Source organism: Oculina patagonica, chromosome 14 (genome assembly GCF_052425735.1).
Source record: "Oculina patagonica isolate OP01 chromosome 14, crgOcupat, whole genome shotgun sequence".
Lineage (NCBI taxonomy): Eukaryota > Metazoa > Cnidaria > Anthozoa > Scleractinia > Oculinidae > Oculina > Oculina patagonica.
Window position 1 is genome coordinate 16,931,221 of NC_135771.1, and position 72,089 is coordinate 17,003,309.

At 37.6% G+C, this 72,089-nt stretch overlaps 1 protein-coding gene, 1 long non-coding RNA gene and 1 pseudogene across 3 annotated transcripts in view; 2 read left to right on the forward strand and 1 right to left on the reverse strand.

Moving 5' to 3' along the window:
* The window catches only part of LOC144638606 (transient receptor potential cation channel subfamily A member 1-like), a 141,110-nt pseudogene extending 123,537 nt beyond the window's left edge, over positions 1–17,573 (forward strand). The window contains exons 11-30 of the transcript XR_013567977.1: positions 1–28; positions 118–203; positions 595–756; positions 1,253–1,367; positions 2,068–2,237; positions 2,758–2,842; positions 2,939–2,995; positions 4,336–4,407; positions 4,503–4,573; positions 5,605–5,743; positions 6,415–6,456; positions 6,976–7,056; positions 7,773–7,939; positions 9,598–9,658; positions 10,356–10,427; positions 11,590–11,763; positions 12,745–12,813; positions 13,677–13,778; positions 15,477–15,601; positions 16,598–17,573. The exon at positions 1–28 is cut by the window's left edge and continues 59 nt beyond it. The product of XR_013567977.1 is annotated as a transient receptor potential cation channel subfamily A member 1-like (transcript). The remainder of the gene's footprint in view (positions 29–117; positions 204–594; positions 757–1,252; positions 1,368–2,067; positions 2,238–2,757; positions 2,843–2,938; positions 2,996–4,335; positions 4,408–4,502; positions 4,574–5,604; positions 5,744–6,414; positions 6,457–6,975; positions 7,057–7,772; positions 7,940–9,597; positions 9,659–10,355; positions 10,428–11,589; positions 11,764–12,744; positions 12,814–13,676; positions 13,779–15,476; positions 15,602–16,597) is intronic.
* Positions 17,574–18,588: 1,015 nt separating this feature from the next.
* On the forward strand, positions 18,589–21,308 carry LOC144637445 (uncharacterized). Its single transcript, XR_013567724.1, has 3 exons — positions 18,589–19,531; positions 20,074–20,161; positions 21,205–21,308. It is a non-coding gene; the product is annotated as an uncharacterized LOC144637445 (long non-coding RNA).
* Positions 21,309–33,986: 12,678 nt separating this feature from the next.
* LOC144638612 (transient receptor potential cation channel subfamily A member 1-like) lies at positions 33,987–56,034 on the reverse strand. The gene is made up of 28 exons (XM_078497812.1): positions 55,997–56,034; positions 55,071–55,246; positions 54,371–54,478; positions 53,374–53,482; positions 52,623–52,720; positions 52,492–52,539; positions 51,465–51,650; positions 50,749–50,937; positions 49,372–49,458; positions 48,468–48,553; positions 47,867–48,028; positions 46,785–46,902; positions 46,043–46,212; positions 44,945–45,029; positions 44,436–44,492; positions 43,775–43,846; positions 43,613–43,683; positions 43,208–43,346; positions 42,177–42,218; positions 41,282–41,362; positions 40,640–40,806; positions 39,153–39,213; positions 38,647–38,718; positions 37,708–37,881; positions 36,836–36,904; positions 36,297–36,398; positions 36,095–36,222; positions 33,987–34,853 (listed from the first exon to the last, which is right to left on the reverse strand). The coding sequence occupies exons 2-28, from the start codon at positions 55,173–55,175 to the stop codon at positions 34,736–34,738; spliced, it is 2,904 nt and encodes a 967-aa protein (XP_078353938.1). The 5' UTR covers positions 55,176–55,246; positions 55,997–56,034; the 3' UTR covers positions 33,987–34,735.
* Between the last annotated feature and the right edge of the window lie 16,055 nt (positions 56,035–72,089).

A 72,089-nucleotide genomic window follows, 5' to 3' on the forward strand; every position in this document is an offset into this window, starting at 1 on the left:
CTATGCTGCGAAATATGGTCATCTTCAGGTGAGGGGTCTATGATAAATAAAATAAATAAAGGTACCACCATACTTCGATAAATAATTATTTAATTATATATGTTTAAAATCCAACAGAATATCTTACTGTTCATGGAGCGAAATAGAGCGGCCACTACTGTGATGTCATATGGACTAGACACGGCTCTTCATGGAGCGGCCAGGTAAAACAACACTTATCCAAAATAGTCTGCATATGAATTCGTCGATTCGTTAACATAATTTATTATATAACCACGAGTGTTTTACTGAAAAAAAAACCCAGGACTACTGATAAAATTCATACGCAAAAAAAAAATGTTGTTTCAGTCTTATCTGTTTGTCTAAACAATAAAAATAACATTTTACGTTGGTTCAATGATATGAATTTTATGTTCGAGTGGCAAAATATCCTAAATGGTAGTCAGTTTTTTTATTGCCCTACTGGCAAACATGGCTTCACCAAAGCAACACATGCATTATTTATATATGCGTGGTAATTAATCTTGGAGGAACAGGATACATACAATCAAACAAATAACAAAGAAAATTTAATTGATTGGTTTTCATTTCCAGATATGGCTGGCACGAGGTAGTTGAAGCATTGCTGTCCGGCCGCAACATTCGTTCGCTGAACCTAAAGGACAGTAGAGGAAAGACTGCTCTACACTTCGCATGCGTAGAAGGACATGACCGAGTGGTGGAACTTTTGCTTAACCTTGGTGCAACTGTAGAAAAGTAAGCTTGAATGGAAATATACTGAGTACCTTAGGTTGTATTCACACTTGATGCCTGGGCACGGTGCCCGAGTACGATTACACTGTGCGCTAATGTGAACATGTCATTTTTCAAGAACCCACGTCAAAAATTCGGGCACGGGCAACAAGGTCTCGACCTTGTACTCAGGCACTTAATGGTACTCGGAATGGGTACTTTGGTTTTTTGTGTGTGAACACGGCGCTTTTTTGCTGGTGCTCAGGTACCAGTGCTCGGGCACTAGGTGTGAACACGACATTATTTATTTTAAATATTTAGGCGAGGTCAACAGTTTTAGGCACTTTCCAGCTCTTATGCTTTGATGTGTCAATACTGTCACTCTTTATTAGTTGATGCTACCAATCTTGATATGAAATAAATGCCCAATCAGTGCTGTGAATTTTGACTTTTTTAGTCTCCGGTGGAACAAAGTATAATTGTATGCAATGTGATGAATGTTTTTATGGTACATTCTCAGGGATCATAACGACAGAACAGCACTACATATCGCTGCCATGAGAGGATCCAAGCGATGTGTGGAGTGTATTTTACAGCATCACCCTAAATGTATTAACTTCTTTGACAAAAATCAGGTGAGTAAGTCAATAATAATTACTACGCTTCTTAATTTGTTAAATATTACGTATATACAGTGAAGAAAAAGCCAGCAGTCACGGGCTACTATGCCACTAAATACACTCCCCTCCCTTCCCTCCCTATACTCCTCGGAATACCAAAAAGGGGCGATTATACGGAGACGGCGATTATTTCAAATATTGCCCGATGAAAGTCGTTCCGTATCAACTCTGTTCTCTTATCTGATTTATTCATCAACTAATTGGTAAGGTCAAGTACACTAAACACGGGCTTTCTAAGTGTAAATCCTTGGGTTCACAGTTAGAGTAATTTCTTTCTAAGTGTAAATCCTTGGGTTCACAGCTAGAGTAATTCCTATTCCAGTTGAAAGTGTAGTAGGTAGAGCGGAGATGGGGGGTGGTTGTTTTAGGCACGTCAGCTCAAGAAAGGGGGGAGGGGTAAGGGGTACGATATATTCTAGAAAGGTGATTATTTCCAATATTGTCACCAAAGGGGACGGTATTTCAAGGCTGAGACGACTATTAGTCGAGGAAATTATCTTAAGTAGTTAACATGTGAAACTAGTCATGAGAAGGGTATATTTTGTCTCGTTATCCTTTAAGAAATTAGATAGCCTGCGTTTAGCCGACTCCTATTTCCTCGCACGGAAACAAGAAATTAATTGGACTTCTTGTCGTATTTCTTCCCCTCTCGCAGAACACTGCTCTACATTTGGCCGCCATCCACGATTCTCCAGAAGTAATTTCATGCTTGCTGTCTCATCCGGAGCAAGAAATCCTCATGAACAAAAAGAATCATAATGTTTTGGACGCAGCACTGAACGCTGACAGGAAAAACGTGGCATTCGCTATAGCGACTCATGAGAGGTTAGTAAAGAAAGCTAAAACAGAGGGAAAAAACAGGGAGGATTTTATTGTTTTGTGATATACGGAAAGAACCATTTCAAATCGGCGCAGCAAATGATGGTTTGTAACTGTTTCCCTAGCTAGCGATCTGGGCTATGACTAGGAGTGCCAAGTCGTGCACGTGGTATATCACGTGGGCTGCTCCTGATCAACATGTGTCAGTGTGTGATCAGTATCTTTAACTCGTATTTAGTCTTCGTCGAATTTTTTTTATAGTAGCACCCCTTTGTTGGTACATTTACCGCAAAAGGACATGGATTCGTCCTTGACCCTTATCACCCAGGAGCCCTATGATTGAAACTTCCATCAAAAGTTCACTTCCATATTGAGCTCTTTTAAGAACGTGTTAACACGCTCGTTAAAACACGCGGTTAGTCCATTTATAGTTAACTACACGGGAGGTTGAACAGACCATTCCCTATTTTCTCTTCTCTTGCTATTATTAAATTCTAAGTGAATTATTTCTCGTCGTTTCTTACAGATGGCGCGAAGTGCTGACTACATGCGCCTCAGGGCACCTGGTAACGATGAAAAACCTTGTGATAAAAATGCCAGAAGTTGCTATGGTGAGGAAAATTATATATTCCTGCACCTTATTCAGACTTGGTCAATATTTCATTAAAAAAGGCTATGTCTAATTCCATTTTTGTTTGCATTTCTAGCGATTTATGGATCAATGCGTTACAAAAGAAGGAAATCCTGACAGCGAAGATTACAAAGTAAGTTCTATTATTATACATTAGAATTACTATAAAACATGTGATTGGTCGAGAGCATCCAGTCAATATACAGTAGCATGTGAACTCGACATGATAACCCAATATCTGCTGCAGATATTGGGTTATCATGTCGAGTTCAAAGTCCGCCTAGTTTCCAAGCTCCTCGTCCGTGTAGTGCTGTCAAACTTTTGAAAATATGGCGGCTGAGTGATTCGCCTCCGTTTCCGAAGAGGAATTGAAAGTTTTGATCGAGAACAAAGATTCTTAAAACACCAAGAGAACAACAAAAACAATTGCAAAAATTCTGAATGATTATTTGAGGGAGAAGAACCTGGATGAACCACAAGATAAAACCGCTTTGGCCAATGTTCTGACGAAGTTTTTACGCCGGCGCTAGAAAAAGTGATGGCAATTTGTTTGAAAACGTATAATAATGATATTATTATTTATATTTATATTAATATTTTCGCATGATATCGCGAATTATCAAAACCTCGTGTCTGTATTATCTGCCGAAGCCGAAGGCTGAGGCAGATAACACAGACCTCGGTTTTGATAATTCGCGATATCATGCCCAACCTCATCCAATAATTGCTTATTATCAAGCCCAGAACATAATAAACACAGTGCACTTTACATGATATTTATCAAAGTTCTCATATAATCATTTCTTAAGTATTTTTTCTTGTGGGAAATTTCTTTTCAGTAACCAAAAGACCGCACCTACCTTTCTCTAAGTCTTGAGCGTTATAAAAACTTTGAAACCTGTGAGCGGTACAGTAAAAACCCGCGAGTAGGAACCTGCATTTTCCCAAGTGGCCTAAAATGGTTCTTACATAAATGGTGATTGGCACAAACTTAGGCTATTTAGGTTCTTAATAGGTTCCTATTTTCTGAAACAAACATTCACATTGTTTTTAATTGAGATTTAAGTGGTTTTCAGCCTTTTTATTCTGGGAAATTTGCATACCATTTTATTTATATTTTGTGATTGTTTCAATATTATTTCACGGTTGTCAACATTGGCATTTACATTGCAACTGGAGTGATAATTTATTACGGCTCCTAGGTCTCAAAAGAGGATCCAGAATTTCGACACATTTTGTCAATTTTTCCTAAGAAAACGTTTTTAATCAATGTTAGAAAATAACAACCTATTTCCAAATTTTACGCTGAAGAGGTTGTTATAAAGAGGTTGTCTATCTGGCACAAAAATTGTAGCCTAACAGGTTCTTAAAAGAATAGGTTCTTACTAGCTGGGTTTTTGCCTCCTTTGCCTTCTGTGAGGCTTATATACTTTTCAGACGTTTTATAACGGTTTTTTATTACTATTTTATCAGGTAACTTACGATTTCACGGTGATCCAAGGAACTGATGAGAGGCCTGATGAAGATTCTCTGATGGTACTTAAGGTATGATCGCGAGCACACGAGCATGCGTGCTTTGATTCCACTATTTGACAATCAAGTGCATTTATCATTAATTTTTCGATCTACTCTTATCACAGACCATGTTAAAGCATCGTCGAATCAATTGTTTGGCTCATCCCATTTGTTATATCGTTATGAACAAAAAATGGTAAGAAGAGTTATGATTTAATTTAAGATTAATCTTAAAAATATATATGAATATTGAAAACTTTATTTTAGTCAAAACAACAAGGTCCCTCTTCTTTTTATTCACTACCGTTTTTTCTTAAACTAATTTATAGTTCATCAAGTTAAAACAAAGAAAGTCATAACCGTGAACGAGGTGTGGACCATAGATTTTAACGATTTTATTTCTCCGTAGGTTTTATTTCGATTGAAAGGATATATCAAACACCCGAGACAGTGTTTCATCGGCTATCCAAACACCTCGAATTTCGTCAAAAATATTCGGCTGCGCGTCATATTTTCAACTCTCTTCTCGGTGTTTGGATATCCCGAAAAAACACTGTCTCTTGTGTTTGATAAATTACCTCAAGAATTGACAGAGCTGCGATATTTATAAAACAGGTTGCTAAGTGCTAGTGCTTTCGGTGTGCTCACGAGTGTTTGTTCCGTATTCCGATTGGTCGATAGCAATTGGAAAGTAGTTAACGAAGATTAACCTAAGATTAGGGCTATCCACAAGTTGCTTCACAGTTTTCAAAGAGTTGCTCCAAATTTCTGAAAAAGTAGCTCGAAAGTTGCTCCAAAAATCCCAAAAAGTTGCTCGAAAGTTGCTCCAAAAAATCTAAAACGCTTCTTTATATCAAGAAATTTTTCTCGAATATATGCTAATTTTCCTTTGAATAAGGCCCTCGGACAACACTCGGGCAATCTTTGGAGATCTTCGGTCAAGAAATTGCTCATAATGCAACAAGTTGCTCGAAAGGAAAAAGGTTGCTTAAAGGGGGAAAAGTTGCTCGAAATATGAAAAGTTGCCAAAAAGTTGCCGAGCAACTTGTGGAAAGCCTTACACTGTACTTAAGATAGCATTTGTTTTCGACTAAAGTTGTTCAAATAAGCTGTTATACGAAAAGTGTGTTAAGATTATTTTTTTTCTCTTTGGGCTTGTCAGTGTTCTAATATTATTACGCATTTTTTTCTTTAATTTACTTGTTTCCCGTCCCTCTCCTCCCTCAGGCAAGTGTTTGGATGGAAATCTTTGGTAATCAACCTGATCTTGTATCTACTTTTTGTCATTCCGCTGACCATACTCGCCATCTACTCGCGGGCTAATGAGCGACTTCTTTGTGGCTTGAATGAAACGATGCCCAGAAAGGTAAGTAGCAAAATTTCCGCTAGGTTTTGATACCCAGGGGTGAGATAATCCTGAACTCCCTCTTTGAGAACTAAAACAAGGATGTATAAGTTTTCTTGGATTCATGATATATTTACACGTGATTTTCAGTTTCTCAAATACTGTTGGAGTAATTTATCTCATTATATACATTCCACAAAATTCATGACAGGACTGCGATATTTTGGCCCTAAACACAATTTTTTCCGTTGATATTTTTTGTCTGCCTTATTGGCACATTCTTGACGCATAAAAAACTGACGTCATTATTGTTATTATAATTATTATTATTATCATTACTATTATTATTATTATTATTATTATTGTTATGTTCCTTACGTAATGTTTGCAAAGTCCTAGCGCCGAGACCAAACCATGGTCCTGGGGCACAAAGGGTAGCCAGTTTAGCTGACAACACCCCCCAAAATATGCGCGTACCCAGCAAGGTTATCTCTGTAGTTCACTGATGCTATTTGGCCGGGGATCTCCAATATAACTCTCTTGTCCCTGATAGCTCCAAGTGCTCCAATGATAACTGATCGTTTCCGTTCGTGCCCCCACGGCTTGTTTCGATTTCCTTATTATTATTATTATTATTATTATTATTATTATTATTATTATTATTATTATTATTATTATTATTATTTTTACAGGAATACATTTTCTTTGACGTCCCGTGTCGATTGAAGCATGTGGTAAGAGAATTATTTCCTTTTTTTGACTTAAATGTGTACGATAGTTAGCCATCCTCGCCCCCTCCACTAATTATGTACATCACATAACTGAGCACACAAAAGGAAAATAATTTTTAAAAACGATTTGAGTTGTTTTGTAGCTATTTGACGAACAGGCAAAAAGGCCGGGATTAATGAAGCATTTGTATGATAGCAATCTTAGCTATTTGTAGTATCTGTGAATTTTGCTGTCTTTTGCACGCCAAATGGCAATTTAAACCCTCTAGATCAGATTCTGTCCCGCCATCTTGGATTTCAGTGCCCGAGAAGACCTTGGAGACGAGTTTATTATGGTTGCCAGGTCACTTCGGCCGCGCAACAACACGTTTAAAAGTAGAGCAATGGTTTCTAAGCAAATAGCAAGTTGTGGCAGTAGCGGAAATAAATTCTGCAGAATTAACAGTTTGGTATCACAAGGCGAAAAGTAGGATATGTTCAAATATATTTATTGTCTGATAAATATGTTGTGTTTGTTTACAGGGCCTTCAGACTGGTCAGTTCTTCGTCTTGATAGTCACGATGTTTCACGTGATAAAGGAATTGCTACAGCTCAAAAAACAGGTTGGTTTCTTACTCAGTAGCAAACGGTTTCCACTGTAAATGGTCAGGCAAAGCTTAGAATATTAAGTCTTGATAGAGATATGCAAACTACACACAAGCTACCGAAGGGGAAAGGGGTAGACCGCGTGTCCAGTCACTGTTTAGCTCGACCACGGTCAAATGATAGAAATATGGAAAAAAGGAACAGAAGTAATTCAAAGATAAGATTCTAATTTTCACTGTTTAAAGATCAATACTTTACCGGTATTCTGATGGTTAACTATATTTTTTTAGCTTTACTTTAAAAGGTCTTTATACGTGTTTGAAAACAGGTTAATACGGACTTGTCGGCACCATTTGTCAAAGCATTCGGTTGCAATTGATGAGCGTTTAAGAAGTAAAAAGACTCGCTTATATCGAGGGAATGGAAAAATATTTACACTCAGCAACTATTCTATCTGTCCTTGCTCATACTGGCTCTTCAATATAAAGGAAATTCCCCGAAGTAGAAAGAAAAACTGCCTGAGACGTTTGACCGCGGCGAACCCTGTAACAATGCGCTTTTAAACTATTACGTAACAGGTTTCGCAATGTTGCCGGCTCGAGGACATTTTAATTTGAAGGAAAAAGTTGCATAATTTGATTTCAATTGACCATGAACTAGCCAGTGAATGTGTGGTCTTTTGTGTGGGACAGAAGAGCTATAAGCTAACAACGATTGTTTTCTCCTGTTTCAGAGACTGAAGTACTTTCTTTCGTTCACTAACCTTCTGGACTGGGCAGGGTTTGGCATGGCACTTTTCTATATGCTCCCCCCATGTGACTGCAAACTGGGATTCAAGCAGGAAATTGGATCATTGGCCTTGTTTTTTGGATGGTTGAACCTTACTTTGTTCCTTAGAAGGTACATTTAGATGTTTTAAAAGTATTGAAGTATAGAAACTTCGAAAGAAAAAAATTTCTTAGTCTTTTAAAAGAGAAGTTCACTCCAGAATTGCCATTAATTTTCTTTGCGCCAATAAAAAGTTTACACAAAGATATGTTATTCACCAAAATTTCAGCCTCCAACTTTAGCTATAACCCTACGAAATCTTATCCAAAACTCGACAACTGAACGCCGCCATCTTGGAGCTGGTAATGTATGCGTGGCGTCAAAGAGCTCAGCCTGAAGTTTGACGGGGAAATTTTAATAGTCGAAACGCCTTGTTTTTTTGTATTTCTTGGAGCTTTGTTTGAGTAAAATGGAGCTGCACAAACAGGCATTTTGTCAAACAAAAGCCACTTCGAAGAAACAAGGAGTTTCGAGTATTTAAATTATCCCGCCAAACTTCAGGCTGAGCTCATTGACGTCACGCATACATTATAGGCATAAATAGATTGTGCTCGGCAACTTTTGAGCAACTTTTAGCTTTTTGAGCAACTTTTTGTAGTACCAGCAACCTAGGGCAACTTTTACCTTCCTTGGCAACTTTTGAGCAACAAATTGATATAAAACCGATCCAAACCGTAAAAGGTCGTTTCATTTCGAAGGATTTTATTAAAACTGATTTTATTCGCTGCAACATAGAGCCTGCCGACGGCCATCTTGGTATTTGCTGAAGTCCGAGTCACTTATGGCATCGCAATCAGATGAAATTTTAGACGAGGAAATGAAAATAATTCATACATTGAGGTTGCCATAGACGCTGGGGCAAGTCTTAGTAAACCTGCAAGCGCTTCAATTTCAAGAAAAAGCAAAATTCATGTCAAAACGACTCTAGAGAGCAAGCAACTTTTCTAAATTTTGGTGGCAACTTTTTGATATTTGAGCAACTTTAGAGCAACTTTTTGGTATATTGTGAAGCAACTTTTCCTGAATTTACTAGCACAATCTATTCATGCCTAATACATTACCAGCTCCAAGATGGCGGCGTCCAGTTGTCGAGTTTTGGATAAAATTTCGTAGGGTTATAGCGCACGTTGGGGGCTAAAATTTTGGTGAATAACATATCTTTGTATAAACTTTTTACTGGCGTAAAGAAAATAAATGGCCATTCTGGAGTGAACTTCTCCTTTAAGCAAGATTCCGGGTTGGGAAATCATCTTTATAGTAACAATAGTCTTCCTATTTACAATTAAATAAAATATACATAGAAATTTAAACTGTTATTAAAAACTAACTTTAAAATCGATAGAAGCTACAATTAAAAAAGGAAAGAATTAACTAAAACAAAAACCCTAAATAGAACGCTAGGCTTAAAATCGCGGTCTAATTCGATTTCCAAAAAGGGTATTCTATTTGAAAAGTCCAAAGAAAGCTCATTGTATGACTGTATTACAGTGGACTTCTGATTTCTTGACGCCCAAGGGAAACGAAAATCGGTTCAAGAAATCGAAGGTAATTAAAAATGCAGGGTTTGAGTGAGGAAATAAATCTAAGGGAAAGACGTTTGGTTCGAGTTATCGGAATGTTCGTGAAATCAATGGATATTCCACTTTATTTTAATGGTTATGTCGTATTGAACGAAGTGCCAAATTAATACCCATGTCTAAAAACATTTTATCCTTCTTTTTTTATCACAGGTTTTCATCGTACGGTCAATATATCATTATGTTGACGACAATGTTTGCTACCCTGTTTAAGGTATTTTTTTTTTTTATTTTAATGATATTTATTTCATACTCAAAGGTTTTTTTACAGCACACAAAAGATAACATACATATTTATATTACAATTCGAACACACAGATATCCAAAAAAAATAAATAAAGAAAAAAATAAATAAGTAAATAAAACACTCACGCAAACACACACACACTGTACCACCTGGGAGTTACTGGTATACTAGCTCTGTGAAAAACAATTGAATTATAAGTATATTGAATTGCAAGTGACGAAATTGCAAGTATAAAAAAAACGCTCTGCGATAAAAATTAACATTAAGGTATGTACTTTGTAGATTTTCTCTCTTTTATTAAAGATCTCTCACACAATGAATGCCCTTTATCTGCCGCACAGGAATGCACTAGCATCTTATTGACATATCACAGTCTTAGCAAAGAAGCAAAACTCTTACTTAATATTATTGTATACCCATGTCAAAAGAAAAAATATACAGGCTAGTAAAAGGCCTAGGGCTGGGAGGATGGAGAAGCTGTTGCCTTGTTAGGTTAAAAAAGACGGGGTCACATATACATATTAAGTGTGTGGGAACTTTTAAATTTCTTGACTCTTTTCCGAGCTCAGTCAGCGAGAAACCAACCACGTGTTTGATATGTCTCCTCTTTCTATACAATGGCGCGAAATTGAATGAGGTAATATAACTTTGTTTCTTTTCCCAGGTTCTGTTGCTGTTTTTTATGTTTGTCATGGCATTTAGCAGCACGTTTTATCTGCTCTTAGACGAGGAAACGGTGAGACTAAGTCCATATATTATGATGCTTATGAAGATGACAGCTTTACATTCAACGCCTTAAGCCCTGGCCAAACGGACACGCAAGTAGGCGGAAGTTGAAAACTTGTGTTGACTAGCTTGCGTCTCCGTTTGGCTAGAACTTGCGTGCACTTGCGTTGACTTGCGTTCATTTTGGTGAAGATCAAATTAAGTTAACGTAATTTTTTCACCGTTTGACCACCCATCGCAGGTCAAGGCATTTTTTTGCAGTTCACTTCAAATACTTTATTGCACCCAAAGCATTTTAAATGCTTTTTGCAAACTTGTGTGAACTTGCGACTAAACCTGCGTGTCCGTTTGGCCAGCCAATACAAGTCTGTACGCGAGTTGAACTTTCGACTACTTACGTCCACTTGCGTTCACTTGCGATACCATTTGGCCAGGGCTTAAGAAGTAACTTGACCAAGCATCTGCGAGAAAAGACTGCTTAATTAACAACTGTTCACGCTTTAGCATGTATTGTCGAGGTATGCTGCACATGAGAAGTTTAAAGAGAATGAAATAAGCATAAGAGTCTCTTGCGATGATAGCCAAAAGCAACTCTAGCTTCTTGAGTGCTCTCCAAACTTCCCAAGTACACCACTACTCGTTAGCGCCGAGCTAAAAGCACGAACCAATTGTTTTATAGCATTGCTGGCAAGGCGGTTTGCTCAAGCTGCCGGCGTGCACTACTGGATTATGTTGCATGCTTACGTATATTGAGTGGAGTCTTCGTACTCCCTAAATAAATTGCTTGAGTTTAAAGCGTTTTCGGTGGTTTCTGTGAATCCTGAAGTGTTGATAACTCAGTCGACGTTCCGAATACAGCTGACTCAGAGTTAAGTTAATCATTTTTTTGTTGCGAAAAAGGCAGAACATTATTGTTTTTCGTTTAACCAAGCACTTTGCATGTACCTGTGCATTGTAAGGTTGTCCTAACAAGACGTTGGTCCCCTTTTACACACCTGGGTGGAGAAAAGACACTCTGAGACTTTAGTGTCTTGCCCAAGAACACAACACAATGACCCCGGCCACGGCTCGAAACCCGACCGCTCGATCCTAGCGCACTGACCATTTGGCCACGGTGTCTTTCACATCACATGAGGCTGGTCAGTTACATATTGCTATTGTTTTCCTGTCAGGAGCCGTACGCCACTTTTCCTTATTCCATGATGACCATATTTGTGATGACACTGGGTGAACTCAACTACGCTGACATCTTTATGCCGTGGGACAAACTGGAATACGCTGCACTGACGAACATACTGTTCTTCTTGTTTGTCCTGGGAATGCCGATCATTCTTATGAACATGTTGGTGAGTAACCACACAAAATAATATCCGGGATTACGAACACGGGGAGGTATTAATAAAACCATGATTTAACAGCCAAGACAAAAAAAAAGCCATAAGATAAGAAACCCTCCCCCCACCACCACCAGCTTACTCCAAAAAGACAAAGAAATACCCCAATTACAGTCGAAAAAAAGAGGTCATACGATTAAAACCTCTCCACCCCCCTTTCACCTCAAAAAAGACAACGAAATACTCCAAATATCATCAAATATATGTTGAAAAATATCCGAAAGAACGCGACTTTCACCTCTAAAAATTTATCACCCCTAAATATATATCAAAATCGTAGTCCCGTTCTTAAAAGTATCTTACACCTTCTCAATAGTTTAATTCTCGAATACCCCACATTCCACTTTAAAATTAACTTAAAGAAAAAGTCGTACACCGAATAAACCCACTTGGTATTGGTATTATTATTAAAATGTGAAAAGCCTGTGATAAACATAGGAGCAAACTTATTACTTTGAGAAAACAGATTTAGCTGCTTCCATAAGCTAATAGAAAGGCTGCTAATTGTTGTTAACTCGTTTCGAATAAAAACCCAATATAGTTCTTTTACTTCTATCACATAATCACATAATGTTACATGCTATGGAAAGCGTTAACGTTAACGCAAGGGTGAGTGTCCTGAAAAAGGGGGAGAGGGGGATATACAGTCCATTTTCCCAGCCCAAATTTTGCTTAAATCCCATTTCCCAGCCAATTGTTTCCCAAATTTTCAAAATCCCAGTCCCAGTTCTATTATTAAGTCTGTGACCCCTAATCCCCTTCCCAATGCCCAAATCTCATTTTTCCAATGAAAATTTGCCCAAATGTCAGTTTCCATTTTACCCCTTCAGGCCCCTCAAGGGTGACATTCATTTTTATTAATTCATTTTCACTGAAAGAAAAGAAGTTTAATTTCAAGTTCATTGCTTCAATTTTTTGTGTGCGATTTTCTAGGTTGGTCTTGCAGTTGGAGACATTGAAAAGATTCAAGTGAATGCCTTGATTGATCGTTACGTGATGCAGGTATAACAACTACAAAACAATGATGACTAAAATTTCTGGCACAAAATCAGCGCGCTTAGAGTGGAACAATACATATGTTGCGTGTGACATGTCAATCGCAACCTGCAACTCACTTTGCATTGTTAGAATGAGCCAACCAAAAAATAAAGCGTCCTTCATTCAGGGAGGATTTCAAAATTCTAATCTCCAGGGACAGCGATGCAAATCGCAAAAAGAAACTCTGCGACTTGTTTTTTTTAGTTAAGGTGGCTCGTAATGCTTTAAATATTCCCATCTTTGGCATTCTATTACAGCTACACCGATAATGTTGAGGTTAAACGCTAAGTACAACTTTGTAAAGGTTTTACCAATGAACAAATTTAAGTCACCGTGGCATCAAAAATCGTTGCCATAACAACGACTTAAGTGGTCAAAGATACCTTATTTTTGACCTTTTGAGGCAAAAATCTTAAAAACTAAACGGTGGAAGTTTTTGTTTTTTCAAAATGGGATATGTTTGACCTCTTATGACGTTGCTATGGCAACGAATTTTGACGTCACAGTGACCTCAATTTGTTCATTTTTGTAAAACTTGCACATGTTTGTACTAAAATATTTTCCTGAACGTTATTGGTATAGCTGCCATAGAGCACCAAAAACGGGCATGTCTAATTCTGACTAAACTATTACGAGCCACTAAGAGGGAAATTACCTCATATACTTAAGAGTTGTAGGATTAATTATGGTATAGGATTAATAATGGTCGCCTGATTAACGAGATGGTTGAATTATCAAAGCGACTTTCTCGTAGGAAATGAAATGAGCAAATTTGTTTAAACATGTTAGTTAATTATAGTTCTCCATTTATGATGTTTAATTTTCAGGTGGAGCTGGTTTTAGAGATGGAGGAAACAGTTCCTAAATCAATTGCCCAGCGTGCTCATGTTAAAAAACATGTCGAATATCCAAACAAGGATGAATCCAAGGTATATCCACTTCGTAACAATTTATTCTTACAGTTTTTACAACAACATTTTAGAATTTTCGTCAATACTTCCAAAAGACCATGTCACGATTTTCGACGCCATCTTAAAGGGTAGGCAACGCCGTCAGGATTTACAGTTTTTGTATGGGAATCCGGTGGCAATAAGTTTTTCAAAAATTAAATTCTGAACAGCTTATGAGTCGTAAAGTTAACTCGACGGATGTGGCTGTGCTGGAAAGCCTCCAGTTACCTTTTAATTAATTTTCCATACGTTTGTATAGCGTAGCGTAGTAGTGCAAACCCAAAACAAATACCAATTACTTTCGACGCTCAAAAACGCATTAATTAATTAATTAATTAATTAATTAAAAAAACAATGTGTAAGTCACTATATTCGGTTATTCACGATCAAGCATGAACTATCACCCATAAATCGAGAGCGTATAATCTAATTCAATATTTTAGTATAATTCTACCTAAATTTTCCCCAAATAATGATTTTAAATTATTTATTTTTCGAACTTCACGCTTTGGCGAAATCGTGAGTGTATATACCTAATTGAAAAAAACGTTGACCGTGAAAAGCATAAACCCTAAACGATGAGACCGAAATGTTTCCTGGGAAGTCGGAAAAAGTAATTCTCGTCTGTGACAGAATAAACAATATGATAAGTCAGGTTGCATAAATCATGTTCGTAAGGCCACAAAAAAGAAAATATCTTGATTATCAATGAAAGGAATGAAGATGAATTTTTCAACAATGACACGAGCATGGGACAAAGAAAAATTGTGAGTCCCCGACGGGAATCGAACCCATGGCCTCCCAGATACCGGTTGGGCGCTCTTACCAACTGAGCTACGAGAGACTCGTGGTGAGCTGGGCCATTTACTAGGTTAATATATGACACGCGTCCTGCATACTGCTAGGATCAGCAATGTCGAAATCATCGAGTGTGTAGTAAATAATAAAGGTGGTAAATTTTAAGCTCGATGGTAAATTTTAAGCTCGGTGATAAATAAAAGGAATATTACTAGGCCTCCCAAGGCTGTCTAATCAGATTCCCATTCGGTCTTATCGTTCAAGGTTTATTCTTTTCACAGGTCAACATTTCTTCAATTAGGTCGCAGCGGTGCACATGCGTTTTTTAGTTATTCATCAATTTCGTGTGTTTAAGTCGAGTAAATTTGAAAACGAAGAAATTAAAAAAAAGTCGTAAAAAACGTTTTCCGTCCACATTAACGCGGGTAAATTTGAAAACGATACGCTTCATCGCACGCAGAGTTACAAAACAAACACAAATCTATTGTTAAGCTAATTTCAAACCTTTCCATTTGACAGAGATCACATGACCTTTTGACGTCAGCGTTTTCAAAAAGTTCCATTCTTGCCCGTTTTCGCCGTCCACCACCGAGCAGGTGATTTAAATGTACCCACTTTAGAGAGCGTTTTTGAAAAGTTCAGTTTTCGGTGACCAAAAACACCGTTTCAATGTGGACGATTGGCCTATCCGGAGAAAAATTTCAAATTTACCCGGGTTGTTTAGTGTGGACAGGGCCTTAGTCTTCTCGGGATATTGAATTACCCAGAAATATTTCTAAATCTTCTTCAGAAACTTCAGGGTAAGGAATACAGCATAAATATAGCATTCTGACACAAGGAAAGTGTAAATTCTACGATCAGTTTCATTCTTTGTATTAGTTCTATGAGAAACTTTTGGGCTTTAGCCGACCAGTGGAGGAGGAAGAAGAGGAAGTTAAGACTACCCCAGAGCTCCCCCCTGAGTTTCAACCCCTGTTGGAGAGAATGGAAGAGCAGGAGAAAAGGTACAACTTAAAGGGACCGTGTTACAGGTTTTTAGCCAAACTTAGGCATAGGAAATGAACATCAAATTCGTTTCAATATATAAAATAACCTCTTTAAACAATATTAAAGGAATATTTAAATAACACACCAAATGCAAAAAAGGTACAGATGGCCAAAAGTGTATAAGATTGAAACGGATAACGATATGGGTTGTTTAAATGCGGTCCAGCCGAACAGTTTCAAAGTTAATCTTGTCTGCTTATAACTTTAAATTATAACGCCCCGGAGACACATTTGGCTGCAATGAAGCTATGGTTCTGTCATTTAGAATCATATAATTAATTTCTTTGCAAACATCAAGTTTCATAGCGAATGTTTGGCAAAATTTAATAACATAAAATTAACTTAGCCGTGACACAGTCCCTTATCAGGGACTTATCCTTTATCAGTCATGAAGTACTTTCCCCACAGCGAGATTTAATTAAAGCGTAATTGCTGTAAAAATGCAGGCATCTTGCTTTTTTTCTTTTCGTTGAACAGGTTTTTTATATTTATTCGCCAATATCATGCCCAAACAATGCCTAAATTTGTATTAGTAAACGCTTATAAGGTGACGAAAGAAATGCTTAACGAATGAACAACCAAAATAAAACGTCGGGATGGCCGTATATTGACTTTTTTAAACAGTTATTCCAGGAGGTGAAGAGTGCGCGTTGATAGCCAACGAGGCGTGTAGCGCCGAATGGCTATTAATATAATTATTTTATAGCGAAAGTGGAAAAAACCCAAAGAATTGCAATATTTGAGGTCCTTTGCTGTTCTCGCTGATTGTGGTCTATGTTATATGAGCTTATATACCATGGCCTGTTAACCAATTACACTCAAAAATTGCGATATACCATGGCTAGTTTCAATAATACCTATGATGAACTAGTGATATGAAACAGAAAATCGAGAATATAACTGGCTAAACGTTACTCTGAATAACTTAACGTTTGTTTCGCTTTATATTGCAGAATCAAAGGAATATACGAGCTGCTAGGAGAGCAATCCAAACTCCTTAAATCCATTAGCAAACAGAAAGGAAGGCGAGGAGGAACCTCGGCATCCACAACGAGAAACCTCAAGACGAATGCTACCTTACAATTTTCAGCCAATTTATTAATTCCCCCTTCTATTGTCAATATCCTTAGCCTTACTTAGCCTAGGTGGAGGGTACACTTTGCCCATAGAAATTTCAGACTATACTTACTTAGCCAGAATTCAAGCAACAGAGGTCAGCCTGCTTGAGTTGAGTTAAAAGGCATCGGAAAACATTTTGGCTTGTCAATGTTTTGGTCATGTGCCCTCACGTCCCATTGGCAACCACGTTTTTAAAGCTCGTTTTATCGAAAATTAGTAGCTTTTAAAGTTTTGCAATTGAATTTCACAATTTCCAATCTAAATTCCCTCTCTAATGGTGAGGACGTTCTCCGACATTTCTGAAAATTGTTAGAAATCCACGAAGCGCACTTTTTCAAGCGCGTAACGTCATGTAGCATGATATGACGTCATAATTGGCATGTGACAGCCACTGAGATAAACCTTTTTTAAAATGGTTTGCACACTATATAAAATTCACCTTTACAGCGTGAATACTTCTGGAAATCGATGGGGGCCCCAGTGAAACAAAAAAAACCGAGATTATTCCCATGCTATGCTTATGATATTAAGCTTTTTAAAGAACTCGCTTCAATTCTTTCTTCGTATTTAGCTTTTGTTCAATATTGGCTCGATTTAATCGTATTGAGCTTTTGGGTGATTTGCTTCAGTTACGTTAATAATATTTCTTCTTTCAAACTTTTTATCTCTTACAATATAAGCTTACTAGCAATTTTTAATTGCGATTTTTTTAAGTGGTTAAAACGACAGGTAGGTGATTGTCGTTTATCTGTGTATTAAAACAACCAACCACTCTAAAGTTTAGAATAAATATAACAAGATATAGAAGTGTTCTTGAAAAGAAAGCTTGTTTTTGTGTTGTTGTTTTTTTGTTTCTTTTTCTTTTTCCTTGCAAGTGCGGAGCTTTTTGTAATCCGTAAAACCAGCGCAACCTGACTGGGGAGGGGATGGGGCTTGAGTGAGGGCCTGTTTATATGGAGGAGAGCTGTCCCTGTGGGAGGGAACCCTCCATCCGGGGAGATTTTTTTATTTTTTTAAATTGGGGGGGGGGGGGCGGGGGGGGGGGGGGGATGAGTGTCCCACGTAACCACCACCTCTTCTTTCGATCGCCTTTCAAGGGGTTTGTCTTTGACACTTGCACACAACAGTCACGTGATCGCACGCCGTTTGACACATGCACAATTACCTGGAAAATCCTCCTTTCGCAAAAAAAAAATTTTTTATGTGAATGTTAATGCAATAGACTAAGAAAATAAACTACACAGCCCCAAACTGCCCATTTTCTCGAAGAAGCTTTATTTCCCCAATATTTGACGATCTAATGGTGGATTTCCACTGACGCGTAATTTTTTACGTGCGTGAAAAAAATTAGAGACAATGTATGAACGACTTGCGTAAACGTGTACGCAAACCGTTCATACATTGTCTCTAAATCTTTTCACGTACGTAAACGGACGTAAAAAAATTCGCGTCAGTGGAAATCCACCTTAACACAAATGTGACTTTGACACCTGCACACAATAGACACGTGGCCAACCCTTTCTAGGAAGCAAATCATTTCTTTGGAAATCCTCATTTTAGCGGAAATATGAAGCAATAACTATTTATACAATGGGAATTGGATAATTAGCTACTTATTTAGTGGCTTTTTAAATAAGCTGAACATTTTAGTTATGGACCCTTATTGTGTATTGTGATGCAAACGTTAGCCGATCAAAAATAGATGTGACTTTGACACAAGCACATCGTCACAACCCATCCCGTGCACAATTGCCAAAGTCATACTTTTTTTTGGATCTTCCTGAATATTTGCATTTCACTCAAACATTTAGGTTCACTTACAAGATTTACCTAAAAAAAGGGCCAGTTTTGTTGTAGAACCCTATTGTCCTGTTATTGAAATATTCAAATCGCAATATTAGCCTATCTAAAATAGCTGTGACTTTAAAGTTGTACACAATCGACACGTGGTCAAAACCTTCTAGCGCACAAAGCCAAACATTATGTCTAGACATAATGTTGTATATGTCGAGGCATGTTCGTTTAATAACCCGTTGGGAGGTTTGCACCAGACACAAAGTTGAACCAATGGGATTTTAGAGTGGGGTTTGCTATGTAAAAGAAGGAACAATCGCTTGATTCGTCCTTCTATCCCTCGCCATTCAAGTGTCGAGAGCTCAAATAATATTAATAAAAGACATATTAATAATTGTTTAGGAAATCTCAATTTTAGAGCAAATACGAAGCCATGAATATTTGAACAACGGTAATTGGAGAATGAGCCACTGAGTAGCGATCTATATTTAGCACCAAATTAATTTGGAGAAAAAGTAAAAACACGTCGAGAAATAGCTCCATTAATAAATACCATCCGTACACATGGGACAACGAAGCACATCAGTAGAAATTGCAGTACTGTGTTATTGCAAAACACTCATTTTTTAAATACTTATTTTCTCTGGTTTAGAAGATGTCCCCTTTGCACCTTGATTAACACACGTTTCTGGCGGGAAAAATCGAAGAAAATTTACATTGCAAATATCTACCACCATACGGGCTTTCTGAATCTGCTAATTATTCATCACGGGTCAAGTTTGCCAACATCCATGTTGTTGATTTTCGATGATGGCGTGCCGTCGAAGACTGCAAAGAACTGGAAAAAAGATTTGTTTGGTTAAAGCACAAGACTTTAATTACAAGAGTAAAGATCTGCTGCAACAGCCAGGCGCTATGTGGACCGAAATAACGATACGTTCAACGTTAAAGGACGAGATTTGGACAAACGTAAGGTACACGTGTTCGGTCTTTGCTCGAAACTAGAGCTGTCATGGCCGTTTATCAAGTTATTACGTATTCTTGAGATAGTTTTATGATAGCTATAAGACTACCTTGTCTTCTTACTCTCCCAAAAACATGAAAGAGACGAGGTTTTTATTTGACGTACATTTATTGAAATTTGTAATTTTTTGGAGCTATAACAGACATTGATAAATAATCTTTAGAAAAAAACGTTAACCGGTGCACTTTTAAGTTTGAAATACATGCTTTTGGATGACTCTGTATCCATTTTCAGTGCTGTTATGGGAAATCTTTCTGTTCGCTTTAACATCATTTATCTTTGTGCTTAGCGGTCACTGAGAATGTTGAATTGTTTGGAAAGATGTCCGCATCGCACCATACATTAATGATGCATACAAATTCTTCCATATAATCTTTCACACATAAAAGGCAGTCATGACTAGAACGATAGTTACAAGATTGTATGCACAATTAGTGTATGGTAATCTGCGGAATTCTTTCCAATTGTTTTGTTATTTTTGTAATATTCTAGGCTTTTTCAACGAAGCTAGCTCGAGAGAAGTGGGATGGACCGGTCCAATCACATCTATGGGACGTAAAATATAGCCGTCTGACCTAAGGTGAGTCTCGGAATTTATTGATGTTTCTTGTTCACTACCTTGACCAATCAAATACTAGGATTTTGCTGTTTTCATATTGATTTAATAAGGCATGATATTTTTTTTCTCAAAGTTAAATACAAAAACGCATACAGCTAAATTCTTTCTAAGTGCACTGTAAGAAAAGTATGGGAATGAATTTCAAATTCAAACATTTGCAGGTTTATAGAACAGTTGATCATCGAAGCAAGCCAATGTAAAATTTATGCCGCAAAAGCAGCTCTAGACTTACTTTTGCCCATAAGGTTTTGGGGTTTCCGGGTAGGTGAGGGGGTAAAGCCGGGTTTACATGGGTAAATTTTATGTGAAAAATATATTTGATCGTGCAGATGGCACAACAATTTGTCAAAAGTTCAAAGTTAATTCCAGTAATGACCATGGACAGCAGAGATATGCACAAAGATACGCGCACACAGTGTCTAATGGGAGATTGGGGACCACATATGTTGTCGCAATAATTTATATGACACTGAGACGTCTAGACGAGCAATATTTCGTGTGTGACAACTTTTGTCACAAAAACGAACACGCCAGCTTCTCAGCAAATATATGTGTCACATTAAAATTGGCCAAGTTTCCTCGTCTACACGAGCAAATAAAAGTTGTTACATAAAAATTGCTCAAATTGCTCGTGTAAACTGTACGTTTAAACTATACAAAGTAGTTTTTTAGAACTCTTAGGCGTAACAATGTGAAACACAAAGCAAGTTCTACAGTCCTTTATTTATCACAAAAAATACAATTATCTAATCAGTAGACAGCAATGACCGCAAATTACAATACAAACGATGAAATTAATTAGGGCAAATAAACAAGCAATTACTGATCTAAATGGAGATACAAGTCCCTGAATATTCTCTAAGATATGAAATACAAAACAGCCCTATCGATAAATGGGGAACGCTTTACCAACTACATGGCTAACTATTATTGTATAAATGTTATTTGTTTAATATCCCACCACTAAACGATCAGTGACTTTTAGAATTTAATATTTTCAACAGGCAAAGAATTGAGCAACATTTGTGCTGGCAATATTCCTTTGAGTGGTTCAAGCTAACAAGAAGCCAAGGATTCACAGATCATTGAACTACTCTTCTGTCCTAGGTATGTGTTGAAATTATTATTCTTTCAGTTGGAGAATTATTTGAGATTTCCTGTTGATTTATTATTTTCTGATTGATCAAAAAACTTCAAAATTTGTAGTCCAGCTTGGTAATATCATTTTTTGTGACGGCTCAAACTTCCTAAAAACAGAAAAAACGTTACAAACTTAAAGAATGTGAAAACAAGTGTACTGTTGTCTTGAAGAATTCCAATATTGAATCAAAACTTTCCAGTTGGAATAATTTGACCAAATACCATCTCAACTTTTGCAGTGAATGTTAAAATTTTTCAAAAAAAAAAATATGTTTCGCCAAGTTACCAAAAACCTGATTTTATCAGAAGTACATAATCCAGAAGTCTACATCTCTAGTAATGGGTCTTGTGCTATCAGATTCGTATGTAGGCTATTTTTAGAACAAGCCTCGCGCGAGAGGCTCGCGAGAAAATGACGTAGACGACTTTTGCCGCGAACTAGTAACCAATAGCGTAAAAGTATTTTTTAAAGCGCGCCTTTGATTGGTTGAACAGATTTTTGAAATCGAGCAAGAAGAGCCGAACTGCTGAAAACAAGCGAACGGCACCACGAAATTTCTTACTGTTCAAGTTGTTGTTTATCAAAACATGCATTTAGTGAGGATTTAAACCTACCAGATTCGAATCACTGGTCTCTTCTTCTGTCGTGGATGACAGCATTGAAGTCGCTAAAAAAAAATCGGAGCTTCCAGTAGAATGAGTTGTGTTTTGGAGTCAGAGAAGAGATGGCAGCGAGCGAAAAAGAAACTGACTGCTTCGACTCAAATTCAAAATGTAGAGGCACTTAAGATGAATGGAACTCAAGAGAAAAAGACAGCTATTACATATTGAAGATGTTTTTTTTTTACATCTTGGTACCGGTTTATTGCTATTGTGGAAAAATTCCGGTTGTCACTGGAGCGGTTAAAATCGAGCGCGACGAAATACGAAAGTTCCTCATGTTTGTTTTGTGAGCTCGTCTATGGAAACCGGCGACGGGTTGCTTTTTCACTTGTCTACAAACTTTAAATTTCAACAGATGGTTGAAATAACTATTTAAGACTTCTACTGTAAAAACGTTAGAGTTGAAAAGAATGGCCAATGAAAATGATGTGTTTTGAATTGTTGTATCGCTCACTTTCCAAAGTATTCCCAAACAATTTTCTTTTGCAATTTTCGAAATTCAGAAAACGACCCCAAACGATCTTCGAGTCGTGGTTGTTTTTGTAGCTCAGGAGCAAGGACAGCACATTTTCTTTATTTTATTTTTTTTGCCCCCCCCTACCCCCCCCCCCAAAAAGGGAGGGGCCAAAAAAAAAAACCTTTATAAAACACCCCCCCCCAAAGTCCGCGCCCCTTTTTATTTAATAAAAAAACTCCCCCCCCCCCCCCCCCCCCCCCCCACCCATTTCATTAAACTTTTTTTAAAAAATTTTCTTTATTTTCCCACTTTTTTGAAATAGAATTGAACGATTTGATTGTTTGCAATTTAAAAGCATTCTGGCTTGATTTTGCAACAATTTTCGTTATTTTCGGACTTTCTAAGAGAATGGTGAACGGGATCCAAGATGGCGGCTATAATGACGTCACATGACATCATGTGACGCCACAGCTAACAATTTTATTTTAGTGCAAAATAATTTCGCTGCACCTTAAGGTGGCTCCGTAGTTATTCCAGGCGCACTCGTCCATGTCAAACTTTGCATCATAACTTTTTCGGCTTTAACGTGATGGCTATGAAACATTGCGAAAACTTTTGCCTATCATTCAGTAATGATATGATTTAATTTGATTTCACTGGTGAAAAATATTTTCAATGTTACTGGCGTTTAACTGGACCCCACCTTTTGGACAAAATCGCGTCCAGTAAAAAATAATTGCTGATAAATTTTTGCTAAATTTCTAGAATCTGCTTATATTCACTTAATACACACCATAGCCAAGTTTCAGGAAAATCGTCGGAGCAGAAGTCCGGAAATACTAAGGTCATGTAAATTCAACGCTTACATTCTATTGAAACTTTCCATACTTGACGCTCGTCGACGAAACAAGCTACAACCCCAAGTTTTCGTAAGAAGCCTCTCCAAGGCTTGCTAAATCGGAGTGCCTAGCCGATTGTTAATCGTGCGAACCGTTAGAAAGTATTCGCTAGTTCTGTAAACATTATTAAATGCATGAAAACGTTCTCCAACCTCCAAAGTCGCGTTTTGCAGCATTTTTCGAAAATTATACCGCGGTTTTGCTTCAAACTCTTGCCAGATAAATTCCAAGGCACTGCAAAATGTTTGCATCAATTTTTGTTGCTGTGCCGTGCTGTGAGCTGGAGAATTTTTTTTGGGTTTGTAAGCTACTCCGCGGTTGTTGGTGGGGGGGTGTTTTTTTTTTTTATTTAAGAAAAAAAAATTTTTCTTTGGGAAGGGGGGGGGGGGGATATGGGGGCTCAACACACGAGGAAGAGGGGGGAGATGTTTCCAAAGGGAAAATTGGGGTTTTTTTTTTATTTGGGGGGTTTATATTTTTTTTTTTTTTTATAAAAAATAAAAAAAAACAAACCCCCCCTAAAAAAAAATTTTTTTTTTTTTTTTATAAGATTTTTTTTTTTTTTTTTTCTCCCCCCCCTCCTGCTTCCCCCCCTTTTTTTTTAAAAAAAAATTTTGGCCAAACCCCCCACCGCACAACAAAAAAAAAAAAAAAAATAGAATAAAATGAGCAAAAAGAAAAAAAAATTAACAATCGGCTAGGCACTCTTATTTAGCAAGCATTGGAGAGGCCTCTCACGAAAACTTGGGGTCGTAGCTTGTTTCGTTGACGAGCGTCAAGTATGGGAAGTTTCAATAGAATGTAAGCGTTGAATTTACATGAACTTAGTATTTCCGGACTTCTGCTCCGACGATTTTCCTGAAACTTGGCTATGGTGTGTATTAAGTGAATATAAGCTTATTCCAGAAATTTAGCAAAAATTTATCAGCAATTTTTTTTTACTGGACGCGATTTTGCCCATAAGGTGGGGTCCAGTTAAACGCCAGTAACACTGAAAATATTTTTCACCAGTGAAATCAAATTGAATCATACCATTACTGAACGATAGGCGAAAGTTTCTCCCAATGTTTCATAGCGATCACGTTAAAGCCGAAAAAGTTATGACGCAAAGTTTGACATGGACGAGTGCGCCTGAAATAACTACGGAGCCACCTTAATAGAACGAAAACTCTGAGGAGGGGTTCCATACAGTGTCCGAGAGTGAGAATTTCTCGTTACTTTCAACAGATAACTAGCGCTAGATCCAGTTATCACATAAAACCATATCAAAAACAAGAAGTCCAATCAATCATTTAATTTAGAATTCGGATTCATCGAAACAACCATTTCTGTTGTTTTTAGGCCGATTGCGCTTTTCTGTGATATTTTAAAGGCCCACAATCACCCTATATTCATTGCGCGCCAAAAAACATTCTACATATGAAAATTGTGAGAGCTGGTTGAGTTGTTTCAATCTTCTTGGAGCCTTGTTTTTTTAGCTAAGTAGTTAAATCTCTTTTCGGTTAAAGTGATTTGACTGTTTTACCATCAAGCTTTTCAAAACAAAAATAAACGGTCGCAAAGCATATCGTTTGAAGGTGGGCCTTCAAAGTAAACTGTTCGAAACGCGAATTTCTAATTGAAACCAAGAAAGACTTAAGGAGGCTCGATGTAGTTTTTTTAGCCCTAGGGTGGTCGTTTTGAAAATGAAAATTATCTAAGGAGCCAATGTTGGATGTTTGCCAAAATACACCATAATGATCAAATATGACCAAAGTTTAATTGTTTTACCGGTCACTTAGTCACAGAGGTTACCATAGCAACGATTGTCGTTTTCTTTTGTTTTCAAACAACCTTCATTTTTTCGAAATCTAGATTGACTCTTGGAATTTATTTTTTGATATGTTTAAGTATAGTGGATATACTACCTGTAGCCAAAATTTTAGGAAAATCTGTAAGAGCGTTTTAGAGTAAATCAAGAATGAATTTTTTTGCAATTTTTTGAAGTTTTATACAATCGGCTGTCAATATATTTTAAAAAAATTACAGCAAAAACTCTCTCGCTCTTAGTTATAGGTCTTTGATGATGTAACGTATTTATATTTCATTTTAAATAATTGGGCTCAAACACTACGAAACAATTTAAAAGCGCCTATTTCACATTAAAACGGGATTTTTCTGAAAACTTCATTATTGATTTACTTGAAAACGCTCTTACAGATTTTTTTAAAATTTTGTCAACAGTTAGTCAATCTACTGAACTTTAACATATCAGAAAATGATTACCAAGAGTCAATCTAGATTTTGAGAAAATCAAGCTTGTTTGAAAACAAAAGAAAACGTACAATCGTTACTATGGAAACCTTTGTCACTAAGTGACCGGTAAAAAATTATAATTTGGTCATATTTGATCATTATGGTGTATTTTGGCAAAAATCGAAGTTTGGCTTCCTAGATAATTTTTATTTTCAAAACGATCACCCTTCGGCTAAAAAAACTACATCGAGCCTCCTTAACTGGTGCTCGACGTCTCGGGGTCATCCTGACAAATGCGTCAGAAAATTAATAAAGTAAACGATCATCTCTCAGGAAAACGTCAATCGTGATGTAATTTCATCATTACCTTATCTCCGTGATAAATTTTAGAGAAATCGATGTTCAAAATGTTTTTCTTGGAAAATAACAAATTTGATTTTTTCAGCACATCCTGTTATATTCAAATTTGCGCTCACTTTGAAAACAACGATTTCAAACTAAGATACCGTAATCTTTTATAGCTGTAAAAAGCTGATGTTAGTACAAATTATATTGCATTATTTGAGTGAGTGTTTTATATAAAGCTCTATTTTTTACCTTTTTATTTTCAATCATGTTTCTAATGTTGTTCTTGTTTGTTTTACAGGGCAAAAAAAAGTCAATTTGCTGGGAAGCGACAAAGAAGCTGTACAGTCAAGCAAACAGTCTTCGGCGATTGAAGATTCATCGGCGAAAGACATTAAATAAATATAGTGAAAGTTTGAGTAGTTCATTTGGCGGGGAACGCACGGCAAAACCTTCTGCGCTTTTGAAAGCTTTTTTTGTAAAAAAAAGAAGTATTTTGGCGGGAAATATTTCTGCGCTTTTGAAAGGAGCTTTTTGAGCCAAAAAAAACTAAGTCTTTTGGCGGGAAAAAAGGCTGCGCTTTAAAATGGAGTCTAGAATTGAGTCAAAAATAAACTAAGTCTTTTGGCGGTAAAAATCTGTGCATTGACAGCAGATTTTGCCCATCAAAAGGTAGTGTTTATTCTGATTTCATACTAGACCCCGTTTAAAAGTGCAGAATTTTTTTCCGCGTCGGCAACCCTCCATAGGCAAAATATATAAAAAGAGATAGCCTATATTCTGACTAGTTTCCAGGCCCCTTTCAAAAGCGCAGATATTTTTTTATTCTTGAGAATAAAGCAAGACTCAATTATTGGTTACAAGTGTCTCTTTATTTCAACTTTTTAATCACAAGAATATATAAAGTTATTATACAAAGTAGAATGCGTTAATTAACTATATTTCTAAAGGTAATTGCAAAGATGTAAATAAACACTAAGTCAAAAAACTGAAGTAGATTTTTCCTGGTTTTACAAACAAGTAACTATAAGCAAACTCACAAAATCATGTAAAGTCTAAGTCTTTTCGTGTTTTTTTTTCGAAGCGTTAAATGGTTGGCAAAAGCAAATCAAATAAAACTAGACAATTTCTGCTAGTTTGCTAATAATTTTACGAAAAAATTAAAGCAAAAAGCAACTACATGTAGTGGAAAACTAAATCGTAGGCAAAAGCAAATCAAACTAAACAATTTATGCAAGTTTTGTTACGTTTCAAGCGACTACTGGAATATTCCTAAAATATAAACTTAATGTTTTGGTTGTTTAGCTTTTGAAATAAGTCGAAAACAAAACAGTCGGGTAAAGCAAACAAAATTGTCAGATTATGATAAACGTTCAAGGAAAGAAAAGCACGCACCATTTTAGACGCGGACCCATGCAATACATCAGAAAACCATGCGTAAAAGGTCTTCAAAAATTGTGAAAGACTTTGACAAAAATTTGTTCTGCGTGTCATATAAAGTTTCAACACAGTTCAATGGATATTTGCTTAAGAGTTTTGTAAAATCAGTATCAGTGAATATTTTACAGTGTTTTGATGCACGTTGTGTAGAATTTGACCAGAATAAAAATGTAACATTGGAAACGGTCTTGGAAAATTTCGATGTGAAATAATTATCAAAATTTATCTTCAATATCAAAGTTGTTTGCGTGTTTACAGCTTTGTGAAACAATTTCAAGACAACTCAATTGATCCTGGTACTTACTTTAGCTATTATATTTTGTTTCACGAGTTTGTAAAATTAATAGCCGTTTCTAAATCTATTTTGTAGGATTTTTGGAGCACATGTGTAGAAAATGTAAATTTGTAGCAATCTTGGTAAATTGTGAGATAAAGTTAAAATTTCATTCAAAGTTAAAATTTCATTCAAAATTGAAATTGTTCGAAAATGAAATAAAAGGCCTCCTTCAATATTGCACGGGTCGTTGAAATACATCTAAGCCCTTATCGTGAAATAAATTCTCTTTGGTTGTCTTTCCAAATTTCCTAATATCAGGTGATCAGAATTTGGTTGTTTAAGCCCTGTTTTCACTAGCGACACAAGCACAAGCGCAAGGATAAAAGCTCTTATTTCACCGTGAAAACGGCTTCGACGCAAGCAAAAGCACAAGCCCATTGTATTTTGGCCCTAATGTGCTTGTGCTTGCCACAAGCACAAGCACAAGGGTCAAAATGTGTCCTCTTCGCGTGATTAAGTTTGTGCTTGCGCTTGTGCTTGCGTCGCTAGTGAAAACCAGGCTTTATGGAGACATTTTCTCTCTCTTCGGTTTTTCTCCTGATCTTGACGCTTATTATTATACTCAGAAATATTTTGAGAAATCCGATTTTGATCGCTTAGTAAAATTAATGTTATTTACCTAAAAATGAACGCAACATTAGTTGAACAGGAATGATTGTGGCAACGAGCCTTCATCTCGTCAGCTTGCTTCTGTAATCCATTGAAATCCAGAGCTGGCGAAAATCTGAGGAAAAAAATAACAGAATCCCGGGTAAACAATTTGTTAATTGTATTGTTTTACGGTTAAAAAGAAAGAATTCTAACGTAGGTGTAGGTTACAGGCAGAAGAATATAAAATTTCATTACATTTTCGATTTGAAACTTGAAAAATATTGAAAACACTTGAACAAATCATGTGATTTGACAGGCAAAATCATTTAGCATGGTTCGTGTGACACAATAATCTACATTTTTTGTAAATGCGATCACTGGCAATTTGGTCTTATATTATGATGTAATTAATTCACCTGATCTATGAAGACGCAAACAAACTATTAAAAAACAATCCGAGGTTTTGATCAAAAACTCTTAGTAAGCCGACTTACTTTCTTCAGCTAATTGTTTTGCTGAATGTGAGATTATGCTTTTGGAGCAAATAAGAGATTTTAAGACTACACTATTTACCCACTAGATAAGTAATTTGAATGGGTAATCGAATGGTGACGAGTGAAATTAGGAAATAATTTTACGCGCGTTTTGTCAAAATTCTGATAATTTCCCGAGCCTTCAGGCGAGGGAAATTATCAGAATTTTGACAAAATGCAAGTGAAATTATTTCCTAATTTCACGAGTATACCATTTAATTACATTTAATATAATAGGTGACAAATTACGCTTGCAATCGTAGGTTTTTGACTGGTATACATCGCGAACTCCGAGCTTTGAAAAGTTGAAAGTATTTTTTTTTTAGTCTTTGAAGAAAACCTTTTAGAGATTCCTTTTTACTGTTGACAAAAAGTTTCAAAGATGAATTAACTGTCAATTATTTCTCATTATGACCACAGTTCGTCTTGAATGAACTGAAAACGGCGCCCGTGTAAAACGCTCAAAAATTGCGCTTGATGCAATTTATGTAATTGGCTTAAGTCTTGAAGTCATTTTGACGTTTTGAAATATAAAATATCATCAAAAGTTTCACTACATGGCCAAGACTAGCCAGCTAAGATAAAATTCAAGCGAAAATGTACAAAGTATAAGCTTTAAAACATCTTTTATCCCTGACGCCATCTTGCCGCTAACTACGTTGCTATGGCAATTTTATTATTTCACATGTGAAATTATAAATTAACGTTAAAATTTCGCGCCAAAATTAAGGAGTAATTTGTCACCTATGATATTAGCATTATAATATGAAAACCATCATGTCGGCGATCGCAAACGTGGACCACTGAAGGTCATTCAAGGTCAACCAAAATGAAAGGAGAAGGTATACGTCATCCAAATATGCAAAAATTGTTTGGCTTTTTAATATTCTGTCATATTTAGGGAAAATACTACCTAACCGTAAGCAATCGGGGAAAAATAACTGGGAATAAAGTGCCAACACTGGAACATGTTTTTAGAAGCAAAGTTATTTTTAGCATCAATAAAAGGTTTGAAGATAATTTGATGTGTTTTTTGCTGTTTTACCGCATAGCTGTCATTGAGCCTGAGATGAAATAATATTTTGGATAAAATCGCGGAAATGAGTCTTTCGAATCAAAACAATGCCAGAACGATCCAACAAAATTCCTTTTGCGATTAAATGTCAGTATTTTGAGTCGCATTCACACCAATTACACATGTAATTTTTAAGCTCAATCAATTTTGAAAGATTGAAAATCGGTGCCAGAACTCTGAAAGTCGTAATTAACACAAAGTTACAGTCTCCTACTTGTCTCGTTATGCGATCATGTTGAGTCAATTACAGTGAGCCGACCTCGGCAAACAATGTTTATGGCCAAAATATTTTTTTTAACTAAACGGCTTTAGTGCATGTTTAAGAATTAGTGTGAACAGACCGCATCATATTCCCATTTTGAGTGTGAACAAGATTTAAATTAAACGAAATGCACTGATTGATTTGATTTAACTGAATACACAGGCATTTGACAAGAAATAATCAACTCACCACCGTCATAACATCAAGATCTTCCGTTCCAATGAACTTAAAGTCTCCAGCTATTACGCGGCATTTTTTTCGTCTGTAATATAATCAAGAGAACAACGTAAGTGATTGTGTTCTTAGCCCTACTCAGACGGGGCATATTGGATCTTTTCAGACCGAGGGGGGGGGGGGGGGGGGATTTCCCCCTCCGTTACTTCCAGAGTATTTAAGTGAATCAGTGAAACTTGGAGGATAAATAGTATGTCCAAAACTCTATCTTTTAATACACGTCACGTGGGATAATGATGAAACATCACTCGACAATTACATCGTGATGTCAATGGTGGCCTGGCCTTGATAAAACTTCATGATAATTGTTAAATGGTGGTTTGGCTAAGGACAGGTAGGACAGTAGTGGCCTAAATTAAAGTCTGGCCGAAGATGACTTAGAAATCATTCATTATGGTTTTTTTTACACCTTGGAGAATGAAATTGTCTTTCTTTTGTTGTTTAGAGGTTATTTTGTTGATCACTGTGCCCACCCTCATAATTCTATCTAGACTTGCCCCAAGTCGCTCGTTTTTTTTTTTCTTTTATTTTTTTTTAAATAAAGTCGCTTTAAAATAAAGGGGGAAAAACCATTTTATTAAATTCCCTTTTAAATCCGCGCGCGAGAGAGCGCGGGGGTTTTTTTTTTTTAAACGCGGGCCAAAAAAAAAAAAAAATATTCTCCCCGCGGGGGGGGGGGGAGGGGGGGGGGAGGGGGGGCCGCCCCCCCCCCCCCCCCCCCCCCTTTTTTTTTTTCCCCCCCCCCCCCCCCCCCCCCTCCCCTCTCCTCCCCTCCCCCCCAAATAAAAAAACCCACCCCGAGCAAAACAAATTCTATCATCAGTTAACTCAAAAACTAGACATAAAGGACTTATCGTGATACTGCCCCTTTAGCACCCCACTATGGTCCCTAAGAACGGCGTTTGATTACAAAATAGTAAACCCCTGCATACTAAGCAATTTCAAGCGTAACTGCCCTAGCTTACGTTAATGCACAACACCCAGCCCGGGACCTGACTCTCCATCCGAGAATCGAACTCGACAACACATATCAAAATGAGGGTCATGAAGTCCTCTTGATACCCCCCCTGGTAAGTTTCAGTCCAAAACGAAACAAGACATTCATCGCCTCCCCTCATCGTGCAACTTTTTCTCACTAAGCTTGGCCTTTATTTTGTAATCAATTGATTTATTTTGAAAAATAAAATATAGATAACATAAGAAAAAGAACAAGAAGAATTATTACCTGAGCAACGTCCAAGTCTTGTCATGAATATGGACGACCACCGTGCACGAACTTCGGTGGATTGGTTTCTGCTCTGTTAAAGAGAAAGGATCAGAAAATAAAAACATGCGAGATTAAAACGCGCAATTAATTTGAAAGCTTCACAAAGAAACTGTTTCAATATATTTCGGTTATACAAGCAGGTTTATGTCAATCCTCTCGCTTTGCAAGGAATATCAACTTCAAACACAGTAAATTATTATAAAGACACGATTTACAAGTAACGCAGTCAAATGCACCCGAGAATTGCCCCTCTTACAAGAAAAATACCCCGGCCCTTTAAACGTCAGATACATTATAAACCCCTTTTGGAAATAGGCTAAACAAAATTGTTTTGGAACAAATTTAATTTCAGGCTTATTTTCTAAGTGATGTTGACTGCAGTTCGACAATAAAAAAGCCTATCGATTTATCACAAACTTGTAGGGAAAATTTTCACTAACTTGCGCAATTTGTTTCTCACAATCGCTAGATTGACAGAAATATCTTGTCACTGTACATGTGGTCACATACTGCAGTAAAAAATTCAAATTACAAGTCACAAGCAGCAAATACTGATCCGACATGCCATATTTTTGCCTGGTTTTTCTTAACGCGCTTTCCAAGCGACTGCCAGCTAAAATACCTCAACAAAATACATGCGTTTTATAGTTCAGTCTTACCTTGAAGAGGAATAAAGGACCATTTACTATGAGACATTGCGGCACCGATGTCCAAGCGAAGCATGTGCTCGCAAGACTCCGTTGAAATGAAGTTCTTGTCCTGGTATTTGTGTTTCGCTACAGCTCCAAGCGTTGGCACTCCCAAATTGAACCTCGCATGATGCTTTTCCGTAGAAATAAGCGCGAAAAAAAGGTAGGTTTCTGCTCGTTATTTTTAACATGGATGGCAAACGTCCGCCATCAAGAACGCCACATGGCAAATAGTTTATCACATGTATAATTTACAATTTAAATATTAAGAGTGTCGTTTTAATGCGACCATTTGATTGGTTCTCTTCGCATTATAATCAAATGCAGAACATTTGAAATTTTTAAAACGTGGTCCCGGTGTATTTAAATGAACAGGAGTGTATGGGAAATTAAAAACGTAACTGAACGCTTTCTAGCCGAGCTAAAGTCCTTTAAACTTGGCGAATCAAAACTTTTGCCTAGTTTCTTAACTTCACAACTCATAAGTTGTCCAGAATTCAATTTTTGAAAAAGATATTTGCCGTTGGATTCCCATACAAGCACTGTAATTTCTAACCGCGTTGCCTACTCGTCAAGATGGCGTCGAAAACCGTGATAAGGTCTATTTCAGCCCGATTGACCGGGAAAAATTAAAGAGACGGAACCAAAACAGTGACACATAAAGCTGCATCGTTCACGACTATCGTAGCTTTACCGACGGTTGTAACTTTATTCATAAAGCAAATTCGCATACTTCTAAAGTGGAATTACATGAGCAAAATTATGCCATTTTGACCGCCCAGTTTCGAAAGCGAAGCTATTTTCTCAAAAAAGGTTTATCGTGGTAACCGGGTTGGAGTGTTCATATGGGAAACTTTTCATCCTGGCTGCCGAGATCTCGTTTGTAGTAACCGAGATTTCGGCAACCAGGCTGCCCCGCCTTCTCATATGAACACATCGAAATTTTTAGAACGAAAATAAGAGTGATATGAGGCGAGAACTCGGTAACTTGTTAAGCCCGGTCGACCGGGCTCATATGAAGAGCCCATTCATATGAGCCCGGTTACCGGGACGTGTTTTGTCTTCTGTCCTTCTGTTCAACGATTCATCTCACCGAGATGAATCACGGTGGGCACAAAGTGACCCAAAAACGCTCACCTTCATTCATCTTTTTCGTTTTTTTACACTGGCTACCTGAAATTTTGCATAAATATAGAACTCGTCATTCTGAAAAATCGTATGTTTTTTTGTTTTTCGAATTTCGAGATTTGGCGGGAAAATTACGTCACAAAGTTGACGCCAATTTTTTTTTTAATTAATGTGGAACATTTTATGACAGTTTCTGAAAGAACTTGTCGCAAAGATCCTAAAATTGAAAAAAATTCTGAAAAACGTCAATCCAAACCAAAGTTATGGTGCATTGAAGTTTGAGTTTTCCGCCATTTTGAGCTATTTTTAGTAACAAAATGGCGGGAAATTCCAACTTCAATTAGCGATAACTTTTGATTAGATTGACATATCTCAGAAATTTTTTCAGTTTCAAGAGCTTTGCGACAAGTTCTTTCAGAAACTGTCAAAAATAGTCCATCCAGGTGTAAAATTTAAAGGAGCCACGTCAAGGACAACGCATCTCAAAAAAAATGGCAAGTTTATTTTGTTTGTCATTCATTATCTGTTTTAATGTTCGTCAGTCAAAACCAACCTGGTTTATTTTCAAGTTTTTATTACTTTGTTGGTTTTTTCTGTGTTAGAAAACTTATAATTAATTTTGTAGTAAATAATAAAGATGGTAAATGTTAAGCTCGGTAATAAATAATGAATTAAGATGAAGTAGTCAACATGACACGAGCATGGGACATACCCGATTCCCGTCGGGGACTCAGAATTTTTCTTTGTCCCATGCTCGTGTCATGTTGAATACTTCATCTTTATTCTAATAATTAATTTGAGTTTTCATTCGGTTGAAAATCAATCAGAAAGATGACCTAATAAAAAAGCAATTGGCCTACTGAAAAGTGTCGCTCGTATTTGTCGTTGCTGTAAGTCTGAAAAAATGAAATCAAGCTGTATAAACCAGTTATTTTGCTTTGAGTCTAATAACCATAGAATATGATCCAGTGAGTTTTATTTTCAGACGGCTTTTTTTCTCTTGTGGAACTGGTCAATCAAAGTCAGCTATTTAAATATACATAAATAAGTGAAAAGGGGTCCGGAAGGGTCTCCATAACTTGACGTGATGAAATATTTTAACGCAATGTTTTGTTTCGATTGATAATATTATTGGCAACTGATCAGGCCCAACATCTGTGCAAAGTTTGAGGGAAATCGGTGATTTGAGCTGTATCGCCCCAGGCCTCGTTCTCTCGTGGACATGGTCTTAATCAACTGGCTAAAACTTGGAAGGAGACATTGGTCTTGAGATTTTTCTTGGTAGCTCATGTTTCTGTTTGCTAATGGCTTTGAGCAGTTTGGATTGCTCTCCTAACAGCTCGTATATTCCTTTGATTCTGCAATAAAAAATGATATTAAAATAATTAGAGACGAACCTCCCTGTTTAAACACTTCTATCTCCTAACCGACCACTTCAAAACCGTAATTGCCCCCAGTCAAACTGATATGTTCAATACGTCATTGCGACCGTTTGAAAGACGTTTGTTTCATTAACTCACAATTTCCCTGTTTACTTTAATTTTCTGTTGTAATCTACGTTTATTTCATGGAGCAATAGTTTTTTTGTAATACGGTATGACAGCCTTTAGGAGGTTTTATTTTGGTTTTGCAATAAAAAAACAATTTGTTTGTCCAGTTATAAGCGCCAATGATAAATTCACCTCAGCAGGTTCTAATAATCCTGTGAAACGTCATTAAATGTTTAGGAGGCGAAAAAAGCAAGATTGATTATTTTATAGAGATTAAATAAAAAGGGGCTTAGGATACATCCTTGACGTGCACCTCTTGAGTATGAGAAAGATCGAGTTTTGTTTTCTCCAACAATTATCAGTGGAGCATGAAGAGTTGCAGTAGAGACTGTTAATCAAAATGTAAAAATTTCCTTGTTTGCTTGTTGCTCTTTGCTTTTTTTTAAATGCTTGAAATTTGATACATAAACTCCAGAATACTTGTGATTTTTTTTTTTTTAATGTCAATTTTTAATATGTATATATATAAATCTTCTACAACTTTAAGAATAGATGTATTTTATACTTAATGCTGATCGCCAGTTTATACCAGTGATCTAATGATCACTGATTGGCCCTTCAGGGTAAATAAAGCTTTTATCATTTATTATTATTATGTTTACTTTGAGTAGCTTGTAAAATAATCCCTCGTGCCAAACGGAGTCGAAAGCCTTGCGGAAATCGAAATAGATTTTCTCTTTAATTTGTGGTAGTGAACATATTTATCTTCAGTCAACTCTCTTTTAACGGACACCTCTTTAAAACGGACACTTGGTGTTGGTCTCGTCCACACCGTTTTTCATTCATTTTTTAATTACTGTGACTAAACTCCCTATAAGACGGACAACTCTCTAAGACAGCCAGTTGGAGCTGGTCCCGACAGTGTCCGTCTTATAAAGAGTGGACTGTACGTTTCAAATAAATCATGCTAAAAAAGAGATATATATTGTGGTGAAAGTGAAAACGACTAATAAACAGCAATCTCAAGATACTTTGTCACAGAATAGGTAGAACGCAATAATAACGTTGTGAGTCACGAGTTTGAATATTCGCATAGTTCATGCTCGTACCTATTGTCCTGCTCTTCCATTCTCTCCAACAGGGGGCGAAATTCAGGGGGGAGCTCTGAAGGAGACTTTACTTCTTCTGTTTCTTTTTCTTCTTCTGGTTTGCTAAAGCCCAAAAGCTTCTCATAGAACTAATAAAAAGAATAAAATCGTAGAATTAACACTGTGCATGTGTGTCATTTCAATGCTGTATTAATTAAAATACCTTGGATTCGTTCTTGTTTGGATATTCGACATGTTTTTTAACATGAGCACGCTTAGCAATTGATTTAGGGACAGTTTCCTCCATTTCTAAAACCAGCTCCACCTGAAAAACAAAGAAACAAAACTGGAGAGCTATAATCGACTGAAGGTACAATCCCTACGAATCTATTTACATTAAATTTGCTTCCAAAGCGAGAAAGAAGAAATATAATTATGGCACTACAAAGCACCAATTGTGTCCGTGGATGTATGCTAAGCAAGAATGTAATGTGGAGCCTATTCTTGTTTAAAATTTATATGTGAAATCCCCTCCGACAACCCACCTTCCTTATGTGACCAACGACCACATTTCTGGAGTCAGAAACTTTTTATACTTGACTTACCAGGGTAAGCCAATTTTCCGAGTACGAGAATCGTCTTCTATCCCGTGTTTGCTTTATGTAGGCCAGATAGCTAATTTACAAGTAATTTTAAAATGGGCGTGGCCAGCTATCAGTAACAAGGTCTATTGTATTCATTAGTGTTTAGTGGCTGTTATACCTGCATCACATAGCGATTAATCAAGGCATTGACTTGAATCTTTTCAATATCTCCCACTGCGAGACCGACCTAAAAGTCACACAAATAAAAACGGTAATTAGGAAATTAAATTGATATTGTATCGAAAGAGTCAGTGTTAATTTTGAAATATTTTAAAGAACCCCAAAAACCGCATTATCATTAACACTCCTCATGGCATGCATGTGGCATTTAATGCTTCAAGAACGGAAATTTTGTCGGTTAATGCAACCGCAATCTCTCGACTGGCTTATGGAGGCAGCCAAATAAAATTTTCGCAAAAACAGCCTGTTTTTACTGGTTTTTTATTTATACACCAATACAAAAAGATTTTACAGCGCGACGCGCCTTGCCATGGCCACCCAACAAACTTTTTTACAAGTGTGCTCTCGTAATATGATTATTTATTTGACGAACATGCCTCCTGCAAAGTTGAATATGATCGAGTAGATAATTGTTACATCGTATTTATCAACAAAACGTAGTAAAAACGTAGATTTTAAAATATGACACGTAAAAAAGTTTGTTGGGTGGCCACGGTAAGGCGCGTAGCACTGTAATTGGTCAGTTTCGACACTGACCAATTACTGATGACAAACTTTACACGAGTCTTACAGCCAATAACATCACGACTTAACTGACCAATCAGCTTCAACGGACCAGACTTATAACATCATCGACTGACAGCAACTTTTCACTTGACTCTGAAGATGACTTCCGCTCAGGTTGTCGAAACGTCAGTCACCAACAACAGTTCTTCTCAGAACTACTCTCACCCGGACGATCACACTATACGAACTACTGATACTCCTGGGTTCAAACCATTTACTTTAATACTTAATTGTATAGCTTACCAACATGTTCATAAGAATGATCGGCATTCCCAGCACAAACAAAAAGAACACTATGTTCGTCAGTGCAGCATATCTCAGTTTGTCCCACGGCATAAAGATGTCGGCGTAGTTGAGTTCACCCAGTGTCATCACAAATATGGTCATCATGGAATACGGAAAAGTGGCGTACGGCTCCTGACAGACAACATTATAGCACAACTGAGGTAAAGCGCACGCTCTGATTGGTTAATTTACCGTCTACTATTTGCCCATGGGTGTACGCTGACGTATGTCTTTAACCTGAGCGCGCGCGCTGATCTGATGCGACATGGCACAAGAAAGTGCAGCTACTTCACGACTTTATGCATATTTTCTCAATTTTCCTGTGAATTTGAAAAGCTAAACATAAGAACGTCCATCTCTCCATAATGCTGAAAGACTTTTAGGCATAAGGCACGCCTGAAATCAAAATCGGGGAGAGAAAGATAGAGTTACATCCCACCAGAGTCCCTAAGGTAGGGACAATAAAATTAATACTCCTGATCGCTTTACGTTACAGAAACCTGAGTAAGCGCAGTGCGGTCGGTTTTTCTCTAGTGCAGCCCTTTCTTTTCCACTGTTTATCGCACTAACATATGGTTATGTAAATCAGAAAAAGCATTAAATTTCTTGACTACAAAATCTGCGTCAGAATTAACGACCTATCGTTTGTGCTTCGTGTTTGTGACTTCTTACTTGAACTTCTACTTTGCACTGATAATGACATTCGTCTAAGGTCAAGACGTCGTCGACGGTTTATATATATGTTTTGTTTTTAAACCTTTTTTTAGTCCTTAAATGCTTCTAAGCGGTCTTTTCACGCAAATGCTTATCGTCAAGTCGCTTTTTAGGCGTTAAATGTAAAGATACTACTGAGAAAACATGATTGAATCAGTGACGAAAATGTTTACTTAGCCTTACCGTTTCCTCGTCTAAGAGCAGATAAAACGTGCTGCTAAATGCCATGACAAACATGAAAAATAGCAACAGAACCTGGGAAAAGAAACAAAGATACGCCATTCACTTTCGCACCATTGTACAGAAAGAGAAGACATAACAAACATTGTGTTTTTTTGCTGGCTGGGCTTACAAACAAGGGCAAGAAAAAAAATACTCACACACTGAATTGGGGCTGCGTACCAATTCAGAAACCAATTATCGCACTGGGTCAGGTGATCCAGTTTTTGCTGTTAACCGTACGAGGCAACAGCTTTCCCACTCACCCAGCCCATTTGCCTGTCTGTTTGTTTTCACTTTTGACGCGGGTATCGAAAAAAATATGAATAGAGTCCGGCAGTAAGGGTTTGCCTGTTGGTATAAGCTAAGTTTCTGATTTGTCACTGTTGCATTCTTGTGAGATGACGGCACGCAGTGTGTAACAACATTAATTTATTTCCTTGAAAAAGTAAAAAAAAATTACAAAGTACCTTAAAGAGGGTGGCAAACATTGTTGTCAACATGATAATATATTGACCATACGATGAAAATCTGAAATTTAGAAAGATGGATACAATGGTTTTAAACAAGATAATTCAGTACTTCGTTCATGACAGCATAGTACAATATTAAAATACTCCCGATTACTCGATCGGAAAGTCTTTTCCAGCAGATTTGCTTCACTTACTGTAATGATTCGATTTACCGCCCGGGGCGCTTATTTACTTTTGGCACCTCAAGGGAGGGCGCTTATTCGAGACAGGGCGCTTATTCGGGACAGGGCGCTTATTTAATTTTTTTGAGAAACAACCAAATGTTCAAAACAAAACCTAACAAATATTTAAAAAACTAACAATAACAGAAACTGTAACAGTGACAAATTGTTGAAAGTTCAGTTACTTTTAAAAGAATTGTTCATTTTAGCAGTACCGGTATCTGGTAGGCCATGGGTTCGATTCCCGTCGGGGACTCAGAATTTTTCTTTGTCCCATGCTCGTGTCATTATTGAAAAAAATCATTTTCATTAAATATATACCTGTACGGTAGAGTGAGTGTTCATGAGTTTATCTATTCGACGTCAATGACTTCAGTAGGGACAGTTATCCACGATAGGGACGTTAATTAGAATAGAGGCGCGTTTATAAGAGTGGGACGCTTATTAGAATGGGGGCGCTTATTGGAATAGGGGCGCTGATTAACAAAAACACATTCAAAGTGGGGCGCTTATTCGGAAGAGAGCGCTTACTGGAAGGAGGGCGCTAAATCGAATCATTACGGTAGTCAAAAACTGCAGTTTCACCCGGTATTTCTCGAACTCCCTATTTCTCAAGCCAATTTTTGTTTCCCTTGGAGATTCGAGAAATCGGGATCCCACTCTGTAAATACAACCGTACAGTAAGCTGTTTTAGACCGGGGGGGGGGGGGGTACTTGGGTAAATTTTTGTTGGGTATTCTATGGCCCCAACTTAGTCACTTTCTGGGAGCTGTTTGTCAAATATTGAACAACAGCAATAAATTCGGTAACATTTTTTTCGGCGAATGTTTTCGTTCATAAATCACAACTTGCCAGAATTTTCGTACTCTCAAAATCCTGGAAAAGTATGACCCCATTCTAGTCACCCTATAAAAAATGCTTGAAATGGCGACCCCATTATAGTCAGTGAAGTCGTGAAATGGCGACCCCATCCAGCGGCACATCCCCATTAGCCCATTTATAGGAAGTGCCCCCCCCCCCCCCCCCCCGGGGGGTTTAGAAGTTTGCAATAAGAATTTCGTCTTTGAAAATCCAATGGGCCAGCAATTGTTTTTATTGCACGACGTCTTTGGTAACATTAGTAGTGACAAATGTTTTAGTGTTTGGGTTAATTTACGTTTTGATAATAAGAAAAAGAAAGTACTACTAAGAAGAGGTTTTTCCAAATCAGTACCTTGTTCAAGTTACTGAGACATTTCTGCTAGTAAAAACAGCTAAATTTACCTTCTGAGGAACAGAATAAGATTAACCCATCCAAAAAACAAGGCCAGTGATCCAACTTCCTGCTTTAATCCCAGTTTACAGTCACATGGAGGAAGAATGTAGAAAAGTGCCATGACAAACCCGGCCCAGTCCAGACAGTTAGTGAACGAAAGAAAGTACTTCAGTCTCTGAAACAGGAGAAAACAATTGTTGTTAGTGTATAGCTCTTAAATTCTTTTCTTTGCGAAAGAGGGCTTACTCATTGGTTAAATCACGTTAATTAACATTTTTCCCTCCGGCGGCGCGGGCCGCGCGGCCGGCCCCCCCGCGCCCCCGGGCCCCCCCCCGGCCGGCCCCCGGGGCGGCGAGCGGGCCCGGCCGCCCCGCCCGCCCGGGCGCGCACCCCGGCGCTCGGGGGGGGGCGCGGGGGCCGCGCCGGCGGAGGGGGGGGGACCACAAGGACCCGGCGCAAGCCCCAGCGTCCCAGATAATAGACGGTCGTAAGTTGCATCCATGTTTTATTCGCCCACCTCCCCTTCGGCGCTGTGTGTTATTTTGCATATCTCTGCCTAAGCTTAATCTTGCCACACTTAGCTTGGGTAGTTGGTTGTTTTATTAACTGTGAAAATGGTTTGTTACTAAGAAAGACCTCAACCAACCAACCTGTTTTTTAAACTGAAGCAATTCCTTTATCACGTGAAATATCGTGATTATAAAGACTATGAATTGACCACTCTGAATGCCCTGTAAAAAATACAACATATTTATAACACAGTTAATAACCGAATAGATCCTAAATGTCTACTAAAAGGAACCAATTTGTAGCTGCTACTGTACTGTATATACAAAGATAGCTTTCAGACAACAAAGAATTCCGCCACTGTCACAACTTGTCAGCTGCTTACTAAGTAGCCTTTACTCACTTTTAAGTTGTAGATAAAATAATTGCGGGAATTACGTCATAATAACGTATTTCGTGACGAAATACGCGTCATAGCCCCGCATATGCTAAATTAAAAAAAGTGCGATTTTGATTTTATGCAGCATTGTCTTTTCTCCGTTGCGCATACATTTATTGTTTTCGCGTTTAATCACCCCTTAAGTTTGACCATATATGGTCATGTGGCGGGAAATTTGAATTTGTTTAATTACCTGTAACTTTATGCCATTTTATCCTATTGAGATGGGGTTTTCACTGTTAATCTTGTTTTTCAGTAACAAAAATATCTGTAACGTTTTAAACACTGCTTTACAGATTTTTAATGTTGTTACTAAAAATAGGTGTCACTTACGTCATCATACTTTCAAGAAAAGCGAAAATACCTTTACAATTGTAAAAAATTAAAGAAAAATGTCTTCCAATTAATATGGTCTAATGTCTTGCTTCATTTAAAATATAATCTTCTTCTCTGTGAGCCAAAAAAAAGTTTAAGAATCTTGCGGGAGAAAAAGCCCTAGCAACCGACCATCGTGTGATAAACAGCACATAATTAGTGGGGTGGCGAGGTGCTTATTGTCGCAAACACTTGCGTCAAAAAAAAAAAAACAGTTTTCTTACCGCATGATTCAATCGACACGGGACGTCAAAGGAAATGTATTCCTGTAAGAAATGAGGATAATTAAAAAAACGGTTACGTCTAAGCTGGACAGTATTTCAGTGAATGGTCACGGTCATCACGAGTCTTAAAAGTCTCCAAAAAAAAAACGTTTAGCATTTTATATATCACTGTTTTATTTAAAATGCCAAACAGTGCGTTCGGGGTTATTTGAAATTGGTCCTCAAAAACTGAAGATGCGCAGAATTACACTTTCCGTATAAAAATTTTTCTAGTTTCAAAGTAATTATACTTAACAATTTATCAAGTTAAATCAAGGGAAAAAATAATTACCATGATGGGCTCAGCGGACAGAGTAAACAGTTTTCTTTTTTCGTGCTCAATTTTCCGCCGCTAGAGAGACGATTGGAAATCTAGACTAATACGGTTTGGGTTAACCTATTTATACCGGTTCGTACGAACAGTCGAAACATTCAATAGGCCATTTCCGAGTTACCCTTTGCCTCTGTTTCAAGACGAGTCTACGTGCGAAACCATTCAAATGAAAATGAGTTTGATTTGCATAAAAATGGACCTGATGGTAAAACTCATTTTCATTTGAATGGTTTCGCACGTAGAATCGTTTTGAAATGGAGGCAAATGGTAACTCGGAAATGGCCTATTCTCTACCGTTTGTTCATTTCTTCCACGTGTAGTCTCTCGTCAAGAATAACAATAACTGAAAACCGAATTTTATATAGTATGGCGGTCTCTTTTTATTGGTTAATTGAGTTTGGAGATTAAAAACAGTTACTACTATTTAATGATCCTCACAGCTGTTTTTTTTTTTTTTTGTAAAAAAAAAAATGGTTAGCACTTATGACTTAACTTTCTTACCTTAATGCGGCACACTTATTTAACGTATTTCTTACATGGTTACTTCATTTTAAATTTCCGTGTGCAAGGAGTCAGTTTCACTGACAAGGAGTTTAAAATCGAGGAATTTTATACCGGAAAACTAAAATATCAATAAAAGATTATCAATGCTAGTCACCTTTCTTGGCAAGGTTTCATTTAAATGACAAAGTTTCCTCTCATTAGCCCGCGAGTAGAGAGCAAGAGCGGTCAGCGGAATAACAAAGAGAAGATACAGAAGTAAATTGAGTACCAAAGATTTCCATCCAAACGTCTGCCTGAGGGATGGGAGGGACAGGAAGCAGTTAAAAAAAAGATTCGTAATACATGCACTTAAAAAACATACGGCGAACGCAAAGAGAAAACTCATCAATAAAAAATGCAAACATTTTTACTACACTTGTTTAACAACTAGTTTGAACAACACAGTCGGTTAAACTTCCCCCCGGCGGGGCCGCCCCCGGACGCGGGCCGCCGCGGCCCCCCCCCCGGCGTGATTAATGTAATTAAGGATAATCCAAAATTAAATCATTACTATTCTTACCATTTTTTGTTCATAACCATAAAACAAACGGGATGAGACAAACAGTTGATTCGACGATGCTTCAACATGGTCTGTAATGAAAAATAGATAGCAACATTAATGATGGCTGAACTTTCTTTTCAAACAGAAAAATGCATGTAACCATGCCACCCTCACTCGTACCTTGAGTACCACAAGAGAATCCTCATTAGGCCTCTCGTCAGTCCCTTGGATCATCGTGAAGTCGTACGTAACCTTGCAAAACCAGTTGACTGTTAATGAAATGTCTGTAATGCTTTGCAGACGGTATAAGAGACAATGCATCAATTCTTTAGCGGCCGAATGCACTTCAGACGCGCAGTTCCTGCTTTATTGCTGTCATTTGAACAATTCAAATTTTCTAACTCAAAAACGAGTTCGGTGACTCCGTGACCTCCATTTGTTATTATTGAATAATGATAAGCATGTTTCTGTTAAGATTCAACTTTTTGCAAAAAAGTTGAAAAAAGTTGTATCTTAACATGCTAATCATTATTCAATAATAACAAATGGAGGTCACGGGGGTCACCGAACTCGTTTTTGGTTATAAGCTTTTTAAGCGTAAATTAAGGGTGTTTTAAACAGACAAACAGGTTGTACCGTGACGTCAAGAAAATAATCACAATTTGTTTATCAATGATTGAGCATATGTTTGATATCATTTTTGTAGTCGTAACTGATAAATATTTGTAGCACCGACAAATTAAAGTATAAGAGCTGGAAATTACTTGAAACTGTTTTAAGCCTCTGTACGAGGTAAACTGTTATAATTATTCTGACTGGGATTAGACTGAATTAAACGTACTTTGTAATCCTCACTGTCAGGGTTTCCGTATTCTGTAATGCACTGATCCATAAATCTCTAGAAATGCAAGCAAAAAAGGTATGGTTATAGCCCTTTAACTGGAAAGAAAATATTGAGATTAAAATAATAACCACAACGCAGTCTTTTGTTATCGCAAAGCTAGTTGTATAGGTGTTTTACACCTGCTCTTAGAACAAAGTCTACAAATAAGAAATGGGCTCTTGGCTTTGAGGGCGTGAAAAATAATGTCCTACGAATTTTCTCTATTTGCTTAGCTTACTAGCATACACTATTGGCTACAACTCGTTTATGACAAAGGTCCCTTCTTTGTTAATAACTTTAAGTTCTGCCTGTAAGCGAGTGAGTCAAGATCTCCATTAAACACCATTTCCCTTGATGATATTTTGGTCAACTTGATATAAAAGAAACCTGGAAGTAGCAGGCACCTCCCGCTCAGCCATAGAGCTGACACATTTGATGAGGGTGCAGGAATGTATAATATTCCTTACCATAGCAACTTCCGGCATTTTTATCACAAGGTTTTTCATCGTTGCCATGTGCCCTGGGGCGCAAATCGTCAGCACTTCGCTCCATCTGTAAAAAAAAATCAACAAAAAAAAAGTGAACTAAGACTTAAAGCTGATTTCCAGTCCGTATGCAAAAACTAGCGAGTGGGTCCTTTTAATTTTGAATTCGTTGAACGTTACCTTCGTTGAAGATAATGTTTTTTTCGTTTTTCGCGTTGGAGTTTGAAAATAGCGTCAAGGTTCTTCTACTTTTATTATTTGTTCTGCAAGGATATCTGGCGTTAATAATGAAGAAAAGGTAATTTTTTGTAATTTTTTTTTTTTTTTTTTTGAGGTTCACATAAACATTCAGCCGAATTGCGCAGTACGGACTGTAATTCATCTTTAAACCACATATATAGTTAACTGTTGCTGGAGACATAAGGACACTTGAGGGACCACGTATTAAGAGGCCCCATATATGGGAAGAGACCCTTTGATGAAGGTTTCAAATGCAGGGACCCTGAGTGATCAGGCGCCCGAATCCGCGTACTGCGTAACGAGTCCACTTACTGCACACGAACCCGGGGATACTTTGAGTTACCGATTTGTAAGACACATAGGTTTAGAAACACTTTCATTATGAATCATAGTTTTAATTATAAATAGTTTGTAATATTTTATTTTGTGTATACGATTATCATTGTACAGTTGTAGAGTAGTTCGTAATTCAGCCGCTCCGGTGGCTGCAATGAGTTTACTAATATATCATCTATCTCATCTATCTATTTGTATCCTTGTGGTAAATGTACCAACAAAGGGGTCTCAGTGTAAAAGAGGGCGACTACATACGTACTCCACTAACTAGAGAGGCTGATCACACACTGACACGTGCTGATCAGTTGCAGAGCACATGAAATGCCAAGTGCACAACATTGCACTCGTAGTCTAGAACCTCAACCGCCTGCTAGGAAGACAGTTAGAAAAAAACATACCGTTTGCTTCGCCTATCTAAAATTATTATTTCTGTAGATCATTAAACAGTTAGTATAATTTTCACTATGTTTGCTTTGTTCCTTTCTTTTAGCTTTTTTAACTAACCTCTCGTGGCTTGCTATAGCAAGTGCTACATTTTTCCTGTCACTGTTCAGTGCTGCGTCCAAAACATTATGATTCTTTTTGTTCATGAGTATCTCTTGTTCCGGATTAGACAGCAAGCTTGAAACAACTTCTGGAGAATCGTGGATGGCAGCCAAATGTAAAGCAGTGTTCTGTAAAAGAGGAGGAAAAGCAATGAAGTGCAATTACTATCTTAATGAAGCAAACAATACACTTCCCATAACGAGGTTTACATGTTATTATTGAAGATAAACTTCCTCGAACAGTAGCAGTCCTTCGATTAATTTTCCCTGTTTGGTAAATCTCCTTCCTTGAATAATGCTCGCCTTACCTTCTTCTGAGCTAACCTGTCTTGAAAATTCAACCCTCGATCTTCCCCCCCCCCCCCCCCTCCCTCTCTACCTCTACTATTAACTAGAATAGGGATGACTCCAGCCTTCACCCCAACAACACTGAAACTAAAAATTAGTCGCAAAAAACGTATTGCAAAACACTTAACACATGTTCACATTTTATGCATAAGTCGGATAATGAAACAAGTTTTTAATGGTACGAATAATCGCACCTTTTTTGGTGCAAAAAAATAAAACAATCGCCCCCCCCCCCCCCCCTATTATTCGAGGATACCTCGTACATTATGTTCTTGCTTGAGTTGTTGTAAGATAATTTTTATGATTTCATTTAGCTGATGTAGCTCACAAGTTATTATTTGAGATTTACTCGCCTGATTTTTGTCATAGAGGTTGATACATTTAGGGTGATGCTGTAAAATGCACTCCACGCATCGCTTGGATCCTCTCGTGGCAGCGATATGTAGTGCTGTTCTGTCCTTTAAATAATCCCTGAAAATGTTCCACCAAAAAATTCAGCACATTGCATACAATTTACAACCTTCTCTTGTTCTACCGGGTACTAAATAAGTCACTTCATACTAAATTTTAATGAAAAGTTACTTGCTAAGGAACCAATACATAACAGACATAAATTGAGGATAATACATGGTTGCGCGGAGATATGAAATTTATCTTCTCGTGTTCAAATCGATATAAATTTTTTTAAGCGAACGAGTGAGATATCGATTTAAACACGAGAAGATAAATTTCATTTCTTCAAACATTCATGTATTATTTTGTTTATGTTATAAACCTGCTAATAACGAGGTTTTTGACAATTTCCCGAAGATTTCCGACCATTTTCCGAAGATTCCGTATTTACTGTTTTAAGAAATCAAATTTCCGCGGGACAACTATTTAACAATTGACGGCGAGCGGAGCGGGTTCAAACCCCGACCATCTAAAACAAAAATAGTAATTTTTTATGGAAGTTATTGTAAAATTCAGCGAAGACAAGCGCGCTCGAGAGTTGTACAGAATAGTACCACCGTTTGCAATCAGATTGCGCGATTACCAATAGTAGGTCAGTGTGGTTATCTAACAGCCGATAGTTCCTTGACAGAAACACCCTATTTTTTAAATAAAAATTCTGAGCTCATAATCCAGTTGTTACTTACCAGTTGATGTACAATAATGGTATCAAACGAATGCTTAGTTACTGCATGAGTAAAATTAAGGGTTTTTTTATCAAGTTATACTGTTGCAAGGAAACCTGAATGTATTAGGATGACCACAGCTTTTCAACAATACATGACGCGCATATTTTCCCACGAAATTGTAGATTACGAGTAATAGATTTACCCATAGCATTAAAGTTTGTGGAAAGTGGAAAGTTGGAAACTGTTGACAGCGTTTTACCTAAATTCTAATAATTTCCAACTAGGTTCTCAGTGAATTTCCATCTGAAACTTACTTTTCCACAGTTGCACCCAGGCTCAGCAAAAGTTCCACCACTCGGTCATGTCCTTCTATGCATGCGAAGTGTAGAGCGGTCAGGCCATTGCTGTTTTTCTGGTTTAAGGAACGAATATTCCGACCAGACAGCAACGCTTCAACAACTTCATGCCAGCCAAATCTGAAAAACAACACAAATCAAGCGGACTTTTCTCGTTTTGTCTTTTATATTATGTCATTTTTTAAACACAATTCAGTTTTTTGGTAGTCTTAAGTAATTTGGAGCAAAAAAAAGACCAATTGGGTAGTAGAAATGTGCAGCGATGTGTAAAAAGTAATTTAGCACAATTAGTAAAGCCCACGCGGAATAGACTGGGGAGAGTATGGAGGCGATTTTCAATGACATTCTCGTCCCCATAGCCTTTTTTGTTGATAACGGACAGGGCCTTGGCAAGAGCATTGAAGGGCTCTGAACACACAGGATTTTTTGTTTTTGATTTAAAAAAAATAATACTTTGTCCCAAAGCCCTTCGTTTCTTGTGCCAAGGCCCCACCGGCTAAAAGGAACTAAAAGAGGTATGGGGATGAGAATGTTTCAATTAGTGTACATGCTGTGTTACCTGGCGGCCGTATGAAGAGGCGTGATAAGTAGTCTATTGGTCACTGTAGTGCTTGCTTTATTTCGCTTCATGAACAGTAAGATATTCTGTTGGATTCAAAACAAGCCAATTTTAGTGAAGAATGCTCTTTTGTGATCGTTCGGTGAAATGTGTTATTTCTTATTGTTTCCTTTTGAATCCCTTTCCTTATATTAAGTAGCTGTGAATCATTATTTGTCAAACGAGCAGTAAATGTTTAATTCGCCGTGAACAGGCGTAATGTTGACCCAGAAGACGATCAGCTCTCCGAATACGATAACGACTACTTCGACAACGACCCTGGTGTTTTTAAGGTGGAGAAAATGGTGCCATTCGTCACATCCAAAACAAAGAACTCGGATAATAATGAAGACAACAAACAAGGCTTTACTTTGGACTATATTTTCAAAATGTATCGCCATGCAACTTATGTTTAAAAAACGTTGACTTTTTTTCCTTAAAGCGTGAGATACGTATGTTTTTGTTGTGAATGAAAGAACCGCTTTACATCCCATTAAATGTGTTCTAGACCTCCCCTTTACCCACACAGCGGTCAAACGCAAAAATTGACGTCACATCCGGTCTTTGCCGCCTCGAACTTTTGACTCGAAAGCGGGCAAACTTTTGCAAGAAATTGTTAAAGAAATAGTACGGTGATTAACAGTTCAAGCTGGGACACTCAGTGGAGATGAATTATCAAATTTCCAATCCATAAGCGGCGTATAAACCTTAACTTTCCAGGGACGGCGTTAACTTTTAGCTTTAAAGCGAAAGTTTTCAGAAAATTTAAGGCTTTGTATGGAAAATTTTGGCGAGAATTACACAGGAACTGCGCACGCGCGTTGCATTTGACCGCTGTGTGCCCTTTGCCACCCTCGTCTCTTACCTGAAGATGACCATATTTTGCAGCAGCGTGTACTGGGGCAATCCCTTTGGTGTCTTTGTCAGTAATCAGTCGGTACGCTGAACGTTCCTGAGAAAAAAATACATTTGATGATTTAACACAGTTGTTTTACTTAAAAATTACCTTAAAATAGTCAGTATATCATATTTAGGTTCGTGAAGTCCTTTAAGTGGATAAATAAGTTATTTTTTCATGGGAAAGGTATGATGAGATAAGGTATGATGGTTTGGCTTCTTTCCTCTTCATGAAGTTTACTCATAAGCGGCGATCGGGCGCAAGTAAGTGTCGTATTTTGAGATATTACAATAAATAAATAATAATAATAATAATAATAATAATAATAATAATAATAATAATAATAATAATAATAATAAAAAGATCTATATAGCGCCAGTATTCATAGCTCATGGCGCTTTACAGAAAAATATAATTAAAAATAGAATTTACATTAAAAATTTACATGAGTGATAAAAAATATACAAACTAATAAAATAGCTAAGCTGTAAAGATGAAAATAAAACTAAGAATCATTAAAACCTTTAAATGAAAACTAACTAATTATCTGACTAAATTAGCTAATTAACTAAGAAAATAATTAACTGACTAGCTAAACTATCTAATTAACTAACTGACTGACCAAAAGTCTAATATAAAACTTGTTAACAAGGCAAGTCTCTATACAAGTCTTAAAATCTGATAGCGAGTCGCTCTCTCTTATATTGCTCAGAAGAGAGTAAGAGATGTGTCAAATTATTTCAACATGGCTCTAAGGCGTCAAAGCCAGAAGCATATCTCTTAACGTAGCGGTTAACCCTCGGACGTACAAGCAAATTCATACCCCCACCATCGTATGGATGGAACCCCTCCCTGGATTTTATCGTTCTATTGAGCAGCGAGATTATTTTGCTCTGAGTGGAAAGCCCGTCGCTTACTCTACAAGATGACATTTTTTGTGGTTTGTGACGTCATATTACGTTACGTGACGTCATTAGATCGGCCATCTTGGATCCGCCATCTCGGATTTCACCATTCTAATTCATTTTCTATTTCACCACCTTCTTTCTTCAAAATAACGTAAATGAATGCAAAATCAAGCCATAATGCTAATGGAAGCAAAAATAAAAATTGTTCAATTCTTTACAAAAAATAGAAAAATTAAGAAAAAGGTTAAAAAAAGGTATCGATTTCCAGACCTGCTTGTAATTGTAACGTCAAATATCATGAGCACATGGTTGACATATCAAAATTTCCGCAAGGGATAAATAAACAGCTACTGAAAGTTTCAGCATATAGAGCAAATCCTCTTTTCAAAATGTCCGAAAAACCTTTCACGGAGTGATCAATGTCACACAAGCGTACCTGCAAAAGAACCTCCATAGTGGCTGTATGTCCAACGGCCACTCGAACACAAGATCGCATATCCACATCTTTGATCGTGACGTCAGCACCAGCGTTGATTAACGCCTGCACAGACTCTGTTGCACCCTCCCCAGCTGCTAAGAAGAGAGGGGTGCGCCAGAATTTGTCACGTGGGTCAACTGAAGCACCCTAAACATTATAAAAAACAATTTAGTTCTTGAATGAATAAACTACAATGCCTCGTGTTATTAGCGCACACACATTCTGTGCATCACCAGATGTTCCGGAGGAAAGCCAGGGTTTTCAAATTTTCTCGGTGTAGTTTGTTCGGTTTCGCCTGTAGGTTTAAATAATTTACATTGCTAAAAGCACGCAACCTACGGTTAAAGCCGCAAGGGAAAGCGTAGTGGGTACATTTGTTTTTATTAAAAAAATAACTGTCCAGCGAGCCCGCCCGTGGACGCGCACCCGCCGCCGGAGGAGAGGGGAGGGCAGAAGCACACGCGGGCGGGGGCGCCCCCCCCCCCCCAGATGACCGCGGAGAACGGGCACAACCAGACCAGCCGGGCCCCCCCCCCCTATAGGCGTGTTTTTGAGCGATAACATAGTTTCGGCCACAATGAAAATCCGAGTAGAAAGTTACCAAACTTTTTATCACTTTCTGGTTGAGGTAAACATCAGTTACGTAAGACGATAAATGCTTTATTTAATATTACCTGGTGTAAAAGATACTGTACAACAACTAAGTGGTTGTTAAACGCAGCCATATGCAGGGGAGTCAAGCCTTGGTTGTCAGTCAAACGGGTTTTACAAATGCCTTCATCTTGAGATGCGAAGAGTTGAACAATCCCTATAACACCTTGAGCGCACGCAACATGGAACGCAGTACATCCGTCACTTTTCTAGCTCAACCAGTTGAAAAAAAAGTAAATGGATAAAAAATGAAAAAGTGGAATGAATGAATAAATGAATAAAAAAACGAAACAACGAAGAATGGAACGAAAGATGCAACGAACGTATTTAGGAAGGAGTCAATCAATCAATCAGTCGATTGGTCTGTCTGCCAGTCCTACCGTCCGTTGTCAGACAGTCAGAAATCGAGGCATTCATTCAGTCGGTCAGCCAGCCAGTCAGTCGGCCAGCCAGCTAGCCAGCCAGTTAGTTATCAGTAAGCTAGTCAGTCAGCCAGTCAGCCAGTCAGCCAGTTAGTCAGTCAGTCAGTCGGTTTAACAGCCAGCCAGTTAAGCAGTTAGCCAGTCAGTTCGCCAGTTAGTCAGTTAGTCAGTCAATCGGTCGGTCGGTCGGTCGGTCAGTCGGTCAGTCGGTCAGTCGGTCAGTCGGTCAGGTCAGTCAGTCAGTCAGTCAGTCCGTCAGTCAGTCCGTCCGTCCGTCCGTCCGTCCGTCCGAGTGAGTGAGTCAGTCCGTCAGCTTTCTGTCTGTCAGTCAGCCAGTCAGCCAGCAAGTTAAGCAGTTAGCAAGTCAGATCACCAGTTAGTTAGGCATTCCGTCCGTCTGTACGTCAGTCAGTCAGTCAGTCAAACAAACAATATATAAAATTCAGCATTTTGTTGAATTAATGAAAATAAAACTCTGGTCAGTCAACAAACAAACAATATATAAAATTCAGCATTTTGTTGAATTAATGACAATAAAACTACTGGGACACCAGTAATTGTGTTACCCTTCAAAGTCGTTTTTTTTTTTTTTTTAATATACATTTCTTTTGTCAGTTGTTCTGCTTACCTTTGGCTGTCGAATGTAAGCTCCATTGTCCAAGCAAAGTTGTACCACCTAAAACCAAAACGATTGAAAGCATCAGGCCTTGGTCTCACCCTTGGAGAAGAATTTAGAATTATCTTGAAGAAATCGCCTACCTCAGATATTCCACTTTCGACTGCCAAGTGAAGCAGAGTGCTGCCCTCAGAATCCACATTGTAAAGTAAATCATCCATAACTGTTTGTTTTGATTTAGCTGCCAGCAAAAACAATGCCGCGTTATTGGGCTTTTACTTACTGAGTCAAAGTCTCTGTTGGGGCGATAATTTAAATTGTATTCATTAACTATTCATGAGGGTGCAAACCAATCCCAGCACTGTACAGATCACATGTACGCAACTATAAACCCCAACATCAAACAATAGAATTACTTTTGATACAGACTCCTGCCAGCTAATTAGTATTCATTAACTTTTGATACAGATCTCTACTGATTCGCATAACAAAACTTTGCATTCAATTTATTGTTTCATTCACAAGTAGAATAAATATCGCGTCCGACGCCGCAGGCTCGCCTATCGGCTCGCCATGTAACGGCCAACAGATCTCCCGCTCATATTTTATCTACTACTTATAATTTAATTTCGAGGTCTTGGCGACCAACAAAGTTACTTTGACCTTATGTTGATGTCAATGTTAAAATATCTAGGGAAATAGACAAAACGGGTAAAAATCCCCGTTGCATGGTGGCGGTTACTTCGAAACATCTGGGGTCATAAATTTTAAATTGCTACAACATCAAATATTACTTTCGCACATTTCAAAACGACCTGATTCAAATAAAAAGTCAGTTAGTCAGTCAATCAGTCAGTTACAAACAATTCTAAAATCATTCTACATTCTGCTGACCATCTTCAAAGAAAAATTCCGCGGCGTTCCTGGATCCTTTTTCCACAGCTCGCGTCAGAGGCGTCATGCTATCGTCGTCACGACAGTTTGCAGAGGCTCCGTGCTCAATCTTGAACAAGAATACACAACCAAATAAGGCAGTTAAAGTAGCACTCGGAGTCAATTTTACCATATAAATCTACTACGAATATTGCTCAGCTCGAAACCAAGTAGAATATAGTCTAACGCCAGGTTTCCACAAAACCCACCCCCACAAGTATTTTGTAAGGTTGCCCTCATATATAGGTCGACCGTGCCCATTTTTAAAATCTTGCATGAAGAAAGGGCTTGTCTTGCCCCAAAACCCAACACACTGAACCCAGCCAGCGAATTAACTGTTAAGCCTCGTGCTTCCACGCATGCAAAGTAGTGTGACTAAATTTGTCTATTACATGTATCTATGTCTAATGACATAGATTAAACTGACCAATAAGTTAAATACAGGTTTGAGGTTTTGTGTCATCAGGGGTTTTTAATCGAGCTAGGTTCGTCTTCCAAAGCTTGAGACTGGCTGGTTGGGTGGTTTATCTAAGTAGAAATAATGAGATTGTATAGGCTTGGACAGGTATATGCTTAGAATTGATCATGTGGCATTGTATGGTGTATAATGGCAGCTAAAGGGGAAGAGGGTGGGCATACAATCAAGGATCACTTTAAGGACTTGGATTTGGAGGCTTTACGTCACGGAATTTTTTTTATGAGTTAGTGCGTGAAGGAAGATACTTTCTGAGAGTATTCAGCTCAAAACACACAAGCGAAGATCTGACCAAGAATAAATGGGGGACGTCTTGATTATACTGAACAACACTACGAGCATTATACAGTGTACAGTAAGTCAGGCTTCAAAAGCAAATAAAAATTCGCATAAAATGGGCTATTGAGGCAAGTTTGGGTTTATAACTGAGGCTTTTAATTTGATTTGTTTTTATCGCCATGGGGGTGATATGAGGTTACTAACCAATAATTTGCAGATGGAAACTTTGTCCTTGTCGGCAGCGATGTGCAGGGCGGTCCGCGAATTATGTCCTCTGATGTCTACCTCGCTATTGGCACGTTGAAGGAACGCCTGAAATATAAAAAGGTAATACCTAAGTCTTATGGATGTGTTTTATTTATCGAAATTGACTGATGTTAATTTTATTAGTTTTTCTCACAAAGAGGCGATGTAGCTAATTTTTTATTAAATTAGACCAATGTCAAAGGATGTATCAGTATTATGCGAGTTAACTCAATAAGAGAAAATGTATGAGCTGAGGACTGAAACTCCCGTCCTCTTTCGGAAGCTGGCGCAACCACGACGGCGAAGGCGATCCCAAGACAGCGTCGTTTAAAAAGATAAGTTATTATAATTTATATTTACGAATTTCGAAAATTGCCTATCGGTTTCTGAACTATCTTCAGCGAAGACAGCATCAAATGCCAAGTAGAAATAAAAATAACTTGCCGTATAAAGAACAGGCAAAAACGGTCATTTCACGATGTTGTAGAGGACGGTTAAATGTATCAAAATGTGTGAAGCACTTGTACAGCCATTGTTCTGCAGATTAAACATTTTTTTTTTGAAATATTCTTGTCGCCGTCGCTGTCGTTGCCCGCGCAAACTTCCTAACAATAAGTTACTAGTAAAAGAATTCGTCTGTTGGTCAATATATTCCTACCTTAACAATGCTCTCGTCCCTAGTCCGCACCGCGGTATGAAGCGGTGCACTTTGGCTCTCATCCAGAATAGTTGTGTCAGCCCCAGCCTCCAAGAGCATCTCCATGATTTTGACGTGACGCCCTAATATGGCATTGTGGACTGGAGTTCTTCCTGACTTGTCCAGGAGATTCAGATCTATGCAACAAATTCTTGAAACTTAGAAGTTTTAATGGAATTAAAAAAAGGGAAGTCTTGTCAACTCGTAAGACTCGTGTAACTTCTTCTGAACTATTGTAACTGCAGCGCATAGTAGACACTTAGAGTTGACTATACACGCGTTAGGAGGGGAATTCTAGGCCAACTTTGCAAACAAATCAAAGAACACAGAACGAAAACAACATACGTGGACATTTTTTTAAGATTGACTAAGGTTATTCACACCAGTATAGGTTAAGTAAAAACCTTTGAATACAGAGGACCAGACCACGCAAAACTAAGCCACTTGACTTTTTTTTTTGCTGTGGGATGTCTTGGCTTAGAAATAAACGTCAAACGTCGCTATTAAAGTGTAACTTAACCAAAGCTGTCACTAAATCTGCCCTTTTGCCATAGTGCAAGCCGTGCAGTCAATTTCATTAAGTCGATAACAGCTGAATATGAATATCAATCGATAACAATCCATGTCAATTAATCATTTGATATTGGAGAGCGATAAACAATAGAGTAAATGGTTAAAATCTTGTGACTTAGCAATCGATAACAACCAATATCAATAAGAGAATTTTACTTGGACTATCAATTGGCCATCGAATGGCCGATACCAATCAATTAACTAACCATTATCGATTGATATCGATTGATTTCCGATCATCGATTTATAAGGGCGGGAGTTATACCAGTTTATATTTTTATGTTTTTTTTTTAATTTTTTGTATAACACATTACCAGGTTCAGACTCCAATATGTCCTTAACTTTAGGTACATCTCCAGACAAAGAAACTCGATGCAGTTTAAATGGATTCACCTTTCTTTCTTCCTGCTAAAGATATAAAGAGAATCAAATTAATTGTACAATTTTCTGATGAAAATAAACAGCTAACCAAGTCAGCAAAATAGAACATTGAAAACCGTATATCATGGACGGCACCTTTAAAAAATTGTTTATCGTTCGTATCCAGCTTCATATCCCTCGAGGGCTTATTATGGGAGGATCTCAGTGGGGTTAAGTGTTTAGTGTTATGGAGGTATCCCCATTCAGACTCTCTTATAGGTGGACTTACATCCCGCAAACCGCTATATTTTGTTCTTCCTAGACCGCAAACTGCTTTTGTTTTCTCCTGAAGCGCGAAGCCGCCATAATTTATTGACCGTTAACCGCCAGATAAAAACGAATGTACCAACAAACCGACACTTACAATTGCCTTAAACAGCCGAACCGCCAAACTAATATATAGATCCTCTTCCTCAGTATAATATAAAACCAAACTTGTTTATATTCTGCTTCCGATAAGGGTTTCTTCTTGGATGTTTTTCTATCTTAGTAAACTATTATTCTGAGTTTTGCTTTGATTTTTAAGTGATTTTGTTCATCAGAAAAATTGCATTAAATATCGTGACACTGAAATGGTACGTATTCGTGGGTTTATTCTTGCATCCCAAAAACATAGCCACCATATGAAGCACATGCGAGCAACAACTCGGTCCTGGCTGTAAGACATCCTTAATGAAAAATATATTGTTGAAGGTTTTTAGCAGATAGCACCCGCCGTCTTTCCGATAAAGCGTTTTGAATTTTGGAGTTTCGCGCCACAGGACATCAAGATTGCTGCCAGAAGGCTGTCATGTATCCTGTAATTTTTCAACAATCTGAACAATCGAGGTTTGGCAAAAAGTGTTTACATGAAAGTTGTATTGTTTATTAGGATAAACTGACCGCTTTTAATAGCAGAAGTGAATTCCAGGTGAATGACTTCGTGCGGCCATGTTGGTGCACAATGGCTTGGGCACCAACATGGCTTATCCATACTGTGTTCTGTGTTAGCTTGTGTTAAGCTTGTGTGGGACATTTTGATGGATAACTCGAGTATGGAATACCGTACAGACTTGAGACTTGGAGACGTAGATTATCCAGTAATTATCTACGACCTGTTGCTTTCTTGATTTTTTTACTCAATAGTTTTAGATTTATTTTTTCACAGCGTGACAGTTGCGTGACAGTTAAAACCGCCTATTGTCGGAAATTGTCGTAAACATCAACAATGTTCATACACAACTTCCCAGCGAGGTTGCAAAAACACAAATCATGACGTCACTGTTGTTGTACTGTAAAATCGCAAGAAATCGCAATATTACGATGGAAAAATGATTTTGCACAGGTTAAAACGGCTTAGGACTAGCTAAAATATTTTTTTATGATCATTAGCACTTTTAGTTCGTTGATATAGCTTGTCAAGCATAAATAATAAGAATTTTAATTCGTTGGTTTAATATTCTCACCAAATATTAATAAGACTACAGGCGTGCAAGTGCAGGTGCAATTCGATCACAAAACCATCAGAAATACCAGTTATGACGTCAAAAAAAAACTCAGAGCTCGTTCTATACCTTCCATTCCAGTGGATGGTCACTGTGGACAAGTTTTCGTGGAGCCTTCTGTATTTCGCGCTTAAAGGCTCAGAAAGTAATGTTTTCCTTATTGCGGTTTTCAGTGAAATGTGAACTCTGGCATTCAAAATCTAATTGACGATTGCGATTTCGCTGCCGTCAATCATAATTATGGTGACAGCCAGCGAACCATGAAAAACAGAAACAAACAAGATGGATCAAAATCTACTAATCACAACTGACAGACGTGACCTTTTGACCCGGTTGAAGTGAACTTCTGTAAACCGTTGTTTGAGGATTGAATTTCAGAGTTTGCATATCACAACTTAATAATGAATTGTTTTTTTCTACCATTTCTTCTTCATCCTCTTTAGCCATTGCGTCATAGAAGTCGCTTTCTAGTGACTGGAGAGACAGCCGACTCAATGCTTTAGCTCGCCGGCGTTGATCCATTTCACGACTTTGACTTAAAGGTACCAAAGGCATTTCCTCGCCAGTATCAGGAAGTAATGAGCCCATTCATGTTGGAGTCCATTGCAGCGTACAGGATTGTATGGGAAGCTTTTGAACTGCAAAGAAATCAGGTTAAAGCTAAGGTTTGAGGTCTTATTCTCAAACTCATTGATTATTCACGAAGTCAATAGCCAATATAAAGCGATTTATCAGTTTGGGTCATGTGGGTTTTTTTTCAAATAAGGGTCACACTTTTTTCAATTTTCTTTCTCTTTAGGCCATCCCAATAAAATGTTTCGTTTCCCATCGCCCCGTCTCTTGTGATGGTGGGTCGAGCGGTTTATGCTGCTAGAAAAGCCTAAAACACACGTATAACAAATGAAGTTAGTTAAGGCAAAATAATTCAAGCTATAAACGCGTCGATTCAGCAAACGTATTATTGAACTCAGCGGCGAACGTGAGTTCGGCGAAACACGATGGATTAACAACCTAACAGGTTGTAATTAACACTGTTTTGCACTTGTACCGGACACCTTCAGCTTGGGAGAATCTGAGGATTAATTTCTGCACTATCTCTTCTGATTAGAGTTACATTATAGTCAAACTGAAAGATAAATTACAAGTTGTTTGAGGTTTTGTGCCGTAATTGTTCGTTACTGTCTTGAACGGATACAAACTGAAATTAAACTATATTAAACTTACAATACTTGTGATCCTTTTCCCGGTCGTAGCCTTGTGTTAGATTATGTCTCCTTCCCTGAGTTAACTTAGCGTCTCTTTCCCTGATTTAACTTTAACATTATTTACAAGATTGCGTCGCTACTGCTCGTCTCGTACCGCGGGTTGGTTTTTTTAAAGATATCCCCCTAGGGACTTAGCATAACCACGCTAGGACTTAATTTCGTGAACGTGCAAAACAAACACTGTTGAATTAATTTGAGTGTAGTAAAACGCGATAGTCCTTTTGGACTCAGAACGGAGAACGTAAGGTCGGTAACTATTTATAACTTATTAAAGGCATGCAGGTAAACCTTCTGGAAGCTATTTACTATTACCAAGCACTCCGGTAATTGAATTACCCTGCCAACGTAATAGATTACGAATACAAAAGCTCAGGAGCCAAAAAGGAACCTTCAATTATTCCCAGAACGCTCCTTTGTAATAACGGATAAACAATATTGAAAAACAACTTATTGTTTTTAGCTAATTAGCTGCTGTTGGCTTTTTTAAAAAGTATTTTTAATACTAAATGAGGTTCAACACAGAAATCACTAAAATACGGCAAATTCTCTCGTAACACACACTCAAAAACATTTAATTAGAAAAATAGATTGCTTTAATTTTTTTTTTTTTTTGATTAAACTGACTTTTCGTAACAAGTCGGTTGACTGTCGACAGTTTTGTTGACCAATGACGGCTTATATTATGCACAGGGGTGTTTAATAGTTTCGTTCAAGCAACAAATTCTATTATCTTTTTCTTCCCAGAAGCAAACTGATCATCAATCTGAACAATAGACGTCAATGTTAACTAGGTTAAGAGGAACGGTAGATAGCAATGAGGTCTACAAGTTGAAGCACCTAGCTTTTATTAAAATTAAATCGTTACTCATCGCGTTCCCGGTTATGGTCAGTTATAACCCACCGATTAATTTTCGCGCGCAATCATTGGACAAAACGCATCACGTGGTACAAAATCGGACGACGGGTATCAGCGAATATACCCCGTCCGATTTGATATCCGTCGCCCGATTTTGTAGGCAAGCACAAAACAAACGAATGAAGTTACCTTTTTCAATTCTGACTTCAAATGAATTCACAGAGTAATAAAAACAAGTAAACCAATTAACTTACATTTGTTTTAACCACAGTTACGCCGGTTTTATTACGTAGGTTTTTCCTATAAATTTACTGGCGATAAAGCGCGATGTAGAAATTAGTCGGAGGGTTATAAAATGAATAAACCCCTGTCTGGCTTGCTGGTATATTGGAGGATAATGCCCTTGGCTGAAAGATTGTCCTCAAAATTTCACAGTTGCCCTCGAAGCTACGCTTCTCGGCCAACTGTTCATTTCTCGACAATCTTTCAGCCTCGGGCATTATCATGCAATATACCAGCCGCCTGAAGGGGTGTATTTACTAATTATTGGTCCTAACAATTTTCTGCAATGTTATGACGCTCAGCTTAAGGTCGCGCAGGACCCTTGCAATCATTATGCATGTATTTATTTAAAAAGTATGCACGACTGAAGCCGAAAACAAACGAAATATTCATGATAATTTTTCTTACAGTTCTTTGTACAAGTAATTACGCGCTATTGTTCTTAGCTTTGTGTCTCGTGCGCTGGGACAAAGCGAATTGTCATATTTATATTCACAGCTTTAAATATAGCGCATGTTGTTGTAAACATTGACTCACTCGGAAGGTCTTCGGAAGCCACAAAAAACCTGCAATTTTGTGTCCAAGTTTTCTCCGCCGACATAGACTTTCAGGAGTTGATTTTCGAGGAACATAAACTTGGTGCATTTTTTTGTGTTCTGACAAGAGCGAATTTTGAAATTTCCTTCGCAAAATGAAGGTAGCACGTTTCAAAGTTTAGATTTTACATTTATACTCTCTTTAAAGCCATAAACTTTAAGCAGTTTTTGAAATCGAAAATTTTGTTCTTGTCTGAACACAAAAGAGGTTATGCTCAATCACTAGGTTAAATAATCATTTAATTCGGTGTTCTGTTCTAACTGAAAACTTGGACACAAGTTAAACTTTTAAGAGCTTGTAACATTACAGTAAACGGCCATCTCTCAGTATAAGGACAATCATGATGTTATTCCATCATCCCCTAATATCCTTGATAAATTTAAGAGAAATCGATGTTCAAAATTTAGCGAATTTAAGCTTTTCAAGATAGCACCCCGTCAGGAAATTTGGCTTATGAATTTATTAATGAGCAAGGGTCCTGCGCGACCTTAAAAATGCTAGTTAACTTGAGGTAAAAATAAACCATTGTAGGATTTTTTGTTAAGTTAAAAGTAAGAGGCCTCAACTTTGTATTATGTATGATAGACTTCTCGGTTACGCTTGAAGAAAGGAATACGATTTTGACGATTTTAATACATTCCGACCAGTTGTTGATTCTTTTACATGAAATCAAGGACGTACTCGTTGGCAGCTATTTATAAAGCATGCAAGACTAGAGGCAAACCGTGTCTACTGCACAGTAAAAGGCAGCGTTCGCTCGTAGCGGCAGGGAGCAATAAGAGGCTATGAAGCCTGATGCGTGCTGACGTTTACAAACATTATCTTTGTTGTAAATGATAAAGATGGTAGATTTTAAGCTCGGTGATAAATTGTGAAGAAATTATTCTACATGACACGAGCGTGGGACAAAGAAAAAAAAAATCTGAGTCCCCGACGGGAATCGAACCCATGGCCTCCCAGAATACAGGTTGAGCGCTCAAATTATCTTTGTTATTAAAATTTCCAGGAACTCTTTGTTTCAACAACCAACAGTTCTCTTGTTGGCACATTAATAATATGACATCACCGATATCTTTGCTATACGCCGCCGGGTACGTTTAGCGCAAAAAAACGGACTCGCTAGCAAAACGTACATGACCGCTTGTTAATATGAGACCTTTCCTTTGTCTATGTAGACTTCATCAGTAACGTTTGATAGAAAACTTACCAAATAAATGTTTTCTTTACACGTGGAATCAAGGGAGCATTTATTCGTAAGTAAGCTCACAGGTAGCCCAAGCTCCTAAAGGAGCCGTCAACATATCGACCACATATGACATTGCGTAATAACGTTATTATAAGGGTTTGTATGGGAATATAACGATCGTAAAAAATAATTCAAAATAGAGGAAAAATATCCAATAAAATTGACTTACCTATCCTCTTCTGTGTACATCTTGTGTTTCTATGCCGTTTGGAGGCGATTTGAAGCCATTTCAGTGGGTTTTAGGTTCGCTGGTTTCCTCCTGACATATGCGGAAACAACCGTAAAATTCGTTTACCCCTCCCTTTACCCCCTTTTTTACCTTTTTTTTCCCCCCCCCCCCCCCCCCCCTATGCGGAAACATATGCACAAACATATGCGGAAATTAAACTGAAACAGTATGTAATATTAAGTCATAAACAATTATTGAAGAGTTCATATTTTTATACAGAAATGATAACAGAAACTACAACCACTGTCCATCATTCATATTTTGCAAAATGTTTGAGAAAAGAGTTTACTAGTATTAAAAGGCCTAAAGCCCAGGTGAATCTATGCAGGTTGAAGCGAGACAGGTAAAACTGATGTTATGAGCACAAGCCATCTAGGGGGGTTAGGGGGCATGCTCCCCCGGAAAATTTTTATATTTGGGCCTTCTGAAATCCCTGGAAATTAATTTAAAACTGCTCACAAGGAGAAATTTATCAATTTTATATAAGTAGATTGTTGTTTGGGTGGGGGGGGGGGGGGGGGGGGGTGGGGGTATACAAATGAATACAACTTTTCTTGGAACTATATAACAGTTTAAATGGAGGGGAATAAATAAGATGACCCACCTCCTACATGTAGATCAAAATTACATAACCCACTCCTTTTCGAGGGCTCAAAAACTGATGACCCACCCCCTTGTTTTCAAAGGTTAGAGTTATCGAGGGTCAATATTTTCCCCACGGGAGCCGAGAATGAGTTAAAAATGAATGAATGAAAAACTTTTATAAAAGCGTCAAAGGTGTTTAGCTTTTTTAACGAATAATAAGGGAAACATAAAATATAAATATTACATATCAAACATGGGTAAAACGTTATAGTTCGTACTTATCTAAACTGTAAATTTACACATGTAAAATCTATCCTTAAATTGATCTTGCGGGGTTTTATGTTATTGTGGGTAAAATCGAGGGTAAAATCACAATGTTTGCGATCAAGGGAAGCAGATCCAGGGAATCGACTAACGTCTCAAATTCTCGGCGTGGGTAATTAGGACTCCGCTGTAACTTTCAGAAGTGGAAAACCGCTTGAACTGATATGTGTACTTGAGCACCACACCCAAGTTTCGCGTCAAAAACAGCCACGTTTGCAAAACAAACACGCGAGCGCCTGTTTTCGCGTTATCGCTCTAGGATCTCTGGAATAATGCGCGCGTTTTATAAAGAGGGTACACAGGGGGTACCTCGATAACACTAAACACTTAATTATTTGGCTCTGTAACATGAAACAGTAAAATTTAAGGCATTTTAACACTAACAGTATAAAATTCACTGTAACAGTAAATTTTCTCCAAAAAGAAGCAAAAACTGCTCCAAAAAGGCCAATATTATTTTGTTTAGTTTTTGAAGAAGTTTTCGGCCATTGTCCGACGATTTCCAAACAATTCGGAAGATTTCCGAATACTACCGAATATTCCCGAAGACTGTAGCCTGTTCCAGGCTCTCGGTTTGTGGGGAAGAGCGAAAAAAGCGCTCGTCTTTTCCGCGCTCGCCCGCTTTGTTCGCTCTTCCCCACAAACCGAGAGCCTGGAACAGGCTACGAAGACTGCAGAAGATTTCCAAAGAATACCAAAGATATCCGGAGACTACCGAAGATGTCCGAATACTACCGAAGATTTCCGAGGAGAAATCCGAAAATTTTCTCTAAGTTCATGAGTGATTAAATCCGATTTTTGAAAAGCATATAAGAATTTACAATGCTAAAATTTTCACGATAAAACTTCCAAACACTTAACAGTATTTTCTCCGAAAACAGTAAACATAAAAAAAAAGTGGCCAATGTAACAGCAAACATTAAAAATTATTGGCAAATAACGCTAAACACTAAACCCCATTCAGACCCTCTATAAACGTTAGCCTGTTGCCGTCTTTGTGCAACAATGTTATTTTTTGTTAGTAAAACTAGGAGCCCTTACCTCGATTCTATGGACTCGTCTGTACGCTTGGAAAAAAGTGATACGACTTACATCTGACAGATGACAGCGAGCAGACTAATAGATGTTTCTCTTATATCATTTTTAGACTCTTTTTTAGCCTCCCCCCCCCCCCCCCCCACCCTTCGTCGGTCCTGGAGGTAAAGGTTTGTTTATTCGTGGTATTTTTTTTAGCCGGCATGCAAGTAGCGAACCACGTAGTGCCAAGGTGATTTACTCACGTAAGAAAATAACAAGTCCCCGTACGTTTTCACGTCACAACAACATTACAGTAGAAACCCGCTATTACGAAGTGTCAAGGGACTGGGAAATATGTGCCTGGTCGCACTAGGTTAAAGAAATTGGTTTGGCATTTACCAAAAATTGAACATTTTGTAATCGCGATTTTGTTTTTGTTTTTTTTTTATGGTCGCGTTCGCACTTGAGACAACAAAATTATTCCTGTGATCACAAACGTCAATCGAATCGAAATAGAAACCATGGGTGTCCCATCGATGATCAATGACATCAATAAGTAATCGATGGTTAATCAATAAGTAATCAACCGATTTGTCATTGTTTGTTGTCGAATACAAAATATTCTGTGGCCAATTGGTTACTCATCGATGTCATCGAATACTGGTATTTGTTTCGATCTCACCGATTAGTTATTGATGTCATCGATTACCTATTCATTACTCATCTGTTACGATTTTCCCGCCCGTTTAATTATTTTAGGATGCTCCCCATTCTCGCGCTCGTCCCCAGAGCCGCTTGCTCCTCTAAGCCGGCTGAGCCTAGGCTTTTATAGATTGTGCTAGCATAATTTTTGGCATAATTGGAGCTAAAAAGCATAATTTGTGAAACGAGCACTGCCACGGCATAATTAGCAATTTTTAGCACTTTTTGGAGCATAAATTCATAAAATGTAGTAAATATGGTGTACTTTCTACAGAAATAAATGAAATTTAGGTAGTTTGTTCTTGCAATGCGTGTTTTAGCTATACAATTGTGATTGTTAAGTCGTTGGAGGCATTTTACAAACGGTTTAGAGATGCGAGCAGCTAATTTGGACAGCTGACGGCCGTGATAAACTGCCATAAACATAAATAAATTTGCAACAACAGTTTATTTAAAAAACATCATAATTTGGTGTCGTTATTGCGCACCTCTACGTATAGAATCTACGTCATTTTGTGAGCATAATTTCGGAAATCAGAAGCATAATTTGGGAATTCTGGCATAATTTTTGCATAATTTGGCAAAATTTTGAGCACTGCTAGTAGCATAATATGCCACTTTTAGGAGCACAATCTATAAAAGCCTAGCTGAGCCTGGGGGAACTTCACATGACTTCATATGAAAAGCAACGTAGGTAGATAAACGTCCCGTTTTACCAAGAGCACACGGTAAGGTGCTCCCGACCCCCTACTTCCTTGAAAAAAATAATTAATTAATTAATCGATATTGATTAATTAATTGCTGATTAAAAGTTTACACTATAGTGCTAAAGGGGTTTAGGGGTTTAGCAGACGACTGGTCGACTGCCCACCAAAGTGCATTCTGCACTAAAAGGTGGAATCAATAGAATTTCCTTTTTTGAGGAAAGTGATGGTTTGTTCCCTTTGTCTGTTTTGTTGTCTATTCAGAACATCGTTAACGTTGTAATTATTAATACCAGCAGGATAACCGTTCTAGTCCTGAGAACCAGGAATTGCGTATGCGTTACTGCGCATCTCTGCTGTCCAGCAAGTCATTTCTGCCACACTAAACTTTGAATTGTTGATAAATATTATATTTCTCACATAGACATCCCTCAGAAATTATCACAAAAAATTGCCCGTGTAAACCCGGCGTTACGAGAAGAAAATTAAGCTTTTAAAAGTGCATTAGAAATATCCTTCATGACTTGTTTTATTTGTCACGTGACTACCAAGAATACACATATATGACTTTACGTTCTATATAAAAATGAACACTAAATTATTTCCTGTTTTAAACCATATTCGGCTACCTTCGTTCAGATATACTTTAAAGTAAAACGTAATGTAGCTACGATAAAAACTGTAAACACAATAAGAAAACAGAAACAGATTTTTGCAAAGAGGAAACTCCACTACAAATTTCACTAGAGCTCGTTGTTATTCCGAAAATCTAAATACCTAATTAATAATAACTAAAACCTTTCTAATTAGCACTGAAATGAAGGAGTCCTTATTGCGTTCGACGAAGGAGAGCGCAAGCCTAATTCTGTTTTGCGTCCTGTGTCTTTTGAGTTCGTAGGCCTGTGCACTGTTATGCGGAATGAATCGAGCCGTAATGCGCGCGCAGGTGTATGGACTCCAAATTGGCCGCCCCGGTTGATTTTTGCAGCGGCAAGTCTCGGCCGCGAAACTGTTGCGACGATATTTTAGTCTCGTTTTCGCATTGAATCGTCCCTTTTGTCGTCTTTTGTCGCTGTTCTGCACGCGTGCTTTACGAATTCGCTAGAACATTTCGTTTGGTCGCTAGATTGTGTACTTAGTAAATCTGTTTACTTTCGTTCTCGTACAAGAATCGCCTCTTCTGTCGTCTTTGGTTTCTGAACTGCGACCAAAACTGACCGTTGCTTGTGGTGAAATAGCAAATGTTCTGAAATGTATAGCTCAGCGGCCATTGTGCCACTTGATCATGGCTTGTGATCAAATAACAAACTTTCCGAGTTATGTAGCTCGGCGGCTGTTGAGCCACTTGATCATTACTTGTGATCAGAACACGGCGTTATCGAGTGATGAGGCTCGCATTTGCGTTAAACATTTTCACGGTGTAGACGACATCAGAGTAGATGAAGCGATCGAATACAACCGAACCATTGTTCAGTCAGATGAAGCGATCGAATACAACCGAACCATTGTTCAGTCAGATGAAGCGATCGAATACAACCGAACCATTGTTCAGTCGAGTAAATGCGGCACCGGAAGCATTCTTTTGTATAACGTGACCAAATCACGTCGTGCACAGAGTTCTGTCCAGACTTCGATAAATGATACCCACAATAACTAATAATACGTGACTCGCAGGGCCTCGCGAAGCTCTGGGTTATTGTTGCCTAGTAACGGACAAAATACAGCAGACAGAATACAAACAGAAACTGAACAACAACGAACTGCACGATTACAGAGACTTCGACAAAATACCGCGGACAGAATACAAACAGAAACTGAACAACAACGAACTGCACGATTACAGAGACCTCGACAAAATACAGCAGACAGAATACAAACAGAAACTGAACAACAACGAACTGCACGATTACAGAGACTTCGACAAAATACAGCAGACAGAATACAAACAGAAACTGAACAACAACGAACTGCACGATTACAGAGACTTCGACAAAATACAGCAGACAGAATACAAACAGAAACTGAACAACAACGAACTGCACGATTACAGAGACTTCGACAAAATACCGCGGACAGAATACAAACAGCAACTGAACAACAACGAACTGCACGATTACAGAGACTTCGACAAAATACCGCGGACAGAATACAAACAGAAACTGAACAACAACGAACTGCACGATTACAGAGACTTCGACAAAATGCCGCGGATAGAATACAAACAGAAGCTGAAGACACAAGAATACAGAGATTAGAACTACTGAGACAAAATTATACAGACAGACTTTTAGTAGAATCAACTGAACAGCTACAGGATAGATTACAATTAAGAAGGGAAAGTGATGCAGCGCGCTTTATACAATAAGAATCGGAGGAGGAGAGAAATATTCGATTACAGTCTGCTCGAGAAAATAGTGCCACGCGTAGACAACAACAACAATTACAGCAACAGCAACAGGAACTAAACAGAGATGATTATCTTTCCAATGGGTGGAGAAATCCCGATCAGCCTTTACATTAGCAACAATGGGTTCAGAACGAAATGGCAAATTTTCATACAACAATGAACAGTTTTCAACATCAGCAGTTTATAGCCTAAATAGGCGTTGAGGGAGTATTATGTGGAAATCAGTGTTATTTTAATCTGAAAAGAAAAACGATAAAAATGAAAGGCTCAGGATTCAAACCCACAAAAAAGAAAAAAGAAAAAAAAAACCCTAGCCGGATTCGAACCCCCTCCCTCAGTCCCGAAGATCTGATTTCAAGTTCGACGCCTTACCATTAGGCCACCAGCGCGCGGCGGCCGTGTGACGTCATTTCCGCCACACACCAAGCTCAAAAATATGACCGTAAACTCCACACGAGATTTCATCCCGCCTGAGCCCTTTGAGGGACAAAATTATACACCCCGCTACGCTCGGCCTTCGGCCTCGCTTCGCGAGGAATTATGATAGTAAGCTTATAAAGAGATATGAAAGAGATGTCCGTGTTGTAGCTGGAAAGAATGGCGATAGGAGTTGTTCTGTTGCTATGATCTCTACAAATGCTGAGAAATCTCAGGCTGTGAAAAAAGCAAAAAGCAACAGGAAACGAGACAGAGAACCATCTCGAATTTCTGTTCGTAGAGTTACTAAATTGCTCAGAAGAACGAAATACAGAAGTAGATTTAAAAAACTACTGAAACATAATTTCCCAAGCTCCTCACTTATTAGAAATTTTTGTAGCAATTACAAGAAATGGTTTATTTTGTGCAACTCTGAACATTTTTACAGTAAATATGTTTTTTTCATAAACAAACAGAAAGAGAAAAAAGATACTATTACACTGGTAAACAGAAAGAGTTATCAATTGACATGCTTCAAACAAAGTCTGACTTCAGTCACAATAGCGCTTTTGGTCATATTTTCCAAAGTTCAAATTTAAAAGGAGGTATGCTTCCTGCAAATGAAAGTTGTAATTTGCTTTGGGTATCTCTTAATGTGAGACTTCCATTAATAAGTTTAATGCCTTATGATGTTGGTGGGAGTGGAGACTGTTTTTTTAGGTCAGTTTCACACCAACTGTATGGAACTGCAGAGTTGCATTTTCAAATTCGTGCTGCTGCTATTAGGCACTTGAATAATCATCCAGAATTTTATGTTGAGAGCGTTTCTGACAATAGTTGGCAAGACTACATTCAGCAAATGTCAACACCAGGAACTTGGTGTGACAATGTAATTATCCAGGCAGTAAGTATTTTTAGTTGAAAGCAAATTCTACAATATTAATTCATACTTCAATATATTGCTGTTTCAAGTTAAAAGTGCTTTCTATGGAATTCACATGTTGCTGTTTCAAATATAAAATAATGTTGTCTGTAACCTTAAAGGAACAGTGCCACAGCTGAGTTTAAGTTTGAACTTTGAACTGTGTCGTTACTTTCATACTTGTGTGTTACACATAACACACATTCAAAGACAAGCAATTGTCATTCATTCTTAGAATTAATAAAGTTATTGTTCACAGTTTATTCGCCATCAATGTTGTTAAATTATTCTTACAAACATTTCACCTTCCTCTTCTGTCCCATCATCAACAAATTGTACAAGAAAAAGGGGAAATCCCAGTCAACACCAAAAACTACCCCTCCTTTCAAGCCTTACTCGAACGCATTCCCCTAATCGCTGATTACTACTAGTTACTAATAAGCGTCGAAATTAAAGAGTGCTAGACCTGATTAATAATTACCTACAAAATAAAATAACCTTAACTAATAGTTAGCAAAGAAATTAAATAGTTCTAACTAACAACAAGCGCCAAGATAAGTCGTAGTTATTAATAGCGTCCTAATCCAATAGTCTTATTACTAAGTGTCCAAATTAAATAGTCTCGATTAATAATTAGCTTCAAAATTAAACTCTCCTAATTAATAATCAGCATCGAAACTAAATAGTCCTTATTGACAATTAGAATAGAAGTTAAACTCTCCTAATTAATAATTAGCATGGAAATTAAAGAGTCGTTATTGACAATTAGCGTAGAAATTAAACCGTCCAGTTAGTAATTAATTAGCTTCGAAATTAAATAGTCCTAATCAGTTATTAGCCTCGAAATAAAATCGTCCTTATTACTATAAACTAGCTTGCAGCTAGGGCTTTGTAACTTTGTAACTGTTTTTTTGCTGAATGATTTTACTTAGTTATTTGTTTACTGGAACTAAACATGCTTATGTCATTTCTTGAAGGAATAGGCTAATGACGAAAAAGGCTTTGACAAGTTTGTCTCCAAATATATGGTTGTGTTTTTCTCCAACCACTAATCTAATGACGTGAAGGCTTTTATAACTGGCTCCAAATATGGTTATGTTTTTCTCGAAGTATTATACCCATACCGGAGACGAGTGACGTAATTCCATTGATTACCTTATCTCCAAATATGGTTGTTTTTTATTTCACCAATATTTGTCGCCAAATACGGTAATGTTTTCTCAAACGCTTTGGTAAATTTGTACTAATTATAATTAAATTTGCCCTAATTATAACTAAATAGTAACAACAAAATTATATTCTGTAGTCCTAATTACTAATTAATGAAAACAATTGATCAGTCCTTATTCCTAATTAGCTTTTAAATGGTCCTAATTATTAATTAAATTCGAAATTAAAGAGTCCTAATTAATAATTAGCGTCGGAATTGAGATGGCCGAGGAAGGTTCGATAGTGCTTCGACTATACGCTATGATGCTTTGTTTTCAATGTCATCCAGTAGTTGTAATATTTATTTCATCACACTCGACGTTTATTGGATACTTACAATACTAAACGTAATACTACATTACAATGTGTCACAACATTAACAGCACTTTAACTTACATAACACTACGCCGCTTGTTTCTACTCCATCACAATAAATTGATATATATCCTAAATTTGTACTACATTGCTGGCATACGTTACGAAATACGATCAAATATTAATAAAACATTTTTTCCATGCATTAAAGAGAGTAGCTGATTTACCACTTTTTGCTAACTGATACTCTATATTGATTAATTTAAGCGAGGAAAAGGTCGGTTGTTTTCGAAATTGATAAATTGTGTGATAAACTTCAAGGATAACAGTGTTTAGAATGCAGAAAACTTGCTCAGTTAAAACGAACGCTTAAGTCCTAATAAATATGTGCAACGTCAGATTTGTCCGGCTTTAAAATGCACTTGGAACTCTAACTAAGAACTCGGTACCAGAATTTTGATACGTCGTTATTGTTACAGAACTAACTTTAATTCTGTGCATTTTTTGAATTGGAGTTCTCTTAGTATAGTACCTAAGATACATTCATTAGCCGGAGAAAAAACTTGCAAGTCTTTCTAACGATCGTTGATAAATCAACAAATGTTCTTTGGAATTTTGATAAACATCCCCTCATAGAATCAATCCATAGGCTTTCAGCACATGTTTTTCATAGTTTTTGGTTCTGACTTCGACCGCTCTCCGAGCACTGGCCCTAGGCTGTCTCGTCGAAAACGGAATCTGTGTCAGTTTGTCGTCCATGGATTCATTGTCTCTGCTTTCGTGGTTCGCTGTTCTATTTTTCAGGGTGAAAGAAGAATCATCTCCCTTCCATCTGGTCTGGCTTGGTTTCAGATCAGCATATTTTCCTTGGAAACATCCATGCACAGGTACAATTTCATAGGCTTTTAAAACGGCGTTTTCATATTGTAGCTTCTTTTGTCCTGACTGAAGATGTGTTGCTGGGTCATCTTCATGGTAAGTGGTGGGACTTGGACGCTTTATCTTCAACATGTTCGAGTATTATCAAGATACCACTACGATTGCTGGTATTATTTATTGCCTCAAAAGTCGAGTCTGTCTTTATTATAAGCACATTGGTTCTTTTGTAATGCAAATGTACTAATTAAATAAAATGACTTCTTTCGCCGGGCATTAAATTGTCGCCCCACTCTGTTATTTACGTTCGACTTTGCAAGTCAAATAAGTTGTTTACCGAGAATGTCTCTCAAAACATGGTAAATGTTTTTCTGGAACTATGCAAACAATGCTACAGCAGTAAACATAAAGATAAACAAAGTTTCATTTTTGCTAAGAGATAACTCAAATGGAAATTTGCCAATTTTGCTGTAGCTTAATGTTAAAATCCGAAAATCTAACTGCTTAATTACTAATAAGCGTCGAAATTAAAGTTATTATTACCAATTTG

Coding starts and splice junctions, on each gene's coding strand:
- LOC144638612 (XM_078497812.1), bottom strand. CDS start 55,175: ATGGAGATGCTCTTGGAGGCTGGGGCTGACACAACTATTCTGGATGAG. Junction 36,905..37,707: donor TCATTCTTATGAACATGTTG/GTAAGCTATACA, acceptor TGTGACTTTTAG/GTCGGTCTCGCAGTGGGAGA. Junction 34,854..36,094: donor ATGGAAGAGCAGGACAATAG/GTACGAGCATGA, acceptor TTTTTATTGCAG/AATCAAAGGAATATACGAGC.